A 72,089-nucleotide genomic window follows, 5' to 3' on the forward strand; every position below is an offset into this window, starting at 1 on the left:
GGGCTATGTCCACTGCACAATGATACACACAGGAGCTTGCCTTCTGACAGTTCCAAGGTTTGGAAGGTTTTGTCTCAGTGGTACATCCTCCTCGGTACAGATGGCTAGCTCTGGAACTCACAATCTTCTGGATTAAGAAACCGTGAAAACCACCAGGAATTCAAAAGAGCTACAAAGACCTGACCTTTTCCACACACCTTAGCTTACCCACTGCTCCGCGCCAATCGCCCATGCCTGGGACACCAGGGAGATGGACCGTATCCACAAGCTGGGACCTTCGCTCCTCGCTCACCGCAAGCCCAAGTGAAGATACAAGTTCACAGTGACGCTACTGGACCACTCTTCTGGCTCTCACGCACGGCACCTATGTCTTCTCACATACACCAAACTTGAAACACTCCTTCTGGTTGTATGTCAGAATATCATTAACAAAAATATTCTGTGACGTAAATACCATTTACAAAAATATCATTAATTGGGTGTAGATTTTCTATTATTATCTCCAATGGGCTGTTTTTTTTTTTATCTAGGTCACAATATTATTGCCAATTTATATTTAGGCCACAATACTTTGGTACCAAAGTCACGCTTTTCCCAGCCACACACAGCATGCATGGCAGCATCTTCCCTGACATCCAGGAGAGCGCACAGGTGCCATGCCTGTGGTATGAAGCACTTTACAGATGCTACAGTACAATACAGTAATATACAGTCAGACACAGAATTAGCCACAGCTGCGCAGTACGAAGGCTAGTAACATAACACAGCATACAGCATGCCTGGGAAATCATTCCTGTTAAAAAAGGGGCAGTAAAACGCCATCGTACCACCTCACAATCTTCATTTCACTTTTAAATGCCACTTTGCGGTCTTTTTATTTGTATTCGCTGTTTTGGGGGAAAGTTAGAATCGTGAGACCTTCTTCATCCCGCCGCCTCCTCTTCACACTCCTGTCCTTTCTATTCATATCACAAGGCGTACTTCGATTTTTGTGTTTCCATAGCAACTGCAAACTAGAACAGTTTAAGCCGTTGTGTCACGAGGAAAATAAGGCAATCTAGTGGGACACGAGGAGGCAGTGTGGGTAGAAGAAGGACTAGAGCTGACAGCAGTGAGGGCAGAATCCGGGTTAGCGCCGGTCCTGTCAGAATGGGTCTCATGAAACGATTTCTGGGTGCAGGGGTGTACATTCCGCCACTGCCCAGAGCTAACGGCACTGGGTGCCCACCTGTTAACTCAGGGGGTGTGGAATTAACAGGGATTCCGCGTTCATCCCTGAGAATTCCCTGAATAATGAGGATTAGAATAATCAGTAATTATGGGTTTTATTCCTCCGGTAATCCCTCCCTCTCTCGTGACGTTTCTACCAGAGATTATGGCTGCTGAAGGAACATGACAGGTCTAGCCCAGGGTAAATTTGCTGACCTCATAATTTCTGATGGGGCATGGAACAGACGGGCCTCGTGTAATGAGGCCCAGCGAGGGCATCATCTGGGCCGGAACAGACACTGGCATAATGAGGGCACGAGCTAGGTTAAACAAGTCACAAACAAGGAAGCAACTAGGCTGGCATTGACACTGAACGGTGAGGGCGGGGACTGGGTCAGTAGCATCACAGCGATGGCAGGAATTGGGTAAGAACAGCCCAGTGAGGGCAGGGCTTGGTCAGAATCAAGATCGAACAGTGAGGGCAAGAGATGGTCCAAAACGGGCACAGTGATGGCGAGGGTTGTTATTGCATGAGCACTTACGCAGTGAGAGCAGGAGATGTGTCATCAGTGACACGGTGAGGGAGAGTACTGGGCTGGCACCAGCACAGTAAAAGCCTCAGTGAGGTCAGGGGCTGGTCTGACCCAGGCACCGTGCGGGCAGAAGATGGCGCAGCACTGGCACAGTGAGGAAAGGGACAAATTACCACCAGTAACGTGAGGTCAGGAGTTGTATTATGGTACTGATGATAATACAACTCCTGACCTCACGTTACTGGTGTTAATCCGTCCCTTTCCTCACTGTGCCAGTGCTGCGCCATCTTCTGCCCGCACGGTGCCTGGGTCAGACCAGCCCCTGACCTCACTGAGGCTTTTACTGTGCTGGTGCCAGCCCAGCACTCTCCCTCACCGTGTCACTGATCAGTAGCGGCTGGCACAGGTAAGAGCCGTGGGGCAGGGCTGGCTGGGGATCGGGTAAATCGACATACGACGGGAGAAGTAAAAACTAAATAAAAAATAAATAAAAAATAATAATCCACTTACCTTGTTGCGCTCTCCGCAGCAGCGAGCACGAGGTAAGTGGTTTTATTTCTTTTCAAATTAAATTGTACTTCTTCCGTCGTATGTCGATTTACCTGATATTCACCACTCTTAACTGTGCCAGCCGCCACTGCGTGACAAGACATGTTTCCTTTATAAAACAAAGCTCTTCTTGGACTTTGATTTGAGTGTGCAATAAAGGATTCATTTTCAGACAGCAGAAGTATCCCTCAGGTTACACAGATCTTACCAGCTAATGCTTAAGAGAGCAGAGCTACCCCTCAGGTTACACAGAATGTACCCGCTTAGGCCTCGGACAGCAGATCTGTTGTTCCTCATGTTACAGAGACATGTCAGTGGCCTGCATTAGACAGCAGTGCTATCCCCAATGTAAACACAGATCTGGGAGAGTCAGGCATTAGCCAGCAGCATTATCCCAGTGCTAATGCAACTATCTGGCAGCAGACAGCGCAGCTGTCTCTCAGGTTACGCAGATCTTACCGGATGATGCTTTAGACAGCAGAACTATTCCTAAGGTTACTAAAATCTGGCAGGATCAGGCTTTACAGAGCAGAACTATTGAAACAGCAAGCTTTATTTGATTTAAAAAGTAAATCATAAAAGCACATGGTACAAATCTCATCATAAGAACATGCTTAAAAACAATTAAAAATAGAAGGGCAAAATTCATCAGTGTGGAAACATAAAAAAAAGTAGCAGCTTCCTCATTAAATCAATACAACAGTCCAAACCGTCGGCAGGCGCCCACGACTTCTTCATTTGTGGGCCTTTAATTGGAACAAACAGTGGGGGGAGCACAGCATGACTTCATTAAAATGGAGACTGGGAGACCATGAATTGATGATAAGCCAAGTGGATACAAATCGTAAAGTTAATGTTTAAAACCATGTTCTCTGGTTTAAAGGCAGCTATGATGCCCTACCCAATTTGTTCCACTCTGGCCTCAGGTTTGTTCTGTGTAGGGACAGCAATGCTGGGAAAATACATACAACGTGCTCCAGGGATTCCTCTGATTTGCCACAGCCTCTGAATGCAAGGTTGACTGAGGGGCGCCGCCATAAAGGTAGAAGTTTTTAGAAAAGCCACTCGCCCATCCTAAGCGCCAAGAACCTTTGTTTTAGATGTAAAGAACAAGAGCAGGCCAAGTGTGGCAAGGGAAGGGCCGGCTGATACGAATTGATTACTGCCCATGCATGCTTCCTTTTAGCTAGAATATCTCTGTCCAACAGGCTGGAGCATAGTTGGATGCGCTTTGTGATGCTTAATTTGAAAGCTTTCTTTCCAGGATTGATGGTCCAGAGATCATCTGCTGATAGTTGTGACCTGCATTAAAGTACCGGCTATTTACCCCCCCCTCAATTATTGACGGTGATGCCCAACCATACCGGGGACTCAAGGGTGCCGGCTCTGGCCTGTCTCAGCTTGTGACAAAGATTAAGAAAGGACCCCATGCTTTGCAAGGCATAGTTTGGGAGGCCTAGCTCCAGTCGAATCAAGCTTTTTGGGAGCCGGAGCACCCTTTTGTAGATTTTTGTCATATGTTGATTAAGTGTGGTGCTAAACTTGCCGAGGGAGCGCTATCCCACGGGTACACTGACCTTGATGGTTAATGCTTCAGGTAACACAGCTGTCCTTCAGGTTATACAGATCTTACCCAATGAGATCTCGGACAGCAAATCTATTCCTCGTGTTACTCAAAAAGAGTTTGGCTTTAGACAGCAATGTTATCCCAGATTACACAGATCTGAGGGTGTCAAGCATGAGACAGAAGGGCTGTCCCTCAACAATTCAGACTGCAAAGCTCCTTACCATTAGTAATGATATTCCGGTGGAGACATAATTTTTCTGCACCCAGAGAGTCATTCTTGGCAGAATGCGATCAAAGTAACAGGAGTCAAATATATGCAGCCGCTCTTCCTTTTTGGTGAGATGAGGAGCAGGGAAGGAAAACTGAAGCCTGGTAGACTGGCTCTGGTAAAAGAAACCAATGTATCTGAGTACAACACTGGGGAAAGTGGCTGAACTGAAAACCCTTGAGGTTTGCCAGACCATTGCCTGAAATCAAGCCACCAAGACGACAGTCTTTAAAGTGAGGAGTATAGCAGGACAACTATGCATCAGCTTGAATGAGTATTCCAAGAGAAATCCAACGCACAATACCAATGATACAAAAATAAACAGAGGGAAGAAAGCGAATACAATAAACGTTTCACAAAATGACCACTAATGGGGGCTTAAACAGAGAAGGCTGGTGAGGGAGGTACATGAAGGGGGATATGGCAGTCAGTGTGACATGCAGATCATCGGAAAATGCACCGCCTTCCACATTTGGGCCAAATTGTTCCCGCGACCTGCATGAAAGAAGTTTGAACAATTAAAAGAATCCAAGAAAACATATACACGTCTTGCATGATTTTCTAAAGTTCAAAAAAACATTTTTCAAAAAATACAAAAAAAATTCAAATGTTCAAAAAAGCATGCAAGTGAAGAACAGGCTACATGAAAAAAAGACTAAACTAATGACATCTGTACACACATAATAAACACATTAAAGACATTGTTGGACAAACTGTTCACCCTCTCTCAAACCCTCTCTCTATTGTGGATAAGTCCAATCAATGACGGAAGTGTCGATGTCTCGATTCCATTAGCAAGTTGAAAGGATTATCCTCTGGGATAATATGTTAGCGTAAAACATGTTTGCCTCAGGTCTTGGGAGAGGCATTTCTTGGACACTGTGGCATCCAGCTATGACTATCCATGAGAGGGCTTTAGCAGCTAGACATGCCTGCCTAGGCGGTTCTGCACAGGACCCAACCCCAGTTGGAACCTCCCCCCCGCTGTCCTTATCCCTCAGTGTCTCCTGAGGTGGCTCAGGAAGCAGTGAGGACCACCAAAGAATCCGCCTTCAACAGTGGGGTGGAGTCAGTCGAAAGACTCAGGAGGGAATAACTTTCAGTAATAGCTGCAACACCCTCCCTGATCTTGTTTAATACTGGAGGAACTTCAGTGGGTGAGGTTTGTGGCCTAGAGATGGCTGGTTTCTCCTTATGTTTGTGGACCACACTTGGGGGTAGGGGGTACTAGCTCTAGGACCATGCTTACCACAGAGGCAAGATGGGGCCTGCCTCAACATGACAAGAATGATCCCTTAAAGGAATCCTGGCAGGTTGAGGGATGTGCATATACACAATGGTTTTCTGAATGGATCCTTGCTTTTCAATGTGGAATCACCCCTCTCCTTTGCTCCTTGACAACAATTCATTGCTCTTCTACAGAAGAAGCCTCTGCGGTAGAGCGGCCCTGGCCACCTTCAATACCTCCAGCTCGCGAGCCCTGCTGGCGCCTCATACTGGAATATTTTATTGTGAGATAACGTTTATGAAGGAATGACATTATAATGTTACCTCAATGAGGAGAAGTAGCTTGAACGATTTGTTAGATGAAAAAATGAAAAAATGAACATAACACTGAATGATCCTTAACTGCGGGGTGATACATGGAGAACTGAGCATGTTTCCATGGTATGAGTGTATATTGTCTGTAACCAACAAAATGTTCAATAACCATATTTAAAAATGCATTATCATTAAAAAAAAAATACACTGCAGGGAAAAAATAAAGCATTATGGTTATTAAATAGGGAAGGGCAAATAACATCGATAGGGCTAGACTTGGGGTCATGGTTAGGGCTCGTGTAAGGTGGCGGTTAAGAGTGAAGGTTGGTATGGTGAGGATGGTTGAAATTGATTTTATTTAAATATGAATTTGTTTTAGATGGTTTGTCTTTGTTATCCATTTAAAGTTTGTTACACATTTTTCTATACTTGGATGCAGGTGATCCGCTGCTGTGTTTCCATATGCTTTCTGCTTTCAGGTATGGTCCTTCCTTCCAGGTGATCCCTAATCTGTTCCAGGTCCACCCTTCGTTCAAGGAATGAATGAATGCATGGATGAATGAATAACTTATTGTTTCAAGTACTTAAAATTGATTCAATAGGCAAAGTAAAACCAAGTGAAAATTCATAAAATCAAATATACACGTAAACCCCAAACAGCCTACGGAGCGGTTCTAGAGAGTTGCCGTTTTGTTACTTAGGGCCTGATTTAGATTTCGGTGGATGGGTTACTGCATTACAACGGTAACGGATATCCCGGCCGCCGAAATATAAATCCTATTATATCCTATGGGACTTACATTTTGGCAGACGGGATTTTCGTCACTATTGTGATGGAGTAACCAGTCCGCCGATATCTAAATAAGGCTCTTAGTTCCTTTGTTAACTATATGCCACAAGTTCCCCCTTATTTTGATTGCGCTTGATATTTTATTTTTGAATTTACCAAACCAGACTAATTCCGAGGGGGTGGTAATCCTCAGACAGAGGTCTAGGGCTTCTTTAAAATCCCATACTTAAAAAACATTGGTTTCAGTAAAGTGCGACGTGCAGTTAGAAATTCTGGGCAGTAGCAGATTCTTATGTGTGATCACAGAATTTGGATTTAGTTATTGCAGGTATAGTTTTCCAAGTAGCTCTTAGTTCGTTTATTGGGAGAACCATAAGTCGAGCAGGCCAAATTCGTGTTCTGCACTTCCTTCTTACTGTCACTCTCAGTTATGGTTGCATTATTAAGCTGTCGTATGATTTAGCAATCGAAGAAGGGTAGACGGCTGATTCTATTTTGTCTATATCTTCCTTTTGTGATAGAACCATCATTTGTGTTTTTTAAAGTGTCCTTTAGCCCAGATCGTGAAACTGGGGTCATCAGCATTGCTTCCAGGTTAACGTTTTCCTCCTAATGTCTTAATCGGCTCGCTTTGGTAGATAGCGCATAGCGCCAGGACACCTCGGGGTAACAGTGCGCTTTAGAAATCCTGATAACATAACATAACATAACATAACGTTCAAATCCTTTGCAGCAATATTGAAATATATGGCCCATCGGTTGTCTTTAAAAAAAAACTCCTTTGAAGGGGTTTTTAAGGCTCCATATTCGGCCTGATGGACAGAATGAAAATATTTAGGAAAGGATGCCTTGCATTCAAAATCCTGTCCTATCAGACCGATCTCAAGTCGTGGGAGGGATCATCGTGTGTACTTAGGAAGGTTAAAAAAAATTCTATGAGTCGTACACTGAAGTCTGTCCAGGGCTGAGGAACATTTCCCAGGATATGCTAGGTGCCTGTATGAAACTGTCAGTAATAGTTCTGCATTGACAGTTTTTATTATAGCTTCTGCTCATGAGCTATGTACAATACTATGTAGCTTGTATAAGGCAAATGTTAAAGCAAGGCTTTTCCTGTGAAGGATTTCAGATGCAGATTTGGTTAGCCAATGTCCGATAACCAGCCGCCTAAGTAGTTGTAATTTGAAGTTGATGCAATTTTAAGATTGCCGAGCCTCCAGCTGTGTGTTGTCTTGTTCTTGTATTTCCCGAAGACTATCACCTTCATCTTCACGGCATTTACCACCAAGTTATTATCTAAGTTATATTTATTTAGTTCATTCAGCGCACGGTGCATGCCATTTTTAGTGTGGTCCAGGATGACGAGATTGTCGTCGTACTGGATAATGACCAGTATGAAGGGTTGTAGCGAGCAATGAGCCAAATAGGCTAGTGCTACTATAGTATCTGTAGGTGATTCATTTTGCCGAAAGCCTGTTTGATAGAAAGGGAATGAGACTCCTCTATTTGTCCATTTCTCGAGTTTGTGCAATAGAACTTTCGCCTTTCCGTTTGCCTCGATGTCTAATAGTGCAATTAGGAGATAGTTTGCGGGATCACTTCTATTGCCCTTTGTATAAATGGGGTATAAAATGGACCCTCTAGGACTGCGGTACCTTTGCATTGCGGAAACGTTCCTTATGTAGGAGTGTAAGAATTCTGCCCAAAATTCCGGATCGGCTTTAAAGAGAGAGCCTGGAAGACTGTTGGGCCCGGGCACCCCATTTTCTCTGAATGTCTTGATGATCCTTCAGATATCCTCTTTGGTGACCTGTCCAGTACCATCCTTAATCCCTGTAATGGATGTGGCTTCTCACAAATAAGCCACACCCAACCCCTGCACTCCCACATGGGAGGCAAATATACCACTGCACCTTTGAACAATATACACTTTTGAGCATGTAATGAATGTCTTACCACCCCTGGCGCAGCAAAGACTTCAACACAGAACAAACAGCACCTTTAAAAAAAGGGGTTTTATTAACAAAATGCAAAGACTCTCTCTCTCTTCTAGAATAAGGCTTGGGGTTTATTACACAATGCTCTCTAAATAAAGGCTATCTCAGATACCAAATGCACAAGATTCAAATATATGCAGCAAACTATAATCTAAATGCATAAATAGTACTGATTAATACTCATCAAATGTATGAATAATACTGAGATATACTGGACGTCCTGCAAGAGATCAAAAAGATATACATATATATATATACAGCAGAGGATTACTCTGGATGTGCACCTCCCCCACCACAAAGAAAACACCTCAAATGATCAAAGCCACTGGCTAAACAATGGCAATAATCACAAAACTCAATACATCACCTGGTGCAAACACTGCATCTGCATCTTAGCCCACTTCTGACCGGGGAAGTTAACAGCCGGGGTTCAGAGCTCAGCACCAGGGTTCATAGTCCGAGATAGACATGTCTGCCCTCGCTCGGATTCCAAACTCCCAGTTTCTCAGTCTGCAACCCTCAGCTTTAAACACACTAGAAGATTCGCGAAAGACCTCTTCCCACCGCCAGAGGAATTTTACCAGAACTGGCCAAGTTCCAAGCAAGCATCCCCATGGCAGTAAGGAACTCTGGCGTCCCTTCCTCCATTCTCACATCTTCCAGCCTTTATCTTGACGAAGCTCTCAAAAGGCCTTTCAGAGTACATTAAACAAAAACAATCGCTCAGGAAAAGAGCAAGACCTTGAATGTAATAACCCAAACAACTTGCAAGCACTGCTGTGCACGCAGAGAAACAAGGCAAAGTCAGACATTAGGCCCTGTCAAAGCCAATAGTAAGAACTCATCATTCTGTGCACGCTGAAGCAAGGAAAAGTTAGAAAGCAAGATGGCATGAGACCGTGCCAAAGCCAATAGTCAAAGTCAAAGAACAAGATGATATGAAGCTGTGTCAAAGCCAATAGTAAGCACTTATAATATCAGTGTACGGTTCTACTCCATGACAATTCCCACTGAAAGACAATAAGATTACAGAACAGAAGAGAAGCAGGCATATGCAGGACCATCCTACATTAAGGCTAGGGTAAAATAACACACTAAAGTCAGTTAAAATGGTGGTAGTTGGAGGTCATCATAGGATGCCAAACCACAAGAGTGGCTCTTTCACTACAATCCCACCATATTGAACCTTGTATACCGTACTGGGGGGCTCAATAGGATGGCAGACGGACGCAAGTCCGTCCGCCATCCTGGTGTAAATAGGGACCGTCCACCATGCATGCGGCAGTCCCGCACACCCGATCATGATGCGACCGCCACCATGGTGGTCGGATCTTGATCATTAATATTGCGGCAGGTGCTGCTGAGAGCAGCACCCGCCGTGATGACAATATGCCATGTTGCGCATTTCGCAGCACTATGTGGCAGGCACCACACGTTGCCTGCCACGCAGTGCTTTGAAATGTAGGGGGGTACAATGGGCACACCCCAAGTTCACACTCGCCTCCGCCAACACAACGGGCCCCCAAACCCAATCCCCGCCAGCCTTTCCATGGCAGTTCCACTGCCATGGAAAGGCTGGCTACAGCCAACATCGTAATTTGGCGGACGGTGTCTGCTAGGTACTGCCGCCATTTTGCTGATGAAGACCACTCCGCCAGGCAATCGTAACGATTGCCTGTGGCTGTTCCGTGGCGGACGGTCTTTGCGACCGCCACGGTCGTTTTCGGATTCCCCCCGCCATCCTAATTTGGCGGGGGGAAAATCGCGGTCAGAGGACGGAAGGATCGCCACCGCATGGTTGGCAGTGGAGGTCCTTCCACCATCCTAATGACCCCCAGAGTGTGACTGTATTGGAATATAGCCCACGTACCTAATTGATCCGCTTTTTGCTGGGTGCAATGTTTAAGGCGTTAAAGAAATGCCACAATTTGGCCTGGCAATTACGACTAAGTAAGAAGTAGATATGTATCCATTTGGAAGCAATATATCCTTGCTTTGTGGACCACAGTAACGATAGGTCTTTTTTGCATTGCTATACAACTATGCTGTATTTGTCTTTTTTATATCATATGGCTGCTGCCCTTAGAATCTTAAAATGGCGGCGGTCAGGCACCTGCATTGCAGCCTTGTGAAGGGGCGCCCAGCTAAAGGCTTTTGCTCGTTGAGGTGTGGCAACGCCATTAGACCCTTTTACAGGGAGTTCCTTTTTCCACCTGCTTGATTCCCTTAAATGGCCCCCATAACTATGCCCTTGTCCAAAGCACTCCTACTCCTCTTGTTGGGGATGGATCCAGCATCTTTGCCCTGGAGTCTCAGAGACCCCTCTGAGAGTGTCCACAGTGACAAGGGTGTCACACATAGTGGAGGACTGAGACTGATCCCTTTACCACTGGGAGCCGTCTCCTACCCTGCCGGATGTCGGACATTGTGTTCCTGCTGGGTTTCCTACCCCCTCCCCACCGCTTCCCTCCTTCATTCCTCAGAGTGCGCCTGTGATCAAAGCACTCCTCTCCCCTTGTTGGGGAAGGATCCAGCATTTTATGCCCTGGAGTCTCAGCGACCCCGCTGAGAGAGAGTCCACCGGAAAAATGGGAATCACCCTAAACTGAGGACAGAGTATGAGCCCTGTCCCACCCAGCCGGACGTCAGACACAGTTACTTCCCCGTCTCCACGCTGTCTCCCCTACCCCCTCCACCTCCGCTTCCCTCCTTAATTCTTTGGCTTCCTCCCCTTTTCCCTTCCTCTCTCCCCTGAATTCCTCTCCACCTGCCTGCTTTGTCTATCCTTATGCCTATGCTCTGCTTAATTCTCCCCTCCCTCTTTTACATTACCCCCTTACCCCTCTACACGCCATTAACCTAAGAATGTAACTTGTAACTATTGTACCTTTCTGTAACAATGTGTAATTTGTAACCTATGTAAGTTTCCTCATGTAAAGCGCTCTGATACCTCCGGGTCTAGCCAGCGCTATATAAAACTCAAGTAGATAAGAACCAATGTACTTTTCCTTAAATCTAGTATGTATCATGTAGTTTTGATGTTCTCCTGCTTTTTGGCTGCCTTTCAATGATGGGCGTCTTTTCCACTTCTGTCATATTAAAGAGTGTCAGTTAATGAGCCCCAATTTAAGTGATGCTGAGTCCATATTAAGGGTCGTAGTTGGGTAGTTGTGAATAAATGGATTGCTTCCACTTGCTGCACCGGGCTTGCAAAATCATGCCCTATCTGCGTCTCCTTGCTAATGTAATGGTTTCTACCCCCATCGGGAGCCCCAGTATCTTGAACTGGCCGGCGCTAAGAGGATCACGTTTTAGTTGCGTTCTCAGTGGAAGGTGGTCGCTTTCTGAGCAGACTATTACTGAAAAGGATTTAAAGGACTCAAGTAGGAGCTCGCTCACAAACATGTAGTCTAAAATCGAGATATCCCTAAAAGTATATGGCGGGTTGGAAGGAGGCCCTTTGGACTGTAGGGAAGTCAGATCAATTGCATTTAAACAGTTATCAGTTCCCCGGTGGAGGGTACTGTTGACTTGAGTTCGTTGTCTATTGTCTGTCCAATTTGGTTATATTGAAATTCCCTGTTAATATTACTTTCCGGAGTGGTTTAGAGAGGTGAGGCACTGGCTAACTAAACTAGGGTTGAAGGTGATGTCGGAAGACCCTAAATCCCTGACGAAAGATGTACTACCCCTTTTAAAAGCCAAATTTTGGGCCTATATCCAGGACTCTACTTATGCTATTGTAGCACAGGGCACTTTAACAGGAAGATATTGTAGATTTCAAATGTACTGTTTTATTCGAGGATATTATGGATGAAATTGAAGCACAATACGCATGTGCACTTTACTTACAATTTAGGTATGGTACTTTACCGCTAAACTACTTTAGAAGTAGGTGGACTCAGGCTACTGTAACCTCGATGTGCCCAGCATGTTCCCTTTGTTCGGAAACAGTAGAACACTACATGTTGTTTTGTCCCTGGTATGCACAGACCAGGAAAAAGTGGCTTATACCTGCTTGTTGGCTTTTATCAATTAAGCAACCAGTAGAGGCGCCGCAAATATTTAGATCAGACCCCACAAAGTTGTTAGTATTCGCACTACCACGGTACCTGTTATACACCTTGGGTACTAGGTCCAAGTTGCTATCCTTAAGGTAAAGTCTGGAGCAATGCAAGTACAGCCACAATAAGCAAATGTTATCATGAGGCTGATGATAACACTTGCCTTTAAAGCTTATGGCCATATGTTTTTGCATCTCAGCCGACGGCTCTACTCGCAGCCCGCCAGACAGACTTAGTGCTCACAGGCCCTTATCAAGGAGGCCCCCGTGCTGGACAGTGGCCACCGTACTGCTCCGACCCTACATGAATGCTCACTCATGCCCTGAAGAAGTTCATTTATGAACGAAACGTGTTGGCTGGCAAACCAATTCTTGGAAAATAAAAAAAAGATTTATTATACATCAAGACTCATTGACTATTTGACCACCACTGTCATAATAACGAGCAGTGCACCACTCCACCAATCTTACTCTCTCAGTTCTCTGCACAGCAGTTGCCACTCAACAACGGCGAGTGCTGGAGTTGGTTTTATGCACGCTCACCCTACATTTGACCACTAGTTAACAACAAGGAAGCAACATAGGGTAGTGCGTTCACTGTGTCCGCCGTTGTCTGGAACCATAAGGCTGATGATAACACTTGTCTTTAAAGCTTATGGCCATATGTTTTTAACTTGTCTTTTTTTTATCTATTCTCAACATTTTTATCTTTTTATGCTAAGCTGTCTATTTTAATATTGTATAACGTAATTTACTAGAAAGATCGTTGTTTACATTATTGTGAATTATCTCTTTTTTGATCGAATAAAGAACTACTACTACTACTTCACGAGTGGAGATTTACATAGGGGGTCCTCAAGAGCCTTGTTGAAGTCTTCGACTATAGATGTCTTGGTAGACCTATGCCGATTTAGGTAGACATTAATTAGCAGAAGCTGGCTCAACCAATCGTGTAAATGATATTCACCAACTGTGACTGCTTGAAGCAGGGGGCACCCCGAGCTGAGTCCAGTTGCTATGACCTCTAGGTCTGTAGAAATATAAATGGACAGGCCTCCTGAGGGTCTGCCCCTGCATTTCTCTTTGATGGCAGATTGTTGAATCTTCTAATACCCTGCTGTCTGGATTGGTTCTAAGACCCACGTTTGCTGTAAGCACAACACAGCTCCAGATTTTAGAAATGTAAGTGATTCTTGTTGGTTGAAGATGTGGTTTAACTTTTGTGTTCCCTTCTTTGCCTTCCCTTTCTCTCTCCTCCCCCCTTCCTGTAATTCCATCTTTTATGGCCTCAATATAAAGGCAAATATTTGTTTTTGCATGGATCTGTTTATGTATTTATTAAATTATATAATATGATTAATTATTCAGAAAGTTTTATTATATGCTTATATATAACAATTTTCTTATATATTTATTGTATGATAATGCAAACAGTTATTATACTATATGTATTCTTTTGTAAATTTCAATAAAAAATTGAACCACAAAAAAAAAAGAAGATGTGCTTTAAGCCTGCAACATCTGAGGATATTATAGTAAAGCTCACTCTTGTGTTGCCATGCTCTACGTGTGCCATTGTGGGGCAATCTAGATCTAAACTGTGTGCTTGCCTTTGTGGCTCCTGCCAAGCTTAATGGCTATCTGAGAGGCCCTTCGTAGTGTCAGGTTAATTCATTTCAGGATGCCAGAGGCTGGTGATTTTCTAACTGGAAGGGCCCTTCTGGAGAGCAGTATATTCGGGTATTTCTCAGTTTGTATTGTTTTTAATTCAATGTCCCACTGAGCAAATAGAGACTTTTAGCTTCAGACACTTGCTACGAGCCCCGGGGAACCCCAGGTTACTGTAGTTGACTCGCGATCGGAAAGGTGAGGCTGTGTTTCAGAATGTCTCCAGATAAAATGCACATTAAGGAAGGTATATGTTGCAGTAGGCGGAGGATGTTGGCCCTATTTAGTTTGTTGGTTTTGCCCCTCGATTCATACTGCGGGGAGAATGTGACTTTAAATGACGTGTTTTTGATCCCCATTTGAATGATCAACTTCCGTGTGAGAGGTCACCCTCTATCTAATTGGGGTGCTGGGGTGACTGTATGTGCCGTTTCTAGTGTGACAGATGGATAGCAACTAATGGTGGGCCCTAGTGTGTGTGTGTGTGTGTGTGTGTGTGGGGGGGGGGGGGGGTGATATCTGCTGCAGGATCAGGCCTTGTGTCGGGCGAGTCCCTCAGTTTGTGTGGTAAACGCAGAGGGGGTCGTTGTCTGCAGTGTTTTTTCCTGCATTTCTGGTTCCTTTATTGGCAGGTATTTGACAAGTGGGTCTCTCTGGGATAGGCAATTTTCTCGCTGCTGAGAATATAGATGCGGTATTCCCAACTGGGGCCACCTGCCTTCCGGTTCACTAATGACATTGTTCCGTGTTAATGAGGCGTTGCAAGGTCCCATCTTTTCTTTCTCGTTCGATACTGGAAGGTCGGGTGATTGCTTGGCGTCCTTGAAACCTTGCTGGCCTTCGGTATCCGTCCCATTGTGGTTTTTTGTTATTGTGTCGCTCTATGTTTGAGCTAGCTGCTTCTCTCGGAATACTGGAAAGAGCTTATGTTGTTCGGTTTTGTTAGTGATGTCCAGTGGCGGCTGGTGACATTTGTAAGTAGTGGGGCGTAAAAGTTCTGAGTGCCCTGTGGTGAGTGAGCATAGCGAGCGAGACTGACCGCCTTAAGGGTGGTTTGGGGGCCTGCTACCCACAAGAACATTTTTAAACAAGAGTGGGAAAATGGTGCATTTTCAAACCAATTTGAAAAAGTGAGAAGGTTAAAAAAGCAATTGTGAAAATGTAGTTATGACATCAATAAAGAGATTTCATATGATAATGACGTAGGTAGCTGCTTATTTAGTATAACCACAGAACTGCATAATAGACTTTGAGATAACAATGAATCATATGTGTGTAAATCAGTGTATAGAAAATATTACATGCGACAAAGGGGACTACTAGGTGTAGGATTCATGTCATCCATACTGTTAGGCATTTTTAAGAGTGTGTGGTGATATGAAGAAACACAAACTCAGGATTTAGACGTAACACAGTGGTTAGTGTTAGCTGAGCTAATAAGAATTTATTTCTATCCAAACCCTTTTTTAGCAACATTAGGATAATGAAAGACTTAGAAAAAAACATAACTTTCTAACCTGTACCATGTAGCATGCATGCAGCTCTTTGATGGCAATTCAAAGGTCACTGTGAGATACAATTATAATTTATGAATTGCACAGTAACAGAAGGGCCTCTGTGACAAAAGCAGTAACCCACTAAGCTATGCACATAAAATGCTGTTCTGTAATCTCCATAGTACATCCATGTTCTTTCCAGCAGGCATATGAACCCTCTGTGCTACCTTAAATGAGTTAAAACTGCCACGAGACAAAACTTTGATCTCTCTCCAGGAAGAACATTAATCATTAGAGTTATCTTGAAATTACTGGATGTAGAGGGAACTCTGCAGTTCATGCTTTAAAAATTACTGTAACTGCTACAAAACGGACCCCCACTCAGTCCGGCCTGCACCCCACAAAGACATCTGTGCTGTACTTACTGCATAGAAATACACAAAACCCGCAGGACGGAGATCTCAGCCCAAATAAGATAACCCTCTGGGTGATTGCACCTACTGCTGATGACTGCGGTTAACCTCCATACCACAAGAAATGCCCTATAGGATAACTGAGTGGGTACCTGCACGATGTGCAGAGTTCGGCAGTCGCCTACTAGCCAAAGGCTCTAATGATGTGAGATAGATGAATCGGTGCATTGTTTACATTTTATAAAATAATTACCAATGTTATAAATCAAGGCGGATATGTCTCCGTACCGTAAGGCAAAATGCTTACTACTAATTTGCACATAAAAGTTTCCCTGAAAATGCATCAAATAAGAAAACAAGCTTACACGCATGGATCAAATTATGCCACACACGAATTGATCTGTGAAAAAACGAATCGTTCTTGAAACCAAACCAATTTGTGAAAAATTAAATGAAGGCAAAACAACACAATTTTCACAGAAACAGATTGCTTCACTTCAGTTTTGTCTGTATTAGCTGAACCCAGATTTATGCTTTTGCGAAAATTATAATTTTTGCTCAGTACTAAACTCAACATCTCCGATATAAAAATTCCCCACCCCCACAACAGACCATGAGAATTTCGTTTCGATGTAGGGCTGAAAGGCGTTCTTAATTCTCTTCCACATTCGTTAACCTTCCCTCCCAAACCACTGACCTCTCATTTATCGTTTCAATTCAGGGGAAAACGATGCGATTTTTGGAAGAAGTTGAGCTGGAGTTTAGCCCGGGGACTAAGACAGAGTCGCGGAGCAAGGCGCAGGGACAGAGGTAGCATTAAAGGGGAGGTGACCCAAAGGGAGAACGAACGGGTGGAGAGAAAACATGGCAGTAAGGGGGATTCCTTGTAAACATACGTAGGTGCCAACCTGTATTCTTTTGGGCCTGTGTTGCAACAAAAGCGTTTCCAAAAGTGAAAGCACACGAGGAATGAGAGAATCCAGCTGCACCCCTCCGAAAACCCGCCCCCTCTCGTGATGACTTTAAATTGTTAACACCCATTACCACGTTCTCCTCCTCAGCCTGCCCCGCCCCCTGCCATTGAAATGAATGGAGTTCTGTGAACTCCTCCCAGGGCCATTGTGTAAGCGCCCGAAATCCAAACATATTTACGGCATTGAAAATCGGCACACCCTCTGCCCTGATGTCACAGCTGTAGCTTGTGCCTGCAGGTCGAAGAATATCTCGCCCAGCAGGCACAGACGCAGCAGGACATCTGCAAAGTTTATCACAGCTGTCCATAACAAATAAGAGAGCAGCATGTAGTAGTGGCTGTGGCAATTTCTAAATTCTCTTTTTGCCTCTTCCCTCAGAGTGGTAGGGGCAGGGGGGCGACACCCATTTTGCCCATTAACACCAGCCGCCACTGGTGATGTCCCTTTTGTTTGAAACGGGAGCCCTCTGCCAGCCCGTCAGTCTGGTTGGATTTTAATTAATCTTTTTTTTTCTCTTTTTGTTAATACTTTCCCGGTGGATGAGATGGCTAGTGTTGCCGGTGGTTTCAGCTCACCTTCTGTGCTCCCCCACTTATCAGCTGGTGTTTCTGGCTTGAATGGTTTTGTTCCTGGAGTGGCGGTGTTGCACATATAGGGTCTTCTCTGTCCGTGGGAATAATGATGTCTTTGCAGGTTTGAGGATCGTTGCCTGATTGACTAAGGCCAATTTACACCCTGTCATTTTGTGGCTCTTGATTGTTAAGTTGCTCATTGGCGCCATACTCTTTGGGTGACTGGATCATTTTCTCCAAGTCGAACAATAAAAGGGACAAGAGTTCCGGGAGAGTGTAGAGTTTATCAACGATGGGCGTGCATGCGCAACTCTTTGTCTCCTTAGATTGATGGAAATCAATTATGACAATAGTCGATCTTTGTGTCCATATTGGTTAATTACTTTTGTCAGTGATTGCATGAGGTCAATCTGAAGTTCCTGTTTATGCAACTGCCACATTCGCGTATTAGTGGCTGCTAAAAGGGTTGACTTGATTGACATAATTTTGTTTCATTTGTGTTCCGGGCGGTAGTGTGGTTGATTTACATGATTGGAACCCTTTGCTGTGTCAGGCCTTGGTGAGGGGCTTGTAAGTGGAGGCTTGCCGATCTCCATGGATTCGTCGGCTAGGTCCTCCATAACATCCCAGTTGTTGGTGTAGTGAATCTGCTCCACTGTCTCAGTTGCTCGATGGTAAAAGGGCGCTGGGGTTGAATTGTTTACTATGGAGTTAGCGAGTATGGTTGTTGATGCTGGATCCATCACTGTATGTACTGGATCATTGGTTGAGGAAAGCTCGATAATTGCGTTGTCATTAGCCACTTGATGATGCATCGAGGTTGTAATTGAAAGATCCTCAGTATTGAAAGTGTTGGCCACTTCGTTTGTGCCCAATGGCACTTGATGTTTGTCACCCTGTGCCAAAGAAGGAAGGTTACTAGGGCTCAGTTTATTGAATTTAAAATAATACTGTTTGATGGACAGGGTGGGCATCTGTGATTTTTCATGCCCTTGTACGGCTCCGCCCACGGCCCATGCAGTCTTAATTCCATTTAGGGGGCTGTTGCACTTGAGCTGGACAATGACGTGGAGCTGTTTTTTATATGCTTGCAATTTTGTTGTAATCTGTGCCTCTTTACGTCGTATAATGAAGACTTTGTGAGATAGCTTCCAATTTTCAGCAAAGGTGGATCCTGTTTTTGTCTGACAATGAGCCTTCTGTATGGATAGTGTAAGTAACAGTAGCACCCTCCCTGTTGTTTTTTTCCCCCTGTGGTTCACCCTCTTTACTGCAAGTACACAAGGGTATACTAGGGGGATGACAGACCAATGGTATTTAAATGGCGAAGGCTGGGGGGCTAAGGGCTGTTTTTCCAATGGATCCAGGTACTAGAAGCAGGGTGGGCGGGAAAATGCTGATGTCGCAAATGTAGGAATAGGCGTGGAGGGGGGTGCTGCACAGAGTACTAGATATGGAAGGCGGTGGGCCGGTGTGAAATGCCCAAATCCTAGCCCTGCTGTTGCCTACTTCGTTCAAGGTGACCTGACTGCCTTGTTCAGGCGTTGAAGAAAACTCAGTCTCACATTTAGGTTGAGCCTGGAAAGTATTTATTTCAAAATATAACAGTCTGTGAGTCACAAAGCAAACCGCAGAGGGGATAGCCCTACATTAATAATGGAGACAAGCTTACTGACAGAACGCAAGATGCAAATATATACTGTATCACCAAAAATTCTAATATCGATCACATTAAATTTCACACCAAGAATACAAGCACGTTCATAGCTGAGCTAATGAGAGAACTGAAAGATGGTCTTCAGAAGTAAAAACAATCTGCATGTTTTCAGCTGAGAAAGCTAGATCAGCAAAATTCATGACTCTGGTCTGAGAGATGGGCACATACTGTCAGGAGAATTAGCATGAGCAGAAAAATATGGTGGTTCCGAGCTGCTATAGTCAAGCGTTTGCATTTTAATTTAACACAGGGGCGCTCCTTGGTTCTTGGTGACCCCTGATTTGTTTCTTGTATGCGCCTTAGTTAAAGGTAAACCCCCTGCAGTAAATCAGGTATGCTCTGTGGTTTAAGGTAACCCAATATTCAGTAGAGAGCACTCGTATTGCAAAGTGAAGAGGCAGGGGAGGGGGAACACAGAAACCCCCCACAATTCTAAATAAAGAAAATAGCACTTATCTGCTGTCACAGCAGTCACCTTGCTCCAGATTCTCGCGTCCCATCCAGGAACTGCTGCGCAGGCTCCCAGCTCCCAAACCCAGCGCCTCTCTTGTCATGTAGTTCCTAAAAATACATAGGACCTGCGCGTTTAGACAACACCGCATCTGGCTTGGATGTAGGTGAGTTCGTTGAAGAAAAAGTTTGGATTTACAATACGTCTCCTCACTGCACTACTGGAGTGTCTCCTTTTGCCTTGTTGAGGGGCAGAGAGGCACATACTCCTCTGTTTCCAACATGGTTGAGTGAGATGTCTGGTAGTAGCAAAATCAACTTGAAAGAAGTGTCCGAACCTGCTCGACACAACATCACCAGACGTCGCGTTCCTCACTGAAACATGGATGAACGCCTCCTCAGCCCCCGACATCGCCATCCCCATCCCGGATGGATACAAGATCATCAGGAGGGACCGCGTCAACCAGACTGGGGGAGGCATCGCCATCGTCCACAAGAACACCATCCGCATCACGACCGACGCCGACGACACCTACGCCGCCGCCGAACACCTCCACTTCCAGATTCACACCGACCCAAAGACGACCCTCAGAGGCACCCTCTTCTACAGACCCCCGGGACCACGCACACAATTCAGCGAAGACATCACGGACTTCATCAGCCCACACGCCCTCCCCTCCGCCGACTACATCCTCCTAGGGGACCTCAACTTCCACCTGGAGAACAACAAGGACCGCAACACCGTCACCCTGCTGGACAACCTCGCCAACCACGGACTCAAGCAACTGGTCAACACCCCCACCCACTACGCCGGCCACACGCTTGACCCCGTCTTCTCATTCAGCAAGCACATCGCCTTCAGCCACTCCGCCGGACTTCACTGGACCGACCACAGCTGCGTCCACTTCAGCTTCAGAAAAACCACTACCCACCACCACCCGCAACAGGTTCCTCACAGAAGCTGGAGCAAGATCACCACCGACCACCTCACCACCTCCCTCGGCCAGAACCCACCTGCCAGCACACCGGACCCCAACGAAGCAGCCCGCAACTTCACGCAGTGGCTGACCGCCTGCGCCGACGACCTCGCACCACTGAAGAACCCTCCCAGCAGACCCAGAAGCAAGAAGGCCCCCTGGTTCACCGACGAACTCAAGGACTCCAAGAAGACCTGCCGCACCCTCGAGAACGCCTGGCTCCTCGACCGGACCACTGACAACATGACCGCCCTCAAACATGCACCCGCAAGCACCACCAGCTCATCCGCACCACCAAGAAGAAAACACTGAAGGATCGACTGTACAACAACGCCCACGACAGCAAGGAACTCTTCAGCATCGTCAAGGAGTTCTCCAACCCCAGCATCGGCAACAGCGACATCACCCCTTCACAAGATCTCTGCGACTCCCTCGCCTCGTTCTTCCACCGCAAGATTGCCGACATCCACAACAGCTTCGGCGCACCATCCTCACACCCAACCGTCGAACCAACGCACCCCACCGCCACCCTCCGCACCTGGACCGCAGTGACCACCGAAGACACAGCCCGCACGATGAACACCATCCACTCCGGATCTCCGACTGACCCCTGCCCCCACCACGTCTTCAACAAGGCCGACTCCACCATCGCACCCCAACTCCGAGATGTCATCAACACCTCCTTCGACACCGCCACCTTCCCGGAGAGCTGGAAGCATGCCGAGCTCAGCGCCCTACTGAAGAAACCAACAGCGGACCCCACCGACCTCAAAAACTTCCGCGCCATCTCGCTCCTCCCTTTTCCTGCCAAAGTCATCGAGAAGATCGCCAACAGACAGCTTGCCGCCTTCCTCGAGACGAATGGATCCCTCGACCCCTCGCAGTCCGGTTTCAGAGCCAACCACAGCACCGAGACCGCCCTCATCGCAGCCACCGACGACATCCGAGCCCTTCTCGACAACGGGGAAACAGCGGCACTCATCCTCCTGGACCTCTCCGCCGAGTTCGACACTGTCTGCCACCGCACCCTAGTCCAATGCCTCAGCAACACCGGCATCCAAGAGAAGGCATTGAAGTGGATCATCTCGTTCCTCGCTGGAAGAACACAGAGAGTCCGCCTCCCCCCGTTTCGCTCCGAGGCCACCGAAGTCATCTGCGGCGTCCCGCAAGGATCATCACTCAGCCCCACCCTCTTCAACGTCTACATGAGACCTCTCGCAGCCATCGCACGCCAACACAACCTCAACATCATCTCCTACGCCAACGACACCCAGCTGATCCTCTCACTCACCAGAGACCCCGACACCGCCAGAACCAGCCTCCACGAAGGGATGAAAGACGTCGCCGAGTGGATGAAGAACAGCCGCTTGAAACTGAACTCAGACAAGACGGAAGTCCTCATCCTTGGACCATCACCCTCCGCCTGGGACGACTCCTGGTGGCCCCCAGCCCTGGTCACCGCCCCCAAGCCGACAGACCACGCACGCAACCTGGGCTTCATCCTGGACTCCTCCCTCTCGATGACCAGACAAGTCAACACCGTCTCCTCCTCATGCATTCACACCCTCCGCATGCTCCGCAAGATCTTCCGATGGATCCCGATCGAAACCAGGAAGACGGTCACCCAGGCCCTCACCAGCCGGCTGGACTACGGAAACACCATCTACGCCGGAACCACAGCCAAGCTACAGAAAAGACTACAACGCATCCAGAACGCCTCCGCCCGACTCATCCTGGACATCCCTCGACGCAGCCACATCTCCGGCCACCTGAGGAACCTGCACTGGCTCCCCGTCAACAAGAGGATCACGTTCAGGCTCCTCACCCACGCACACAAGTCTCTCCACAACCTGGGCCCCAAGTACCTCAACGACCGCCTGACCTTCCGCATGCCCACCCGCCAGCTACGGTCCGCTAGCCTCGCCCTCGCTGCCGTACCACGCATCCGAAGAGCCACCGCCGGAGGCAGATCCTTCTCCTACCTGGCGGCCAAGACATGGAACTCCCTCCCCATCCACCTTCGGCTGACCCAGGACCACCTCGCCTTCAGGAGACAACTCAAGACCTGGCTGTTCGAGCAGTAGCGGCCCCCTTCCCCCAAGCGCCCTGAGACCCTTCCGGGTGAGTAGCGCGCTATACAAGTGTTATGATTGATTGATTGATTGATCCACGAAACAAATTCTTATGAAGAGAAATTTTGTCAAGAAATGTAGCTTGAACAGTGAGGATGTTTTGGTCGGGAATTGGGTTATAATTAAGAAATCAATCAAGGTAAGGAAGGGAGAGTCTAAATTTTCGATGCCTGAACGGGTGACCAAGGTCAGCAAGGGGTCTGCTTTCGTAGGAAGCAAAGGATGGTGGAACAAGAGACAACTGGTGAAAGTGTCCCCTGAGCAAGCTGATACCATGCATCATAGAAAGAAATGTGTTGATGACGATCTTGTTTGGGGGCATTGGTTACAGATGGAGGGATCTGTCCATTCTGCCCGATTCAGGAGGATGCCGTTGCGTGCCCTAATAGTTCTAACAGGGGCCGTATCATGAGGACACCAAAAAGGTTTGAGGACTTTGTTAGATATTAGGGGTTATAGTTTCTCATTTTTTTTAAATTATCAATTGTAGGAATCAACTATGTCAGTATGACACTTCTTGTTCCATTTTTTGTAAGGGGGAAGGTGTTGTAGTACTGTTACAATTGTGCATCGCGCGACAAGCGCGAGATGCTTTAGAATTAAATGTGTGTATTCTTTTGAATATGGTCCGCGTATGGAGTGGCCACTGGTCGGGGTGAGAATGGCATCTTGTCTGTTGCCGTTCGATCACCAGACCAGGAGGTCACTACATGTAGTGAGTGGAAAAATCTTTAACAAATCCTTCTTCTTCTCCTGAAAACGGCATACCTTTCCGATTATTCAAAACAGTACAGTACTTTTCGCTCTGTCAATTGTGCTCATTTAGGGCCAGATGCATTTCACACTGTCAGCGATTCCCAATGGGGTCGCAAATTGAGAGGCTCATGAATATTAATGAGCCTCTCGCAATTTGCGACCCTATTGGGAATGGCAGGCCCTCCCAGGTATGGTGGCTTGCTGGGCTCAGCAGACCACCATGTCTATGACTGCTTTTTTTTTTTAATGCAGCCAGTTTTCCTTAAAGGAAAGAGGGATGCATTTAAAAAAGAAATAATTGAAACGTTTTCGTTTCATTTTTAAAGGGCAGACAGTGGTCCCTGGGACGACTGCGTGCCCTCAAAAAATATTTTCCCTTGCATGTGCAAAGGTTGCGAGTGCATTACCAGCCTCTTGAAGAGGGTGGTAATTTGCAAGTGCTTTGCGCCCGCAATTGTGAACGCAAAACATGCTTACATAGGGTTGCGCTTGCTATTAGGAAGGGAACTCCCCTTTTTAATAGTGAGTCGCGAAACCCTATTTTGCAAGTCGCAAACAATTGTGCCTTGCAAAATAGGGTTTGTACATTCCCCATGCTATTTTTGCCTGCACAAACGGGTTCGCAAACCCATTTGCGCATGCAAAAATGGTCGTACATCTGGCCCTTAGTCTCAGTGAGATACACAGGAAAAACGATGGGGACATTTTCAATAAGCATTTATTGAACCATTGTCCTTCTAGTATAAAACATGTTTGCTGTGACAATCATTAGACAGAAGCAAATGTAGAAGATTACAAGCACCAACAGAGTAAATAAAAGGTAGAATTCTACCATGGTGCTAAAACAGTGAATATATGCAGGCATATAAACATGACAGTAATCAAGCGTACTCCTAAGATGTGGACCCTACCTAAGTGTACCTAGCATGTTGGTGGGTGTAAAGCCAAGAAGCCCCTTGGAAAGACCCAACCCCATTACCTGATGGAAGAGAACAAAGGACACCATCTTGGTCTCGAGTTGGACAGCCCGCAAGCTTCTGCAGGTCTGGACCCCAGTGTCTTATGTCAGCGTGGATGCTTCTCCTCTGTCTATTTAGTGTAGGTATGGTTCTTTTATACCCTAAAGATAGCCTCGGGGTTCCTAACACAATCGATATGTTGTGAGTACGATTATGAAAGTGAGCATAAATCAATACCTGCAATTATGCAAAGTAGTTCTTTTGCCCTGATGACCATGACTTTTATACAGAGTATGTTAATCCTGTTATATACATAATGTGCAGGGGACTTTTCTAAGAATCCTCATCCATAGTAAATGAGGCTAGTTTCAAGGAAACCGATTAACATTTATTCAGCACATAACTGGGTAAAAGGTCAGTGCTAGAGCATTATGCAGAGCAAAGTAGGACAAATGTACGTAAAAGGTTGTGTAGCCACTTAAGCCTAGATTGGGGTCCATAACACTCTCATGCTGGGAATACTATTCCCAGCATGTGAGCAGCACTGAGATTGGTCTGAGTGCCTCGGTTCGGTGCTCAGACATAGACTGGGAGCCTATGTTGGTTTCTCCATCCAGCTGTATAACACAGCTCGGGTAGAGAAATGCCCAGAGGGCCGGCCAAACCATCATGCGCACTTGGCAGTGCCCACCACTCCCGCCTCCTCCCTGGTGCTGCAGCTGCAGCGTCATTATGGGTGGCCACGCCCCTCCCTCAGCTCGCAGCCTGCAGGAAAAAAATAAAAAAATGTATTATCATTTTATTTTTGTACTTTGCCTCTGCTGGCTTTCAGCAGGGGGGGCGGGGGCGACGCTCCTCCGCCATAACGAAGGAGCCGCTCCGCCAGTAGTATGTTTCTTTATGGTTTTGGTTTTAGGTGCATTCCTTGGTTCAAGGGAGCGCTATTACTGTTTTTTACACAAGCTGCTTAGAGGTGTAAAACATGAATACCTCACATTAGAGTTGTATTAATTTGCTATTTCTCGTGGAATGAAGGTTTCACTGATGATACAGGCTACAATCAGAGAAGGGGAAGAGCCGTCCATCCAGTGGCAATTCCTAACTTGACCGGAGACTCTGATAGGCTAGTATAGGCCAGAGTCTGTCGCTGTATTACAGAAAGTGTCTTGGGGGCACAAAGGGTGTTTGCACCCATTTTTTACCCCACTACGGCATGAGGTGCTCTGTTATTACAGAAGGGACTTTATACTCTTGTGGGGCCCTTTCTCTAATATGGATCACATTGTCACAACACGACTGAGTGGGACTGTGCTGTCAGGACTGAGACTTGCACTTGTGAGACTGGAGCAGTTTGCAACAGTTACAGTTGAGCCTCCTGTGAGAAAAGTTAGATTTTTGTTTACTGTACATTTTCCTCTAGCTGAAACTCTTTCCTAAAATCCTCACTTCACACTTGCCAAAACCATCTGCATGCAGGCTTCACCAAACCCACTGCCTACTTTGTCCCGAGTCTTCAAACACCCATATTCAGTGATTCTTAACCTTTTGACTTAAGTGGACTCCCACTGAATCATTGCTGGAATCCCGGGACCCACACCAAGTCAATGTTGGAATCTAGGAACCTCAAGCTAATACATTTCTATGATTTGCACTGCAAAACAATACACAAAAATACAGAAACAAGCATTCAATAAACAAATACAGAACAGAATTGAAAACATTTTTTATTCAGTTCAGCACTGCCCTCACATATCAATCTGAGGATGCCAACTTAATTTTTAGCATCCATTTTCAAATTCATCCATTTCCAGAACGTTTTAGGATGTTCCCTTTTGCTTCTTTAGTTATATATTGTTTTTCAATCTGTTAATTATTTAGGTGCCGATTCCGATCCGGTAAAAAGGCCCTACAAATCGTCGTACGGAGCGTTTTCTCCGTACGACTCGTACCCGGTAAACTGTCCGTACAACCTAGGAAGTACGATTCGTACAGACAGCCTATTTCCGTACGAATCGTACAAAAGACCATACGGGTAAAAAAAACCTACGAATCAGATCCGGAACAGCCTGTACGCGCCATCCGTACGGATGTAAGCAGCGTTTTACGGCCCAGCAAGTACGATCCATCCCTACAGCACTCCGTATGGCTCTTTTTTTACGGGAGCCAAAAACAGCCATAAAAGCTGATTCCCCAGGGGTACGAGTCGTACAGGCCCCCCCACCCCCCCCGTATGTACGCACCCTACCCCCACCACCCCCTGTATGTACGCACCGTACCCCCACCACCCCCCGTATGTACGCACCGCACCCCCACCACCCCCCGGGGGGGTGGTGGGGGTACGGTGCGTACCTACGGGGGGTGGTGGGGGTACGGTGCGTACATACGGGGGGTGGGGGTGCAGTGCATACATACGGGGGGTGGTGGGGGGGCCTGTACGACTTGTACCCCGGGAACAACTTTTCACGGGCTACGAGTCGTACAAACTTCGCTTCGTAGCGGGTAGAGTCATTCCCCGTGTACGGGCCGTTTTCCGTACGATTCGCAAATCGGATAGCGGGCTGGATCGTACTTGCACGCTCGGACTGTCATTTTACGAATCGTACGGAAAAGTGTCCGGGTACGTCTCGTACAACTTTTCCCGCTACGATTCATACAGAGCGGGACGATCCGTACGTACTTTTTCCCGTACGAATCGTACTTCACGGGTCGGACGTGACTTGTACAATCCGTACGGTAAAAAATACGGATTCGAGTCGTACGGAAATAATTTTTAACGGATCGGAATCGGCACCCTAATGTTTTAAGCATCTGCGGACCCCCTGAGTATGCACTGGACCACAGGCTAAGAGCCACTGCCCAAATTCATTTACTACCACCATAAGCATGGAAGAGCAAGGTCACCTTGCAGGAATTCATACTTTTGACCCGCAGAGCATGGCACATAGCAGCAGAGGGCATTTAATTTACGGTGACATCAATATGGCTTTGGAAAGGGAGTATTAACAAACATTTAGGCAGGAAGGACCACTAAAGCTTGGAAACAGCTCATTCTTGTTAATGGCACATGTCATACTAACCATGCCACGTCCAGTGGTGCTGGAACAATTTTCAGAGTCAGAGGGCTGCCATCAATGTTACATCACTGATGTCGTAGGCATTCTGAAAAATCTAAGTATCTCATAAAGAACAAATGCAGAAAATGAGCCACGCCCATTCAGCAGGAGATTGGTAAGGGTGAGATATATAGCCGGTGGTGCATTTTGGAATACACTGTCACAATTGTGTTAACAAAGCATAGTGTGGAAGTGCAGTATCATTTACAGACAGCACATATCCCATTGAAATAGCCTCTAAACTTGCTCAGACATATAGTTTTAGTGATAAAAAGTAAACCCACGATAATCTGTGGAAATTGGGTTTCAGGCAACAGTTTTCTCTTGATTTGATTTGATCCTATTAAAATATTTGTTTCCATCAGTCTTCAGAATTACAAAACAATTGTGCTTCATGTGTGCTTTCCGACCAGTGGCTATATTCTGAGACATTTGTACAGTTCATTTATGGGTATTTAAATGTTATTGTCATTTGCAAAAAAGTGCCATCCTGGAGCATTTCTTTTCACACTATCTGTATCCCTGCAAGGCTGCCTCATACTTCACTGTACAAAACCATCTTGCTTTGTTGTCATAGAAAGTAAACACCAATCTCCTTGTTAAAAGAATAAACAACCATTTTCCAGAAGATTTTTGACCTTTGTCTTTGAAGCACAGCATATGTTACCAGATAAATACACAATTTAAAGGCATCTTTGTTGCTCACTCACCTTCTGAACTCTGGCATGGTTATTTTGCAGCACTCCAGTGCACCCATACTACAGCGCCTATGAGCACGTCCTGTCTTCCCAGAAGGAACCTGTGTCAGGCACTGAACAGAAACAGCTCCTACCTATTATTCATTTAAAAATATATATATACTTTTAGATAATTTCAGATCACTACACAGTTTGGAAATATATTCTTACGAAGCAACAAAGTAGATCCATATGCATGAAAAAAAAAGAAATCATTTATACAACACAACTTAAAAACATAGCAAAAATGATTAAATAAATGTAAATTCAGCGAAAGACATTGGGGATGTGTGAATCCAGTGAACAGCTTCAGAAAGGTGTTCATGAATTTACCAAAAACTGAACAAAGTAGGGAAAGACAGAGCTTGGAGCTGTTCAAAAAGTTCAGGTATTAGTGACCTCATTGGAAATGGGTTCACTTGATGTTGGTATATGTGTCTAGTCAGTCAGAGGAGTGATGTTAACATTTCAACCCTGTGACCTTAGTCCTCGGGTCATCATCAGGTTGCAGGAGTGTAAAAGGAAGCACCCTCTTACGGCTACAAAAAAGGTGAAGGGAATCACCACTACCTGTTCTTAATTTAAACATTGTAAAAAGTAGTGCTCAAGGTCCAGTGAAAAAAGTTTATAAATGACGTACTTGGGGATGAAAATGCCATAAGTTCAAAAACGCTATATATCATCAATGGAAAAATGCCCAATAGCAGAATCAGAAGGCAAGCAATGTTAAATTAAGAAAACTTGTCCAGGCCAAAGGAAACCCATGTCTCATGAAAAGGAGCACCATACCCCAACATTACACTCACTTCCACCAAACAAATACCATATATCAGACTTCCTCCTCCCCTCAAGACAGAGTCTCCCTATCAGTCCAGCTCAAGGCGTACCTTCTCCTGCATTCATAATCTCACTTAGGTCTCAAAACACCAATTCTTTAATGGGTGTTGACACCCAACTCATCCCTGAGTGCTTGAGTGAACTTCATTAATTATTTGCTAACTGTAATAAGACAAATGTTGAGGCTAGTGATGGACCATGACTAGCATACATGTATAATTTGCACTGGACTCTTTTTATCATGTGCAGATATCATTAATAAAAGTATTTAAACTGAACCAGAACACTAGGGGTTAATTTGTAGGGAGATACAATTTCTGTGAACAGGCCTTGTGACAGTGGGCACAGTGCCATGTCCCTTCAAAGAGGTTAGAATATAAAATGAACAAATAAATAACGGGAAATGTGTGAGACAGTATTCAGCATTTCTCAGGAATGTTAGGCTGTACTAGAGTAATGTCATGTACGCTTTTTAGTACACGTGACTCAAATAAACATTTATATACATGTATATATGTTACCCTGTGGCGGTAGCCACTGGGTAGTTATAGTTAGGTCTGCGTTTCCATAGGAAAAGCATTTTTTGTTTTTGCTAATAATTTCGGGGCTGTATGACAAAACGTTTCCCAAAAAGTGCTATATTTTGCTGAGCTCGAACATGGGAAGTTTCAAGGTGATCCATCAAGTGGGGGACCGGGAAAAAGGGAGGTCCCAAAACGCAAAACCACAATGCAATTTCCATAGAGATTTTTGAACAGCGCTACCACAAAAACTGCTGAACGGAATTACACTAAATTTCACAGGAAGTTAGATATTGGTCCAGAAAGCGTGCTTTTTGTGATTTGGTGTAAATCCGTTCAGTGCTTTTTGAGACATGAAGGTTAAAATATATTTGTATATCAGGACGGCTGGGTTCGAGGGACTCTTGAAAGAGTCCTTGATGTACAACTTAAAAAACCAGAGTGTTCTGATTGGCCTAAGGGGCATTTTTTCCCCTTGACCCTCACTCCCGCGGGACGAAGCACTCTGATTGGCTAGCTGCAATATGAAAAAAAATGTTACAGTGGCCATACAGGTCTCGGAGAATTAGTCACCTGTCCTGAAAATGTTTAAAACAAGATATGTAAGGGGGCAGGGTAGGGATACCCTATGGTGGAAAATATACATATCAATATTTGTCCATGTGCATGCACTAAATACACATCTGACGTTTCCTGGACAAGCTTCAACAGATGTCCAGAACCAACTTAGAGGTCACTTTATTTTTCTGACTACCATGTTAGCTTGCTCATCAGGTTGTTCATTTCTACTTACACTGTATGTCTGTATTCTAATTAGGGCTCCCGGCTTTATGGTATTTTTTTTTTTTTTAACATTTCTGTCTGTATTTATCCATATTTATTTTTTGACCATTTTATTGGTATTTATCCATATTCATTTTATGTTTTAGAAATAGATGGAGTCGTAAAATGCTATATTTCCACCTTTATTTAGCAGATAAACATGCATTCATACTCTGATGCCTGTCGTGTTTCAGTAAATTAAGCAGCCAAATATAACAAAATTCTACACTGACAGGTAAATATTTGCATTATACACAAATATATCTTAACAGATGCCTGTATTTATGGGAATCGCATCCTGTTTTGAAATTTGCATGGTGTCTATCCGATTAGCAAGGACAACAAGAAGTGTCACAAGAGGCACATTTTTCTGTACTTTTCGGCTTTTAAAAATAAATACAGACAGAAAATAGATTGTTTGAATTTAGCTGCAAAAATCAGTATAAATGGGAAACTGGAAGCCTCAATAATAATTGGCATGGTTCCGATCCTGCATCTCTCTGTTGACCATATTTGGCCCCTTGTCCTTTTTAGTTCTGCTCAAGTTGCATTACTGAGTGTATACATGTCGCCGAAATCAGGCATGCAGTAAATAAGCAGGCTGAGAGCACCAGTGTATGCACTGACTTCTTCCTTGTTGGCAGGCAAGTATGCATGGATACAGACAAATAAATGTCATTTGTTCCTGATCAAACTGCTGCACTGTGTGTTTCTTTAATTGCAAAATAATTTATTTCCCTAACATACCCTGCCCCACTAGCCGTCATTAAAAAAACTTAATATGACCCCCGGAGTAGGCCAGGGAGTCAATAAATATCATTATTTGGTGAGAGGGGCGTGCGTGAAGCCCCCCTCTCTGAGGCTGATTTCAGCCCTGGGGACCTCATCCTGAAGGGCCAGCCATTTAATGCAAAGGGGAGGGGACATGTGGACCCCCTCCCCGAGCCTTCTACAGGCCCCAGGCTTTTCACCCCTGGGGTCAATTCAATAATTAGGCAAGGGGGTGCACAGCCCTCCTCCCCATGACTTGTTGAGGCCCCAGGGACCCCATCCCCTGGGGCTAATATACTTTTCAAGGGAAGGGGGCATGTGCCCACCTCCCTGACCCTCTACAGGCCCGGGGGCCCCACCTTCATGGGCTAAATTATAATAAAAGGGAAAGGGGTGCACTGTATCCCACTCCGAGCCTCCTCAGTCCTCAGATACCCCATCCCCCATGGCTGAATTTGATTAACAAGCATTTACAATGCAATGGTCTCGGCATTGTTAAAGTTAGAGCTATTGGCATTGCTCCTGACATTGTTTTTGTTTTTAAAACATTTAAAGAAACTGCATTGTTATTTACAATGTCAATAGCTTAATCACTCTCAAATGCAAGACATATTGCATTTGCACCCACACACAGAGCCACACACACAAAGCCACCCACACACACAGAGCCACTCACATAGCCACCTACACACACACAGAGTTACCCACACACAAAGCCACAACATATAGAGCCACCTACAAATAAAGCCACCCACACAGAGCCACCCACACAGAGCCTCCTACACGCACACAGAGCCACCCACACAAACACAGAGCCACACCGCCCGCCCTGCTCGGAGTGACGTCACTGCAATGCAATCGGTCTCGCCTTTGAGACCTTATATGTATTTAGCTATGCAGCACATTAGCCTGGGTGCTGAAACATCTACCGTTCTTTAAAATGGAGGAAAAGAAAGCACCAAACTATGGGTGCCACGCCAGGTATGGGAACACATGGAGAGAAATATCGTCTTTCAGCGAGAAATGGTACAGTAAAAAGCTCTGTTTTTAATATATCAGGGCCTTCGGTGGTCATATCACTGAAAATACAAGATTTGAATAAATTATTATTGTCTACGGGTGCTCGTGGAAGACAATTTCTATGGACTGGAATCTAGAGAATGCTGAAGTGATTCTGGTATTTTACTGACCACTGCTGGTCGTTTTCTATCAATAAAGTTTAATAGAGGCAGTTGAACAGAAAAAAGGTCCCTAAGCAAAGGCGGAAGCAGTCAAGTCCTAGGGCTGATCTCCAGAGCCCACAAAGTACAAACACATATAAGTATATACAAGAGGTCTCGAATGCTTGACCTAAAAATGATGAAATAATGAAGTAATACTATTACAAAATGTGCATCATTAAGCTGCAAAATGTGCCTTTCCTTGAGCATAATTTACTCAACCCTGCTGCATAATTTGGTCCTCTCCTGCCATATAAATGCAGAGGCCCTGCTCATACTGTGTGCAGCTTAATAGAAGGTCTCTGAAGTACTATGGACAACACTTCTTTTTAATTGTGTGCAGTCTCGAGGCTTCACTGGAGCGCTGTGTCCAGTTCTGGGAGTATAATGAGAAGTATTGTATGTGGATTTAGAAGCCACAGCTCTGGGTAGTGACTAGAGATGGAGTGTATGAATGAAGGGGTAAAGGGCATGATGATGAATGAGCAGGTAACATGGTGGATGGGTAAAGGGATGGATCCAGGCATGAGAAATTCTGAATGGACGGCTCGTTACTGTTCAACAAGAAGGTACGTGTTGAACAAGTGAGTCACAGGTGCACCCAGTACAGGAAGCCATCTAAGGCAATGGATAAAGGATGCTGAATATAGCGAATACATGATTGGAGAATGGAAAGCAAATGGCAACTGCAGAGTGAATGGTCTCTGTAGAGAGAATGGTGACTAGAGAGAGAATGGTGACTGAGGAGTGTATGATGACTGAAGAGAATGGTGACTGAATGGTACGTGGTTGCATGAGGGATAAAGGTGACTCTAGAGTGAATGGTGACTGAAGAAAGAACGGTGACTGTGGAGTGAATGGTGTCTAGAGAGAGAATGGTGACTCACTGGATGGTGAATGGTTGTATGATGGTGAATGGTGACTGTAGAGTGAATGTGACTGGAGAGAAAATAGTGACTGTGGAGTGAATGATGTCTAGTGAGAGAATGGTGACTCAATGGGTGGTGAATGGTTGCAGGAGGGTGAATGGTGACTGTAGAGTGAATGGAGTCTACTGGATTAATGGTAAACACGCAGTGATGTTGGCTGTTGAGTACATCATGAGTGGAAAGTGCATGGTGACTATTAGTAATTGGTGACTACAGAGAGAATGTTGATGGGTGACTGAGGAGTGAAGTGTGACTGCAGAGTAAATGGCAACTGCAGATCAATTTGTGACTGCAGAGTGAGTGGTCACTGCAGAATGCTTAATAAATGGTGTCTGCAGAGTGAATGGCGCAGAGTGAATGGGACTGCAGAGTGAAGTCGGATAGTGTAAAGGTCCACTAGGATAGTAGAGTTGGGTAATGTCTGGTTGCTTCCCTCTCCTTCTCATGCTGCTGCTATTGTTTTAATTTGTACGTTTTTATTAAGATTCCATTGTCAATATACGGTATAGCCGCCGCTTCTCTGTGTTCACACCCCCTTCACAGTAGTAGCATGCAGGAAACTAACATTGGTGTTGGCTAGTACTGAGAATAGAAGGTTGGATAGGAACGATATTTTATGTTTGTGTTCGTGACACTGTGCCTTCTTCCAAAAACAATGAATATATACATTTAATTAAAATAATGGGTAGCAGCTGCGGAAAGGGAAAAACAAACTGATCATAAAAAAAACAATTCAAAGGTTTTGATAGCATGAGCATGTACAGCTAAAAGACAGCGTCGATGTAATGTAAACCGGAATATCATAAATAAACATTAAATATATGCTGAATCAAACCCGTCTGCAACATTGTGAGCAGATGTTCGTGATCTTGAATACACTAATGGAGGAGGCAGTGGGAATGTTTTCTTTGTAGATACGGATTGCACGATTTGTTCTCTTTTTAAATAAAAGGGACAATAGGGACATTGTATTACAGTGGGGAGACTTCTGGGCGAGGCACGAGGTTTAAAGTGGGGCCTCCACCCGCACCAAGACAACGGGAGAGGGCATGGTGTATAACACCGAAAAACATGAACCTTGCGATGGACTTTCAGGAACGAAGTTTCGAGAATAGTGAATAGAATATACTGAAGAGGAAAAGTCGCTTAGATATGAGGAGCGAGCGGTGGCATTAAAGGACGGAAACAGTTGCACTGTTCACCTGACTTCGGGGGGCACACCCTGCGACGGCAAAGGCTGTGATGCCGGGAGGCGGGCTGCCGGGCCCAGAGCTTGGTCCTGTAGCGGTGCAGACAATCTGCGAGACGCCCGAATCAGCAGCATCCACCGGGCGGCCTGTGCTGCTCAGAGGGGCGGCGCAGCATAGATTGTCAGACACCCCTGTGTGAGGTGTCACGAGTTGGGAAGCCAGAGGTGCTGCGAAGCCCGGACTCTGCAGCGGTGGCCCTGAGATGAGGCTGTGTAGTACGCCATGGAGGCTGCAACCGCTGCAGTCCAAAGTGAAGATCCGCGCAGCGGAGGTTGGAGTTGGCTAGACATCTGGTCATAGGCCGAAGCAGACGGACAACTGGAAAGCACTAGTTGAGTTTGGGGCAGTAAGCAGTTACCAAAGGGCAGGGTGGGATAATGACCGCCGATGGTTCCCCAGCTGCTGGCACCATGGGAGCAGCTATTGTCCGCTGAGTGGCGAGAGGGAGCCGTGGGAAGGGGGAGCGCGGGAGAGGTGAGGGAGAGAGAGGCAGGGGAAAAGAGGAGAGCCCCAAAGAAGGGAGCCAGGGACCCCATGCTGCCTGCACGCGCCAGTCGGCTCTCTGATTGGTTGACAAGGTCCACCAATCACAGTGCTTATTTGGTAGTTGCCAACCAATCAGAGAGCCGACTGGCGCCTGTAGGCAGCGTGAGCACGACATGTTGTCTTGTGGGCAAAACACGCCCAGAGAAAGATTTAAAAAAACACGCCCCCGAATCGCAAAGAGACGGGGCTTGTTTGGAGCGACGAACCTCTTCTCCAATGGCTGACCAGCATTTCAGAGGCCAGCCAATGGAGAAGAGAAGAGGGGCGGGTTAAAGCCCCACTACTCCAAGTCATTAAATCTCGCGAGCGAGACTGCTGCAAGCGCAGCCTTCGCTAGCCGAGACCTAAAAAGGGGAGGGGGCACGCAGCCCCCCTCCCCATACCTCTTTAGGCCACAAGGACCCCATCGCCAGCGGCTGAGTTTATGTTGAAATGGAAGGGGACAGAGCGCCTCCTCCCCATACTGATATCGTCCCAGGGGACCCCATCCCTTAGGGTCAGATACTGTACAGTATCCCAGGGAGCCCACCTCTGGGATACTTTGGTTCCCTGCCTGGGAGTGTGTGGGTATACCCCCCGCCAGGTGGGGCAGTTAAAAACGCTGCTCCCACTTGGGAGGGAGAAAAAGAACTGTGCCGGCTCCCTCCAGCACCCAAGTACGGTGCCAGCTGGGAGCCAGCAGGGGCTGCGGAGGGCTTTGGTTCTCCCCCTGTGGCCCCGTATGGTGCCTGCAGTGTGAGTGCTCCAGTGAACACCTAGTCACCCTCCAGAATTTGTTTTAAAGAGCCAGCTTCCATCAGGGGAGCAAACTGGGGCCAAGCGGGCCCTGGGGCTCCCTCCAAAGCACCACCAAAAAGTTTAGCTGGTTGCTGGCTGGGGCCCTGCGGCTCCCCACGGTCCCCTTTAGGGCATGAGTTATAGTTATGTGAGATAATTATAACTGATGAATTTCAGTGGTTTTTAAGTTTAAAATGTTAAGTTGTCACTGAAATTCTCACTACCTATAATATTACTTTAACCTTTGATTTTTTTCAGTGAATTGATAAGGTTTTTTTTTAATGTAAAGTAAGATATAATTACAGTTCCTAACTATAATGTCACTTTAACTTTTGTTTTTTTCAGTGAATCAATTTTATATGTGATCAAGGTCGCGGCTGTGACCAAAACACGTTACGGCGGCTTAGCAACCAGAATAAACAGCGTTAAACAGCATTTGTGGACCGTGTTCTATTCAGTGTTTGAATACTCCTATGCAAGAATTGTTTCACTGTTTGATATATATATATATATATATATATATATATATATATTATCTACTGGCAGTCACCAGTAGATAGATAGTTATAGTTAGGACCATGTTTCCATAGGAAATCCGCAACATTCTATTTGGAATAACTTTGGCGGCGGTTGACGAATCCTCGCGAAATTTTCAAAATAGGTGGGGCGCTCCGCTCCGCTCCTACCCTGAAAGTCTTGGGGGGATTCGTCAAGCAGGGCTGAGAAAAAAGGGGGGTCCCAAAATGCGTTTTCCCCATGCAATTTTCCATAGGGATCTTTAGTCCAAGGTACAGCCCGAACGGCTGAACAGAATTACTTGAAATTTGGCAGAGAGGTAGTCCTCAGCTCAGGGATGTGCCTTTTGCAGGTCTGGTGTCAATCTGTTCAGTAGTTCCTGAGAAAATCAAAAGTAAAATCATATATATATGTGGGCGGACCCTAACCACACATCTCATCCTGAGATCTGATTGGCTGTCAGCACTTCATCCAAGAAGTGTTGGCAGCCATCTTGGGACCAATATACATGATAGCACCTCATTAAAAAGCATTGCAGTTAATAGAAGGTTTTAAGACTTTAGTTACATTATAAATCATTTGTTGATGGTACCATACTTATTTTAGGAATTGTGGTATGTTCTAAGGTGATTTCACCATGTGAAAAAGCCTTCTGCTGGGATATCATGATTGAGAGAAAAATATTTTCTCATGCTTTTCCCACAGAGGTTTGGAAGGTGATCTATAAGCTAAACTGAGAGCTTATTTTCTGTAAATTCACATTATCTTTCTCAGTCATGTGATAATGAAGTCTGACATTCTCAGTAAAACATGTACATCCAACAAGGGCAGAGACTGTCAGTTGATTCCTTTGTGTTCTACTGCAGATTCCCAGAGTGTTCCAAAGAACAACTAGAGCGCTAACAGTCCTACTTATGATAAACGTATGGCACACCTGAAGCCATCTTGCTTGGATTAAAGTGGTAACTCTTAACACATTTAATTTAAAAAGGAACAACATGAGGGGGTTCATTTTTCCATTAAAAGTATGATTAGTGCTGCAGAAAGAAAAATTAGGGCACATTTTGAGTGACTTCTCAAATCCTCTTCTATTTCATTAAAGAATTCTGATATGCAGACTGAAACATGCACTTTCAATACCAGCAGCAGTTTTCCCTGGTGAGCAGTAGCTTTACTACAGTGATCTAATGAGCAAAAAGAGTGCTAACATTCTGAATTTATGGCAAATGTGTGACACATCTGAATGCCTTCTTGATGGAATCAAAGTAAAAAACTGAAAGTATTTCCTACTGAGGAGACTGCAGTAAATGAGGAAATTAGGAAACTTCATAACAAATAAGTCTCCCAAGATGGCCACCAGAGAAAAAAGAGCCCAAATGTATCCCAAATATCACCCAGATGTAGCCCAAGTATAGCCCAATGACAGAATGTCCCAGAGTGTTCTTAAAAACAACTAGAGCGCTTACTGTCTTCATTATGACAAAAGTATGGCACACCTGAAGCTATCTTGATTGGAATAAACTGGTAACACTTAAAACATTTAATTTAAAAAGGAACACAATGAGGGGGTTCATTTTGCCATAGAAATTATGATTAATGCTGAAGAAAGAAAATGAGGGCACATTTTGAGTGACTTCTCAAATCCTCTTCTATTTCATTAAAAAATTCTGACATGCAGACTGAAACATGCACTTTTAATACCAGGAGCAGACTTCCATGGTGAACAGTAGTTTTACTACAGTGATCTAATGAGCAACTAGAGTGCTAACATTCAGAATTTATGGCAAATGTGTGACATATCTGAATACCTTCATGATGGAATCAAAGTAAAAAACTGAAAGCATTTCCTACTGAGGAGACTGCAGTACATGAGGAAATTAGGAAACTTCATAACAAATAAATCTCCCAAGATGGCCACCGGAGACAAAAGAGCCCAAATGTAGCCCAAAATCACCCAGATGTAGCCCAAATATAGCCCAATGACAGAAGTGTGCAAAACACTTATTATTTTGTGTTTTTGCAGTGTTATATAGTGCAGACTTGTCAGGTATTGGAGTGCTTTACATGAGCATTGGTTACATCACACAAGAACAAATTCATTTTTGTTGTAGACATGGGGAGACTAAGTAATTTGACCAGAATCACAGAATGTCGAGCTGAAGCAGAAACTCCAACCTGGTTCCCCAGTTGCAAAGTCTGCAGTTCTGGAAGTAACACCACATCCTCTCCCCTAAGTGCAACATTTAATCAAGTGGTCAACTGGATAAAAAAACATAAAGATAACAAATAATTTTAAAGTGCTTTGTCGCTATTTGAAAACTCAGAAAATATGTCCTTATTTTAGTCTTTTAGAGCACTAACCATAATTTTGATGCCAATAAGACCCTCTCATATATGTAATTTCTAAAGGAAATGCTCTAGGTATTACAGTTTTGATTACATCAAGATGACGTCAGGCGTTCCACACTTTTGTAATAAATATAGAATGTTAGCAATCTAGTTGTTCATTAGGATACTGTTGAGAGGCAGAGACCAGGGGCACGGACTCTGAAAATTGAAGGCAGGTAGGAGGGTGCAAAGGCAACAATTTAACCACACTGAGCAGGCAGGAGGGGCCGTGGAAGCACAACAGACTATGGAGGGCAGTGGAAAGGGGGGCAGGGGCAACAAACCAACAATACAGGACTTGCAAAGGAGGCTGTGGCAATGTAATAGACCATTGTGGGCAGAAGGAAGAGGCAATGGTAGTACAACCATACATGCCAACAGACCCGATTCAGCCCGGAAACGTCCAATGTTTTTAAGCTCAAATGGGCTTTATTTGATCTGTCTCCTGTCTACAATCTCCTCTTTTTCAATGTAACTCAAAGGGGAAAATCAATACCCCAGTTTTTTTTCAAAATCTCCCTCTAACCAAGTTCAAAATGTTCGCAAGTATGGTACATTGGATCATGGAAGGAAATGGGGTAGGGACATGGACTTGGATAACAGAGGACAGGAGGGACATGGAGAGGTGCACCAAACTGACCCTGCAGGGCAGGCATCAGGGTTTGCAGCAGCACAATACACCACACAGGGCATGCGGGACGGGAGTGCAGCACAACAATCCATAGAAAGCAAGAGGGAGGGGACAGGACCATGCACATGGACAACAGAGAACAGAGGGGCAAGAGGCAATGGTAGCTAGCTGACCATAATGGACAGACAGGAGAGAAAGCTGCAGCATAACGGACCATAAAGGGCAGGAGGGACGGATCAGGGGCATTACAATGGAACAGACAAGCCAGGAGGGAGGGAGTAGGGGTCTGCACATGTAAACAGAGGGCTGGGGGCAAGGGGGCAGGGCAGGAGCAGCAAGATAGCCATGGAGGTCAGGCAGGATGGGCACTAGAAGCAAGACACACCATGAAGAGCAACAGTGAGACTGTGATGGCATACACACAGACCATGGAGGGAAGGTGGGAGAGGGTCAGGGGCAGCTAACTGACCACACAGGGAAGGTGGGAGGGGCCATGGCAGCACAGAAGACCATGCATGGCAAGTGGGAGGGTTAGTGGCAGCACAATGGCTATGATGGGCAAGAAGGAGGGTGCAGGGGCATGCACAAAGGACGATGGAGGATAGAAGGAAGGGTCAGGACCTGTGCACAGACAAGAAATTTCAGGGGAAGGGGCCTCACAACAGACCACACGGGGCAGGCAGGAGGAGCAGTTGCAGCACAACAGACCAGGGAGGGCAGAAGAGTGTGGCACTACAATGGACAATGTAGGACAGGAGGAAGAGGATGGGGCATGGCATGTGGACAGGCAGGGTGGAGGTGGCAGGGACAGGTTACAGTCATCTGACAATGCTAGGCAGGTGGGAGGGGAGTGGCAGCTCAATAGAACACTCAGAGTAGATAGGAGTGGCAGGTCCATGGAACATGGTGGGAAAAAAGGATGGAGCAGGGGCATGCACAAAGACATCGGAGGGCAGGGGGAAGGAGAATGGGGGCGGCAAGCTAAGCACAGAGTTTAAGCAGGAGGTCAATGATGGGGCATAGAATTGGGCAATGGATGGCAGGAGGAGTGGACTGGTACATCATACTAAATTGAGGGCAGTGGCAGCACATCAGACCATGCATGGCAGGAGGGAGGAGGCTAGTCCATGGATTCACACAACAGAGGATAGGGAGGAGGTGGATGGGGCAGCAAGCTAACTGTTCAGAGAAGGCGCGTATTAGGAGCTTTATTGTTTTTAAAACGTGTGTCTGTGCGAACTAATTAAAATATGAACAAGTATGCAGCATAATCTCACTTTTATTCAGGAAGAAGAGGACGTTTGTGACTGTGACTCTGGGCTCACTTGGCAGAAACACCCCCTGACCCTCCACCCCCTATCGCAAAATGTAATGCCCGTGAAAAGGGTAGGTGAACACAGTGTTATATAGAACATAGTCCTGAGAGCACGATTGAAAATGAAAACTAGATATAGTGTATGGTATAAACTATGCACCAAAAAGTGTGATATAAGATGAACCGGGCGTGAAATATAATATGCAATACATTGTGCGTAATGACTGATTCATTGGAGAGCGCGAGATAGCACAGGCACTAGCGCGTGCTATGCGATATGCGCCTTGGAGTGTAATATGGACAGGGCAGTGTTGTGTAACCTAACTAGTCTCTAAAGTTGTAATATAAAATATGTGCTGGGGAGTGTAACGTTGCATATGCACTGTGACAAAGATATGGATCCCAGATTGTAATATGTATGGAATAGCACTGTGCGTTATAACATAGGCATCGAGGAAGGCACGTTAGATGGGGCAATATAACCCGTGCGAAGACAAGTGTGGCATGACATATTCACGGGGTGGTGTTACAGTGCACATGGGCTAGAGAGTGTCATAGCATATGCACTAGCTAGTGGAATACAACACAGAGGTGTGTGGCACTCAGCAGGCAATGGTGGGTGTAACACAGCATTGGGCTCTGCCAGGAGCGCGCTGTGACTCTCAAGTGATGTTCGTCCCCTTTCCAGAGAGTAAAATAAAAAGTATTACACATCTGGCAGTGGATGTGTGTTTTATTAACCGTGAGGGGGGTTTCTTGCATAGTTTTGGTCGAATTTTTGTCGAATCCCCTTTGAATGGCTTGGTGTGCATGTGTATTAAATGTGCCCGTCAATAGCTACCCATGTTTGTATGAATAAACGGCAAGGGTGTCTACCGGGATTAGGCACGGTAGGGCATCAGACATGTCAGAGCTTCACTAGTGGTGTAAATACATTCCACGTGGATTCATTGTATGCATTGTCGCCTTTTAATGAATATCACGCAAAACGTCATGGTGATAGGTACGTACGGTTTGTCCAGCATGTCCTAGGTGTGTCTATAAATATATATTTTTTAAAAATAATAAAAAACAGTGGCCGGCCCTGGGGATTGGGGTCAAAAAAATATAATTAGGAGACAGGCCCTGGGGGATGGGTTCATCAGGGCCAATAAATTAGAATAAGAAGGGGAACCACACAGCCCCCCTTCTTAAAAAATTAAAATTAATAAAAGACTGGCATCGTGCCGTAGGCCACGCCCCCTCCTTGCAGCACTCTGCAAACGCGCCCCCTGGCGAGTTGTAAGTTGGGGAATTAATTCCTCTTCAATACTGAGGGTCCCTGAGGGCCAACTAGCCCAACAGGCATCTCCAGTATGCGCCAGGGAGCTGCGCTGCAGACAGGTGTTCTGAGGCCAAGCCCCTTTTTACACCTCTCTGCAACGCAGCTCTGTGGCGCTTACTGGAGGTACCTAGTGGTCTAGTTTGACCCTAGGGACCCTTAGGATTCAAGGGGACTTAATCTCTCAACTTAGAATAGCCACAGGGCGCGTTTACACAGTGGTGAAGGGAGGGGACGGGGCCTGAGGTGACGTGTGCAAACACGCACTATGGCACGTTTTAAATTGGGGATATAATTTCCCTTCAATACTGAGGGCCCCTGGGGGCTGACTAGCCCACCAAGTGCTTCCAGTAAGCGCCACTGAGCTGCATTGCAGAGAGGTGGTCCAGGCCGTGCCACTTTTTACACCTCTCTGCAACGCAGCTCTGTGGCACTTACTGGAGGTACCTAGTGGGCTAGTTGGACCCTAGGGACCCTCAGGATTCAAATGAACGTAATCTCCCAACTAAAAACGGACACAGGGCGTGTTTACACAGTGGTGAAGGGAGGGGACGGGGCCTGAATTAACATGTGCAAAAACGCCCTGTGGCCTGTTTTAAGAGGTAGTTTTAATCCCCCTGCCCTATTATATACTAGGGGCTTACAGAGGAGGTCATGCTAATCACAGGGGGACCCCAATGCATAATGTTCCCTATTCTATGCAGGTGTTTTCACTGTATTCTAAGTGTCTTTTAACATAGCACTGGCTCTAGGACTGGTTAGTCAGACTCAGTTACCACCAGTATCCGTCTGAAAAAGTTGAGGGTACAGGATGATTTTGCAACAAGGCTTCTTTCTGCTCTTCTTTTTGTTCTTTTTGCACGTTATCCTTCTTCCTGCACTTTTCTTCATCTTTGAGGACTTCTGTTGCTTCTTTCTGCACTTCTTTTTTTTCTTTCTGTGCATTTTTTCTTCTTTCTTCACATGTCCTATCTCTGTAGGCATAGTTAGAAATTAGCATTTAAAAAACCTTTGAAATTCACAGAAAAAACCATAGGTTTCAGGCACGTTATAGTTAGGAATTAGCATTTAAAAAACCTCAGAAATTCACTGAAAAAACCATAGGTTTCAGGGATGTTATAGTTAGCTGGACTTTTCACTTGTACAAAACCATTGAAATTCCCCCGTTATAGTTAGTTCAGCTAACTATAACTCGCGCGCCCGCAATGCACTGCTGATGACGTCACATATTACATCACTCATGACATGGTCAGTGACATCACTCATGACATCACGCATCGCGGCGCCCCCCCAGCAGCGACACTTGTGTTGGTACACTGGGGAAAGAGCAGCAGATTGTCTGCTGAAAGGACGATTGGAGAAGCCAAATCACCATCTGTTTGCAGCAGCCAGAGTATGCAGCCTGACAGCTGACGGAGTCAGAGCATCATCGTGTGCAGGGTACGTAGTCATTGAACTATGTCCCCAGATTCAGACTGCATTTCCGTGCTAGCAGCACAATTTGGCTAACATCTTGTTGCACACAGGGACTTTGATGTGTCGTGAGTCAATTAAGGGACAAATTATAACAGGCGGAGTGGTTACTACTCTGCACCCGCAGTCCTCTTTCTATGACCACGGTGATCTTCCAATAGGAGTTGATGGGCGAACTTTTCAAAATCCCTGATTGCGCGTCTCTGTCATACACAGCGGCATTGAGGAAGGCAACCACGCCGAAACGCGTCTGCCAAGTGTCACAGCAGTGGCGATAATTTACTTACAGCGAGATGTGCCAAGATGATGAAAATAAAGCCTCTCTGGATCTTACCTGAGCATGTGTCAGCCCGTTTTTTGTGTGAAGCGGGATTGGTGGAGTATGAGTCAAGCGGTCGGCGCTTGAGTACTGACACGCCTCTTGGTCTGGTGCACCGCGAATTGCCGACAAAACTTTGGTTCGAGCGTATGCTAGTACGCATCGCGGCGCCCCCCCAGCAGCGACACTTGTGTTGGTACACTGGGGAAAGAGCAGCAGATTGTCTGCTGAAAGGACGATTGGAGAAGCCAAATCACCATCTGTTTGCAGCAGCCAGAGTATGCAGCCTGACAGCTGACGGAGTCAGAGCATCATCGTGTGCAGGGTACGTAGTCATTGAACTATGTCCCCAGATTCAGACTGCATTTCCGTGCTAGCAGCACAATTTGGCTAACATCTTGTTGCACACAGGGACTTTGATGTGTCGTGAGTCAATTAAGGGACAAATTATAACAGGCGGAGTGGTTACTACTCTGCACCCGCAGTCCTCTTTCTATGACCACGGTGATCTTCCAATAGGAGTTGATGGGCGAACTTTTCAAAATCCCTGATTGCGCGTCTCTGTCATACACAGCGGCATTGAGGAAGGCAACCACGCCGAAACGCGTCTGCCAAGTGTCACAGCAGTGGCGATAATTTACTTACAGCGAGATGTGCCAAGATGATAAAAATAAAGCCTCTCTGGATCTTACCTGAGCATGTGTCAGCCCGTTTTTTGTGTGAAGCGGGATTGGTGGCGTATGAGTCAAGCGGTCGGCGCTTGAGTACTGACACGCCTCTTGGTCTGGTGCACCGCGAATTGCCGACAAAACTTTGGTTCGAGCGTATGCTAGTACGCATCGCGGCGCCCCCCCAGCAGCGACACTTGTGTTGGTACACTGGGGAAAGAGCAGCAGATTGTCTGCTGAAAGGACGATTGGAGAAGCCAAATCACCATCTGTTTGCAGCAGCCAGAGTATGCAGCCTGACAGCTGACGGAGTCAGAGCATCATCGTGTGCAGGGTACGTAGTCATTGAACTATGTCCCCAGATTCAGACTGCATTTCCGTGCTAGCAGCACAATTTGGCTAACATCTTGTTGCACACAGGGACTTTGATGTGTTGTGAGTCAATTAAGGGACAACTTATAACAGGCGGAGTGGTTACTACTCTGCACCCGCAGTCCTCTTTCTATGACCACGGTGATCTTCCAATAGGAGTTGATGGGCGAACTTTTCAAAATCCCTGATTGCGCGTCTCTGTCATACACAGCGGCATTGAGGAAGGCAACCACGCCGAAACGCGTCTGCCAAGTGTCACAGCAGTGGCGATAATTTACTTACAGCGAGATGTGCCAAGATGATGAAAATAAAGCCTCTCTGGATCTTACCTGAGCATGTGTCAGCCCGTTTTTTGTGTGAAGCGGGATTGGTGGAGTATGAGTCAAGCGGTCGGCGCTTGAGTACTGACACGCCTCTTGGTCTGGTGCACCGCGAATTGCCGACAAAACTTTGGTTCGAGCGTATGCTAGTACGCATCGCCCCCCCAGCAGCGACACTTGTGTTGGTACACTGGGGAAAGAGCAGCAGATTGTCTGCTGAAAGGACGATTGGAGAAGCCAAATCACCATCTGTTTGCAGCAGCCAGAGTATGCAGCCTGACAGCTGACGGAGTCAGAGCATCATCGTGTGCAGGGTACGTAGTCATTGAACTATGTCCCCAGATTCAGACTGCATTTCCGTGCTAGCAGCACAATTTGGCTAACATCTTGTTGCACACAGGGACTTTGATGTGTCATGAGTCAATTAAGGGACAAATTATAACAGGCGGAGTGGTTACTACTCTGCACCCGCAGTCCTCTTTCTATGACCACGGTGATCTTCCAATAGGAGTTGATGGGCGAACTTTTCAAAATCCCTGATTGCGCGTCTCTGTCATACACAGCGGCATTGAGGAAGGCAACCACGCCGAAACGCGTCTGCCAAGTGTCACAGCAGTGGCGATAATTTACTTACAGCGAGATGTGCCAAGATGATGAAAATAAAGCCTCTCTGGATCTTACCTGAGCATGTGTCAGCCCGTTTTTTGTGTGAAGCGGGATTGGTGAAATATATATATATATATATATATATATATATATATATATTCAAATACAATTGGATCCTCTCTGAGGCACGCTCAACGACGGGTGCATCGCGGTGGACTGAATCCAAGCCCATAGACTTACATTTTATAGAATAAGATTGCTCTGCACTCTGAAAACCTGATTTTTCAAGCTTTTATTTCAGCAAGATCGGTCCACACCAACGCGTTTCCGCCTTCCAAGGCCTAATCCCGGTAGGTGAGTCTTTTTACTATTGCACTTATATACAGTTGTTCACATTAGTCTTCTATGTGGCATTGTGGGAGATGTAGTGCATGAATTTCTTTAAACATTTTAACTATATTACAATATTTACATAATGTATTCTGACCATTTTCACAGTGTTATTTATACAAATGGTATCTTGTCTAACATGTTTCAAAGAATTAATAGTTTAAATTTAAGTACACTTATTTTCAATTGGTATTAGTCATATTAAGTTCATAAAGTTTTTCTTGCATGCCCATTAGTATGGCTTTTAATTTGAATTGTCCAGCTACAGCCATAGAGTCTTTTTTATTTTTAACCATCTGTATGGTATGAATTTCTTTGACTCTATTTTTTGACGGGATTAGTGCCCCAAAATTTTGTGCATACAACAGCAGTTCTTTCCATTTTGTTCTTTTCCTTTCACATTTTATTTCCATTCTTTCTTTATCATTCCAGATGTACATATAATTCCTCATCGTTGTTAATTCCATGAGGGGTCTTATTTTTCAATTTGATTATGTATTTAGATTCCATCTGTCGTAGTTTTCGAATTCCATCACCACCTCCCTCATTGTCTTTTATTGTATGGATTCCAAAGAAAATCATAGCTCTCCAAATCACCATTCTGACATGCCATCATATGCTTGGCAGTGGCATATGTTTGATCTCTATTTTTCACTTCTCGTATATGTTCGAGGAGTCTCTTTTTGAGCATGCAAATAGTGCTTCCAATGTATTGCATGCCACATTTACATTTGATTATATATATCACAAATTTCGTGGCGCATGTGATTTTCTGTTTTATGTCAATTTTGTTTCCTTGGAAGTCTTGTATGCTTTTGCGATTTTCCCCAATTTTGCACGCTTTGCACACATTACACTTTACAAATCCTTGTTGTTATTTTTGGAACCAATTGGTAGATGTCTCTTCCTAGAAATTACTTCCCACTAATAAGTCTTTAATTGATTCTGATTTTCTATATGTGATAAATGCACGTGATCCCAATAGAGAGACAATGTCTGGATCATTTTATATTAAATGCCAATATTTTTCAATATTTTTTATGATTGTCCCACTTTTTTTTACTATAGGTGACGATGCACCTTGATACTTTTTGTTCTTGGGAGCTTTCTGTTGGTTTTTACTTTTCTTTTTTAGTGATTAGAGTTTCAGTTTGTGTTTTGTTCTGAATTGTCTGCCTTTTTATAGTGTGGTTTCTCTATAGCCTCTGCTTTTTAGTCTCCATGATGTTTCATTTATTTTATCCTCTACATCAGTTGCTTTTGAGCAATTTCTTTTCATCCTTGTAAATTCCCCATATGGGATGCTTTCCAGGAGAGATCTTGGGTGAAAGCTTGTGCCGTGTAGGATGCTATTTGTTGACGTTTCTTTTCGGTACAGTGTTGAGTGAATTTGATCCTCTTCAATATATATCCAGGTATCCAAAAATGAGATGCCTTTGGTACTGGTCGTGCAGGTGAATCTCAAACCTACATCATTTTCATTCAGTGTGTTAAAATACTCTTTAAATTTTCTCTCTGTACCGTTCCAAATTAAAAATAAATCGTCAATAAATCTGACCCATAGGAATATTTTGTCAATCTGTGCTTGATTCTGTATGTTCCAGGTCATTTCCTTCTTCCACCACCCCATTGTAATATTGGCATAGTTGGGAGAAAAGGAAACGCCCATGGCAGTTCCGCAGTTTTACCTGTATAAATCATGATTGAAAAAAATGATATTATTGGTCAGACAGATCTCTATCATTGATAATAACATTTTGTTGTGTTCCAATTCGGATATACTTCTCTGTTGTAAGAAATATCTACAAGCTTTCATGCCCACCTGGTGTTCTATTGATGTATATAGTGAAACCACGTCTATGGTTTCTAATATGTAATCCTGATTCCAGGTTATCCCCGTTAAGATTCTCAGGAAGTCTCCAGTATCACGAATATAGGAATTCAAATTTTGTGCAATGGGCGCTAAAAAATAGTCCACATAATCTGACATTTTCTCATACAGTGAGTTACATGAGGAAACAATCAGTCGACCTGGCGGGTTGTTGAGAGACTTATGTATTTTTGGGATAAAATAGATAGTTGAAATAGTTGGAAGATCATTTGATAAAAATTCGAATTCATTCGCATCAAATCAGATTTCTTTCGTGCCAGTTATTTAATTTGATATTTAAATTGATGGTCATTTCATTGATTGGATTTTTTTGAAGCTTGGTGTATTTAGTAACATCATTTAGTTGCCTGTATGCTTCTCTTTTACAGGAATCTTTGTCCATCAGGACAATATTGCCCCCTTTGTCCGTGGGTTTGATTATTATTGTGTTATTATCCATTAATGTTTTCAACGCTTTCCTTTCTTTGCAAGTTAGATTTTCTTTCCGATTCGGAGGTCTTATTTTTTCCATTTTATCTAGTTCTCCTGTCACCGCTTCCGCAAATAAGTCAGTTTTGTTTCCAGGTGACATTATCAGGCAGAACCTTGACTTTTTCTTTAGGCCTGTTCGGGGATGTTTGTCTGTTTCCAATGACAGTTCTTGAAGGATTTGCTGTTCTGATGTTTCTCCCTCTTCTAAATTATACATTAGTTCAAACATAGTTCGCAAGTGCAGAATTTGATCAATAGTTAACTCAGTACTTCCTTGTTCAACATTTTCTGTTATTTGTGTTGGTTTCTCTCCAGATATTTTAGTCGTATTCACTTTTGCCAATTTAAATTTTCTCGTATACTTGTATAAATCGTTTTTTGTTTGGGTGTAATCAAAGTGTTTTTCCGGGCAAAAGGAGAGTCCTGTATTCAATAACTTTGTCTCTTCCTCCATTAACTTATATTGTGATAAGTATACTATTAAGTTATTGTCCATTACCTCTTCAAACTGCGAAGTTGGTATTTTCTTCTTCCTTCTTGATCTTCTTGTCTTTCTTGATTTATGGAGGATTCCGAATCTCCCCTGCCTCAGCCTCATCCTCGATTTGTTCCTCTCCCCCTGCCTCTTTCTCTTTGTATTATTTGGTCGATATGCATCAACCTCTTTTCTTCTAAAAGAGTCGGTTTCATAGCTGAACTTGTGCCCATTGGTGTTTCTCCTTCACTTATGACAGAATCACTTGTAATTTCTCCAGTAGCACTGTATTTGTTTTTATTTGTTGAATAATTTCTCTTTAAAGCAACAAATCTTTTGGCAAATGTTAATATCCTTCCATGTGCATAATCAGCTTCATCTCTTTTAAATTTTCTTTGTTTGCATTCTTGAATTTCGGTCTCATATTTTTCAAGGCGTGTTTCCATCTCTTTGCATAGTTTGTTCATGTCCTCTTTGTTTGTGTGTGCTTTAATTCGTGCTTCCAGTTCCTCGATGTTTTTAGTTATTTCATCCAAGTCTATTTTGGCCTGTTTTATGAGAATTGTCATCATGTTCATTGAACATTCCATATTGTTATGCCCCCATTCTTCTAGCAAGGCTGTTTTTGTGTTAGGGTGTGTGGGCATCGTGAAAATCCAAAGTCCTCCCTCGACACGATTCACCTCTATGTATTTTTCAAGGGCTCTGACTTCCCAACTTTTGTTCATCTCCTTTTTGTATAAGCGTTCCACTTGAAAGATAAGTTGTTTAGGTATTTGCCCTTCGTTTTCCTGCATATTGCTCTCTACTGTCGTATCTCCTGTTGCCTGTGTGCCGGTTTGAAACAATGTTGCAACTTTCAGGGCGCGCTGCCTTTCGCACTTCCATTCTGACTTTGTATTTTGGTCTTTGACACAAAAGTTCCGATTTAACTCACTGGACCGTAGCGTGTTATTTATGCTTTTCTCCCAAGCTTTCAGGTTTCAGCCTCGCTCTTCCCCAACCACCGGTATTGTTTACAGTTTTGGCTTCACTCTCACAGAACAGCGTTAGGCTGTCTCGTGGCTCACATTCATCTTTGTGTGTGTCACTCACCTCTGGGGAAACTCCTGTGTAGCCGGCATCCTCCGACTCCGACTTCTGGCTCTCAACCACGGGGGCGATTTCTTCTTCCCTTTCGTGTTCACTGTGTGCTCACGGGCGCCGCTGCTTCTCTTTTAATTAAAAAACAATTGGATCCTCTCGTCAGCGCGCTCAATGACGGGTGCATCGCGGTAGGCTGAATCCAAGCCCATAGACTTGGATTTTATAGAACAAGATTGCTCTGCACTCTGAAACCCGTATTTTTCATGCTTTTATTTCAGCAAGATCGGTCCACCCCTACGTATTTCAGCCTTCCAAGGCCTTAATCATGGTAGGTGAGTCTTTTTACCAGTGCACTTATATACAGTTCACATTAGCCTTCTATGTGGCATTGTGGGAGATGTAGTGCATGTATTGTTTTTTAATATTTGAACTATATTACAATATTTACATAGTGTGTTCTGACCATTTTCACAGTGTTATTTATACAAGTAACATCTTGTCTAACATGTTTTAAAGAATTAATAGTTTAAATTTAAGTACACTTATTTTCAATTTGTATTAGTCATATTAAGTTCATAAAGTCTTTCTTCCATGATATCTATACCTCCAAACAACCTTTCAGAAGAAAAGAGAGCATGTTGCATTCACAGAAGGTTTTCAAATCTCCTCTTTATTCCTCAATAAATCGGACCGGAAGCTTTACCGAGGTGTTTCGGTCTCACCCGAGACCTTGTTCACGATAAACCAGTGATGTGTCTTTACCCAATTATATTCCTTGTTGTTCAAATGCATATGCAATTAGCACTTCCTGTTCTTACATCACTAAGTATTCTGGGATATGTAGTTATCGTTCGTGTAGTGTCACTTTAAATCTAGTCACCAGTGACCAATTGAAACATATGTGAAAATCTAAATGCAATAGTCAAATAGCTTAACAGTTGCATCATATATTTGCTTGTATTTTGTTAAAACGTTCATTATTATCACAATCTCTTGTCAACATATATATATATAGATTTTATCAGTTTTCTGAGGATTCTCTCCTTTCTATTAAATTGCTACCGCACATCAAACCCTCCAGTGGGTTAAATATACGTGGACACAGTCAATCCTCCAGTGGAATTACATCATTTCATCTGTGTTATATATCTCAATTAATAACATGACAATTACAGTAGTTCTAAAAATTGTGTGTCAATAATGTGAAAATCATGTGAAATATGTGAGTTAAAAATTAAGCATGAGGCAATTGGGGTGATTCATAAATGTACATAAAGTTCTTCACTCTGATTTAACCCATATGGGATAAATGTCCGTAACTTCAAGATTTGTGGAGATTCTCTTTGACGCAATTTTTTCTCCCTATCACCGCCTCGATCATGGCGTGATACTGTTTCAATTGTATAAAATTGCAACAATTTCCAATATCCTCTGTGGTGCATTTCCATATGTTTAGCTACCGCGTTACTGAGGTCTTTGTTAATGGTCGCACGAACAAGTTCCAGAATTCGTTTTTTAATCTTGCAGATTGTGCTCTTCACATATTTTAGGGAGCATGGGCATTCAATGACATATACTGCGTATTGGCTTTTACATGTGATCAGTTCTTCAATTTTCCATGTTTTATTGTTAGCCAATTTGATCTCTCTTGTATTTTTTGCAATCTGACATACTTTACAACTGTGACATTTCACGAAACCTTTTGTGTTCAGCCATTGAGTCGATTTATGTTTTTTCTTTTGAAAATGGCTGTGGACCAACCGATCCTTTAAGTTTCTTGCTCTCCTGAATGTCACATTTGGATGTTTGCTCATAATTTGGCCCACTGTTGGGTCCAATTGCAATATTTTCCAATTTTTCCTTAAGATGTCTATGATTTTTTGGGATTCATTTGAATATGTATTAATCAGCCTAATTGATTCAGCATTTTCACTGGCCTCTGATGTTTTGATTTTTAGAATTTCTTCTCTTGTTTTTTGATTAGACTTTTCCCTACTGTTCTTTATTGTACTTTCTTGATAACCTCTGCATTTGAATCTGCGGGATGTTTTTTGACTGTGTTTGTGCCATTCCTCATTTACTGAGAAGATTCTACCAATTCTCAGGAATTCTCTGTATGGAATGTTCCGAATTTGTGATTGCTGGTGAAAACTTGCCGCATGTAATGTGGCATTTGTGGCAGTAGATTTGCGATGCAAGGTTGTGTGTAATTTATTATCCTTGATATAAATTTCTCTGTCAAGAAATATTACTTTCATCTGGCTGATATCATAAGTGAATTTTAGATTAGCGGCAGTTGAGTTCAGAATGTTAAAATACTCCTTGAAGTCTTCCTCTGATCCATCCCAGATTATAAGGAGATCATCAATAAACCGTAGCCACATGATTGTTTTATTTACAAATTCATCATTATCTGGGTGCCAGGCTAGTTTCTGTTCCGACCTGCCCATTACTAAACAGGCATAGCTAGGGCTAAAAGAAAAACCCATAGCTGTCCATTTTGTCTGCTTATAGATTTCATCACCAAAAAGGAAGATATTTTGAGTCAAACAAATTTTTATCATTTCAAGTATCATTTGATTATGTTGGGTGCAGTGTATGTTTCTTTTTTTGAGAAGAAATTCACAGGCTTCAATCCAAATATCATTTTCTATATGGGTGTATAAGGACACCACGTCTATTGTTATTAGCCTGTATGTTTCCGACCAGGGAATTCCTTGTTTATTCCTCAATAGGTCGCTGGTGTCCTTTATGTAGGAATTAAGGCTTAAAACAAATGGCATAAAAAAATAAATATAATTTGCAATCGGTTCCAGCAGAGCCCATTTTGCAGAGATAATAGGTCGACCAAGTGGTTTTGTCAAATTGTTATGGATCTTTGGCAGGAAATATATTGTTGCCATTATGGGGTGATCTGTTATTAAATGTTTCCGTTCATTTTCATCAATAAGATTGGATGATTGCCACTCCATAAGTTTATTGTCCAATTGTATTTTCAATCTTGATGTGGGATTCGTATCCAGTTTTTGATAGTAACAGGTATTGCTCAATTGGTAATGTGCCTCTTCTATATAATCTTTTTTTATCCCAAATAATGATGTTGCCTCCTCTGTCTGCCATTTTGATGTCAATTTGTTCATCAGGACCGGACTGGCCATAGCGGGCACCGGGCATTTCCCCGGTAGGCCGCTACGGTGGGGGCCGGTTTTGGGCCCCTGGGCGGCCGTTTTTGTTACCGGGGGTCGGCAATATCGGCCCACTGTAACAAAATCGGCCGAAAACGGCCCTCGCAAACTGCTCGGCACCACTCCCCCTCTCCCGGTGGGGGGGGGGGGTTTATGGGGGGGGGGATTGCTGAGCAGTTTGCCTGGGCCGGTTTCTGTTCCCAGTCTGGCAATGTTGTTCATCCTGAATTACATTTTCAAGTGCTGTTCTTTCTTGTGTGGTGAGGTTATCTGAATATCTTGTTTTATTCAATTTGTATAGTTTTTGAATTACAGCTTCATGGAAGACATCAGTTTTGTTGCCTGCTAGCAATTGAGGGTAGAAACGTGATTTTGTTTTTTTACCACTAATACCGCTCCCATTTGTGGGCATGCTGTCTCCAAGGTGATATTATTACTATCGTCTGTTTCGTCCATATTGATTTATTGACTTTGGCCGTTAAGATTGAAGTTGGTATTTTCACGTTCTTTTTAAAATCCGGCATTTTTTTGTTTTCAGCGAATAGTTTAGCAAGTTTAATTTTCCTCACATATTGATATAGGTCTATTCTAGTTTGTGCCAGATCTATCTGTCCCGTTGGACAAAAATGTAGCCCTCGTTTGAGCAACGATATTTCTAATTGTGTCATGCAACGTTTCGAGAGATTGACAATTGCCAACTCATCTGTTGGTTCTAATGTAATTTCTTCTGACACATGCTCCTCGTGGTTGTACCCATTTTTTTATTGTTCCGCTTGCTCCTTTTCCCTCTTCTTGTTTGTTTTTGTACTCCAGAGGGCGTCTTCTTCCTCTTCCTCTGTATCTGTCATGTCACTAACTCCCCGGGATCAGAACGATGCTCAAAAATGGTCCACCTCTCGATAGCTTCAAGTCTGTATGCTGTTATAGCACAGCTCAGTGAAGTGATTGAGCGAGGGAAGGAAAGGGTGGGGACAGCAGGCAAGGAGACCTGAAATGACAACAAATGATAATCCTATTAAAAACAGGTTGGAGTGTATTCTATTTAGTATATCCCACTATGTAGTAATCAAGTACCTGTAAAGAAAATAAAGAAGGTGGTCTTTTCAGATGAGCCCTTGTAGAGAATCTTGTTCCTATTACTCAGCATAGGACCATAACCATAAACCTTCTTGTAAGGGCACACTAATAATAATCCATGGAGACACAAAGAACATATGCAACCATTAGAACATACAATCTGTCTATTGAGCGATGTATACACTCCAGCAATAATAGTTTCCTAACGTAATTCAGACCTACCCAGTTATCACTAAGCCTTGCACCTGGACAGGGTAGTCAGAGATAGGAAATATGGCTCTTCTACAATTCCCTGCTATCGTGTGCTGCCTGAGCTGCTAGAGAAAAATATATGATCAAGCGTATAAATTACTTATACATCAGCGTAGCTCATACTTCACTAGTCCTTCAGCGAAATATACAATAAGGATATTTTGTGCGTGTTATACTGAGTCAATCATCCAAACTCATCATGTTATGATGCATATTTCTGGATAACAACAATGAACACACAATATACAAACAAACCCAAAACATAAAGCATAGGAAAAGTGCCGCTTTCTAGTCCGGGCACATAAATGGGCCAATTTTGTGACAGTCAATAACAACTATCAATGCCGGTATCCCTACCACCTGCAGGAGACGACATACGTGTGGCTCACCAACAGGGAGTAACACCGCAGTATGAAAATGAGGCACAAATATGAAAAAAATATGCCGGTATCCCTACCACCTGCACGAGACAACGAACGTGTGTCTCACTAACAGGGAGGAACACCGCAGTTTGTAAATAAGGCGAAAAATTCCCCCCAAAGCAAGGATCCTTTGATTGCGTGACCAAGTCACGTTTGACCAACAAATCGGGCTTCAAAGAATGTAATGGTGGTGTTACGACACCCTTACCGGACCCCCACAACGATAATCAAAAGAGCGGCTCACGAAACATCAAAACTTCTTCCTGGTAACTCCTGGAATAATCGGCAGCGCTGCGGGGAAGCGGACGTGCTTAAGACTCCTTCCGCTCACCCTGACGGTAGCGTGCCCTCTGCAAGGCATCCCGGGAAGTGTAGTTCATTCCGCAATAGTGACGGAACATCCTCGAGGATGCATGTAGAGCGTCAGGAAAGAAAAGCGCTCGATGCGCCTCAAGATGAGACAGGGTTCACGTAAACTGGGAGGGTGGAATATGACAGTATCCTTGTGGTTGAGTATGCATCTTTTGCTTCCTCTGTCGTTGTTGGAGCACAAGACGCTTGTCTCCTAAAAAAGAGCGTTTCACTCTTCCTCCCGTTGTTTCTACTTCTCCCTCACTTGCATCTGTTGAGGTTAAAGACGAGAGGCTGCTTGAGATGTTTGTCACACCCTCCATTTTGTCCTCTGGGTTTAAAGGTGTCAAACTTCCGGGCATATGTGAAGATCCTTCCTTCTGCGCAGTCATCCTTATCTCGTTGGAACTTCGTTTTTTTGAGTGATTGTACAATCTCCTCATGTCTCTCAATTTGTAATTCTAGATCTTCCTTAAATTTGGACATTTCTGGATTAAGATCCAGTGTTGCTAATTCCTTTTCCAGGTTTTATAATTGCTCCTTGATTTTATTAAGTGCAATTTCTAAATGTTTCACCAATATGCCATAAGGCCCATTGAGGAATTCAGGATATGTTCCCCACATTCTTGCAGCAAGTCATTACTGGAATCCTGATGACTAGGCATTAAAGAAATTCTTAAGCCTCTTGGCACTCTTTGTACTTCTAAATATTTCCTAAGGGTGATACGTTGCTGCCATTTATTTATCTCCTTTTTCAACAATTTTTCCCAGAGTCTGAGTTTACTTTTTATATCCGATTTGTTTAGGGGTAGTTTTGTTATTTGCTACCTGTGTGATTACATGCAGCAAGTTTCCACCAGCGATCACAAATTCGGAACTTTCCATACAGTGAATTCCTGAGAATTCGTAGAATCTTCTCAGAAAATAAGCAATGGCACGAACACAGTCAAGCAACATCCCACAGATTCAAATTCAGAGGTTATCAAGAACAGTTGGGAAAAGTCTAATCAAAAAACAAGATGAAGAAATTCTAAAAATCAAATCATCAGAGGCCAGTGAAAATGCTGAAATAATTAGGCTGATTACTACATATTCAAATCAATCCAAAAAAATCAAAGACATCTTAAGGAAAAATTGGAAAATATTGCAATTAGACCCAACAGTGAGCCAAATTATGGGTAAACATCCAAATGTGACATTCAGGAAGGCAAGAAACTTAAAGGATCGGTTGGTCCACAGCCATTTTCAAAAGAAGAAAAACAAATCGACTCAATGGCTGAACACAAAAGGTTTCGTGAAATGTTACAGCTGTAAAGTATGTCAGATTGCAAAAAATACAAGAGAGATCAAATTGGCTAACAATAAAACATGGAAAATTGAAGAACTGATCACATGTAAAAGCCAATACGCAGTATATGTCATCGAATGCCCATGCTCCCCAAAATATGTGGGGAGCACAATCTGCAAGATTAAAAAACGAATTCTGGAACACGTTTGTGCGACCATTAACAAAGACCGCAGCAATGCGGTAGCCAAATATATGGTAATACACCGCGGAGGATATTGGAAATTGTTGTGCGCTCCCCGCGATTTAAAAAAAAAAAAAAAATGTTTTTTTCACCCTTGGGGGTCCTTCTGTGACCCCCTGACTAAGGCTAGGGGGTCAGAAACTCTCTTCCCTGCCCCCTTTTCACGTTTTCCACCTTTTTTCCACCTTTCCTTATCACTGCGACAGACAAAATGGCAGCCGGCACTTGCTGATTTCGACCGATTCGAATGTTGACTGACATCAAACAACCAATCAGAATTACGCTCGCGCACGTTAGGGTGCGCGCACGGTGCGCGCATATAGATATGTATATGCTTTTAAATGCAATTTTCTCAGGAAATACTGAACAGATTGACTTCAGATATGCAAAAGGCACTTCCCTGACCTGAAGACTACCCGTTTGCCAAATTTCAAGTAATTCTGTTCAGCCGTTCAGGCTGTACCTTCGACTAAAGGTCCTATGGGAAAATGCATGGGGAAAACGCATTTTGGGACCCCCCTTTTTTCTCGGCCCCCGCTTGACGAATCACCCTGAGACGTTCAGGGTAGGAGCTGAGCGGAGCGCCCCATTAGTTTTGAAAATAGCGCGAGGATTCGTCAACCGGCGCCAAAGTTATTCAAAATAGAATTTTCAGATTTCCTATGGAAACACGGTCCTAACTATAACTATCTACTGGTGAGCGCCAGTAGATATATATATATATATATATATATATATATATATATATATATATATATATATATATATATATATATATATATATATATATATATATATATATATCTTTGGAGAGTGGCGGTAGCCACTCTGTAGTTACAGCTAAGATTCCGAAAGGTAGGAATACCTCAGATTTTATAATGGTATTAACTTTGCTACCCTTTGACGAATCTTCAAGAAAGTTTGCAGACCTATTCCTTTTTCTACATTGGCTGATGATGCGAAACATTGTAGTGAATAGTCAAAGTGCAGACCTCACAGGATTGTATGCCATTGGGTGGCAAATTATGCGGCCAAAAAAAGCTACATTTGCGGCCCAAAACCTCAAAATTTGCGGTGTTTTTAGAGTGGCCAAAAAATGTGCTTGCCACGCAAATACCAAAGGGCCTGTGCTGTCACTGCTGGAGACTGTGTTGTGTCACAATCTGTGACCTCACAGAGTCTCTAGAGCACACTGCATCGAACTGGAGGATGTCTGACGCCAATTAGAGCGGGTTACAACATGAAACCTGCTCTATCTGTCATCAGATAACCTTTGATCCTTGCTATGTAGAGGGCAGCAGGGGCTGGGGGTCTCGAACAGCAGCGGGGGCTTATAAAAACCATCCCAGGCGGAGTGCTAATAGCCAGCCTGGATCCGGTTCAGATTGCTAAAACAGCTTGCGAGAACTGGTATTTTTTCCCTCTCAGTTTTTCTAGAAAGTCCACAAACTACCTTGGATACAAGGTCATTTTTTAATAGCCATTGCTTCTCTCTTCCGGCTCAAGGTGTTTGAATGTAAATCTGGGAAAAACAACTTGTGACTGTCCCCATAATCACAGTTCCCTTCTGCAACATACTTGGAAAATCATCTCTCAGTGCATTGCAGAGCGTACCACAACCAATGTGAGACACATAAAATTATAAAGATGCAAATGATCTTATGTCACCTTTATACCCACTGGGGTGAGATGCAGCATTGTGTGTGATTCTGACCATATTAAGTGAAATGTTATGTGCCCACTTGGGTGCTATATACCACTAGGATGTGATGGATTTTGCTACAGTATGGCATGAGGACATTTACATCTTTATAATTTTATGTGTGATGCATTTAACCCAGTACTACACTATTATGACAGATGTTACAAGTTGGCAACCGACCTTTTCACAGTTAACTTATTTCAAGTCTCAACACTAGTAACATGATGACATGACACCTAGAGGTATTAGTATTGAGTGCGGTTATTTATTTTTCCGTGCATCAATATTGTCTCCAATGTATTTTTTATTCAGTTGCCACATTACACTGTTTACAGTATTTCTTTTTAGGTGTTTGTTGCCCTACGATTGTGCCTGTTTTCTATGTTGTACACTATTTGTAGGTGTGGGCCGAGGGATAGGAGTGTAGTGGAGGGTGGGGGCAGGAGAGCCTTTCAATGGCCTACAGAATCTGCAGGGGGCACACAAACGTGTGAGGCGGGCTGCAGCCTCTTTCCACAGCAGAAGGGGGCTTTGTGCATTTGAAAGGCAGGCAACAGAAGAAATTAACACGTCTGCTGCCTGCTAGCCTGTTACTCACACTTCCTTTACTGGCACAGTGCAGAGCCAGTAAAGAAGAGTGGGTCAACATCATGTTAGTTCTTTTTTTTGCACAAATTTTGGAGACGCTTTTTTAAAAAATCGCAGGATTTTTACAAAAGTGCAAATTTTGCAATTTTGTGGCAAATTGCGATATCCTGGGGGTCTTAAGGGGGTGCAAAGAAAACAGGTGGGCGGCATCCCAAAGCAAATTTTTCCACCAATGCATTTTACATAGATTTTTGAAACAGGTGTACTGGCAAAATGGCTGAACAGACTTTCATGAAATTTGGCAGGAATATAGATTATGGTGTGGAAAGCATCCTTTTTGTTATTTGATCTAAATTGGTTCACTAGTATTTAGGTAATAGAAGACAAAAAATGTAGTTATATATTGAACATCCTTAGTGATATATTGAGTCCCCGTGTACCCCAGTACCTTTGAGGCATATCGTGGAACAAATGGAAAAAATGATGTGCAGTTACTCTAGGACAGAGTACCTGCTTGTTTCTGAGAAGCACCGGTACTCTCCAACTAAAACTATTACGTTTTTCTTGAGAAGTGCAGGTACTCCCCGTCTCAAAATAAAAAAGTCCCAATAATCAGTACCTGACAGTACCAGCCCACTTAAAGCACTGCTGGCGATGAAGAAACACAATTTAATTGGTTAATGAAAGCCCTTGCAAAATGAAAAGGCAGCCATATTGTTTAGACCACACTTATAGGTTATTACTCTTGTTTTAATGTAGAGGAAGGGATGGAGTAGTTTAGGAAACTCTGTAGAGGAAGGGATACATAGTTTTATTGATCTATTTTTTTAACGTTTACGGAATGCCGTGAAACTCTTGAGAAAGTATCTAGAAAGTACTACAGTACCTACTAAAATACATTAAAAACCCTTAGTTATGAGAAAATAAAATTAGAAATAAAATAGGTGGCTCCTAAAAGAGCCTTTGTTTTTTTAAACTAATTAATGTAAATATGTTTGTCAAGCCCAGGTTTTAGGTTTGAAAGGAAAAGATGGTTTCCATAGGTTGTAAAATGTATACCATCATAATGATACAGTGCTCAATTGGAATATTTTATATTCAAATGAAAAATGGAAGACATTTGATCTCGAAGGAAAGTTGAGACTGCCTTCTTGACATGTCTTTGAGTCTTTGCAGCGTTTAGAGTAGACCACTTCCACTTTTCTCTCTGACAAATACTTTAGAACACAAAGTTTATGTTCAGAAACAGACATTAGGATGAAAAATATCTCCCACATCTCAATTTCCAGTCTAAGTCCAGTTAAATATCCTATATCTTTCCCACCACGTTGGATAAGCATAAAAGGGGTGGTAACATTCACCAACATGGGAAAGTAGAGAGAGTAACTGATTCCATTTCAAACCTCTTTCACCAATCCATGTTATTTCAACTCCATTCAAATCTAAATCATTTTAAACATCTGCTTTCTTGGTATGCTGTCTTGCCAAAAAAATTAAACTATGCCCAACAAGCCAACCCCTAACATCTTACACATACACTGACATACATGAATGAGGAATACAGAGACAGACAAACAAATATATAGCAGAGTTAGATAAACAGGCCATTAGGAAAGTACATAATATCAACAACTGATCTTTGAAAGAAGAACAATTATTGGCCTATATACAATTTGGGCTACTAATGTAGCACAATACTAAAAACAAAACAAAAAGGGGTAAGAAAATAAACTAGTCTGAGCAATGAAGTTTAACAAATATTAGAAAGGTATTTAAAACACACATTTCCGGATCCACGACAAACCAATAGAAAACTAGATAAGAAATAAAATTAAAAAGTAAAGCATAATGTGATTGGTTATTAACACAAAGTGGGCTATAAACACATCCCAATAGTACTAAATAATACCAACAATCATAGAGACTCTGCTAACTATTGGAAAGCAATGCAGCTGTATTTCTTCTTCAAAGCCATTACAGAGAGACTGAAAATTGTACATCATAAACTCCATCTCTACAGTTGCCACTCCAATGTACGACATGCTACTCCACTCTATGACATGCCACTCTACCCTACGAGACGCCACTCCACTCTACGGCACACCACTCCACTCTACGACACACCACTTCACTCAATAACACGCCACTCCGCTTTGCAATAAACCACTCCATTCTACGACAGGCCACTCCACTCTACGACATGCCACTTCACTCTATTCCTCTCCACTGTAAAACCCTCAACTCCACTCTACCCCATTCACTCCATTCTATGACACTCTACAACACGCACCTCTACTCTATGACATGCCACTCCACTCTGCGCCAAGGCACGCCATTCCACTCTATACCACTCCATTCTACAACAGTCTACTCCTCTCCATACCCTTCCACTCAATGCCACTCTATACCACACCACTCCACAACATGCCATGACACTCCACTCTACAACACTCTACTCGACTCTCTGCCCCTCAATTCTACATCACTGTACTCCACAACACTCTATGATAAGCCACTCCACTCTATTCTACTCTGCGACATGCCCCTTCACTCTATGACACGCCACCCCGCTCTACTCCACTCTATGCCCCTCAATTCTATGCCACTCCACAACACTATATGACATGCCACTCCACTCCACGCTACGACACGCCACTCCATGCAACACTCTGCTCCACTCTACTCCCCTCCATTGTAGGACACTCTGCAACACAACAGTTTATGACACACCACTCCACTCTATGCCCCTCCACTCTAACACTCTATGTATGACAAGCCACTCCACTTTACTATACCACCCGGCACGCCACTTCACTCTACGCCACTCCACTCTACAACATTATTCCACTCTAAATCACTCTACTCCACTTTACAACACACCACTCCTCTTCCCTCTATGACACACTACTCCACTCTATGACATGTCACTCTGCTCTACCACATGCCACTCCACTGTACCACATGCCACTCCACTCCACAACATGCCACTCTACTCTACGCCCCTCCACTCTAAGACATTCTACAACATAACACGCTCTGACATGCCACTCCACTCTACACCACTCCACTCCCCTCCACTCTAAGACACTTCATGACACGCCACTGTATGACACGCCACTCCTCTCTACTATACAACATGCCACACCACTCTACGCCATTCCAGTGTACTCTATGACCTGCCTCTCAACATAACTCCATGATACTCTACTCCACACTATGACATTCCACGCATTTCCTCTCTATGCAACTCCCTCTATGCCACTCCACACCACTTTTCACCACTCTACTATATAACATACTACTCTACTCCACTACCGCACTCTATGCCACTTCATTCTACACCTCTATGGCACTCCACTCTACAAAACTCTATGCCACTCAACTCTCCTTCACTGGTCGCCACCACACTATACAACAATCTATTGCACTCTATGCCACCCCACTCTACCACACTCTACAAACCTCCACTCTACAACACTCCACTCTACGACACTGTTCTCCACTCTATGACACTTCACTCAACTTGATGCCACTTCACTCTACAACAGTGTACTCCACTCTAAATACAATCAGATATCACAGTAGTAGCCTATTATAAGCTTACCATGTGGTATGAAGCCACATGTTTAACTTACCTGTAAGGAAATGTCTCTTTTTACATGTTCACTTCCACTTTTTGGACTGATTCTGCTGGAGTTTTTTACTTTGAGAGGGCACTGAGGCAGGCCAACCAGGCCTCAGTGCCAATGTTTAACCCTATACAAAAGTTATGTACTGACTTACTTATAAGTCCTTAGTAATGGTACCCAGGGCATGTAAGGCAGAGTGTTCACACAGGACCGCAGCACTATTTGTGCCATCTTGCGTGTAACAGAGGTAAAATGGACACAAGCCAGCAACTGCAGACTGACAGAGTAGTGTGTCACACTGCTTACTCGACTGTGCCATTACACCTAAGGAAAAAAAGACAACTTTCCTTAAGTTATATATGTGAGTCTTTCCCTAAAGAAGGCATATAGAATCCTATGGCAGGGACCTATATATTCTTAAGTAAGACATATGTTTTAACAGCAACACATTTTTAAATAGATGTTTTGCTGGGAAAGATTAGGTACCCCATTGGCTAACATAGGGTGAAACGGTTGGCCCTCCAACCTGTCTAACTCCTGAATAGGACCACCTAACAAAGTCAAGTAAGGTATCAAATTATTTGGGACATTAAATCCGACCTGATGGCCAAGCCAGATTTAAGGTCACTAATAAAGTTAAGCAACGTTTAGAAAGTTGATACCCTGTACTCCCCTTAGTACAGTGGCCTCATTAAGAACATGACGCATAGACTGATTTGTGACTGCCTTAGGAGACATGTGAATGACTCCCAGGCCTGGGAACAAAGGCTGCTGCCACAGAATAAGTTGTTACCTCCTCTCCCAGGATAGCCACTCAGGGTGTTAGCCCAAAATGCAGTCTTCAAAGATGAAGCCGCCTCTGAAGGGCTGCTAGTAACAACATCCCTGAGCAGGATGCCTTTTGTTCCTGCAGACAATTAGGACACAGGGCCAAGAGAGGGAAACCTGTGCTAAAACCGGTTTTCCTATGTGCATGCAGCCCACTGGTAGCCACACCCCTAGGGTGGGCAACTATGCTCCTAATGATCAAGGAAGGGTCATATCATCATGAAAGGGGAAATAATGTGGTACTCTAGGATAGCCAGGTGCCACACATCACAGGAACTTCTTCACTAGAGAGGAGGGGACCCAGTAGCCCATTGACTAGTGACTGGACGGTTCCCTTGGGGCCTCTTTCGGTTATAAATATGGCACTCCTGGCACCCTACTCCTTAGTTCACTTTGGAGAAGAAGAGAGGACTGAAGAAGGATTGCCCTGCTGCCCCCAAACTGCACAAACAGAGGCTGCACCGATGAGAAGACTGCACCTACTGCACTTTTGGGCCAGCGAGATTGGGACTCTGCCTGCAGCTCCTGGCCCCGGCAAAAGTTGCTTTCCCAGATTCACCAAGACGAGTGACTCCAAGGATCAGGTGGATGATCCCCTGGAACCAGTTCCAGGAACACAAAAGTGCTGAAAGAGCCCACACCAACACAGTGGGAGCCCTCGCAGCAGATTTGCCACTACCAGTCACCAGGTATGACAAAAAAGAGAATTTGAGATAGCCAAAACCTACACCCGAGTCTGGCGGACCAGAAAGTGTGGTTCACAGTCGGATTCATTGTACTCAAAGGACGTCAGCCCCATCCAAAGGTTTTACATCCAACCATGGTGCAACATGAACAGTAGCCCAGCATCAGCTGGCTGACTACTGCAACGTAGAGGACTTCGAGGGACCCCCATCTCCATGACCAAAGTCTCCGCACATCACTTGTAGTCTGAGGAACCACCACCGAGACACCTCCGTTGCCTGCACCACTACCGGAGAATCCTTTTGAGTATCTTTGCCTGCATCACTCAGAAGGACCACTCCATTCACTTCTATGGTGGTTGTTCTCTTATTTATTTATTTAATTTATTTATAAAGTTTTATATAGCGCGAACTTGATCCCGAAGGATATCAGAGGGCTTTGCAATTAGAGGCAAAGGTAACAAATCAAAACATGAGTCTAACATGGGGAATCTAATAGGTATTGAATCAAATACTACACACATAACAGCTCATTTATAAACCTGAGTGAACGACTAGGAATGGGCTATGCGATGGAGCATAGAGACATAAGGGGGGTACGTACAATGATCATATACAGGAATAATAACCAGTACCACAACAATAATCAAAACATGAGTCAAATGGGCAGTCTAATAGGCATTGAATCAAATGTTGCACATCTAACAGATCATTTATACACCTGGGTGAACGAAGAATGGGCTAGACGATGGAGCATAATGACTTAAGGAGAGTAAATTCAATAATCATGTACAGGAATAATAACCAAAACAAAAATAATGATCATATACAAGAATAATAACCGATACTATAGTATGTCCGATGTGCTTAGAGCTAAAAATTGCCCCTCATGTTAAGGTAAGAACTTGTTCGTGAGGAATCCTTTTGCTTCCAGTTTGAAAGCAGCCTTGGAAGAGATTCTCCGAATTTCCGGTGGAAGAGAGTTCCAAATTTTAGGAGCAGCGCCAGAGAAGGCTTGTTGGCATGTTCTCTTGGGATCTTGCTTTAAAAACGCTCTGATGGCCAGGTAATTGTCTGAAGTATCCTTTCTGGCTCTCTAGACCTCATCCCTGCCAGATTTGGTCACTCTAGCCGGGCTGGAACACTAGCACTAACTTTTCCAAACTTTTCAAACTTTACGTTTCCCAATGCTTGTTTGCGTTTGCATTTAAAAGTGATGACAAATTCTAGAATCTGTATCTCTGGAACCCTCCGGTGGATTTTATTGATTAAGGTCTCTAAAAACTCATAAAAATACGCTCTATTTGTATACATTGGTGTTGTGTTTTTATTGGTGTGTGATTTTCCTTTTCTGCTTTATGGTGCTGTTAAATGCTTTACACTAAGTTCCTTTGCCGAGCCTTACTACTCAGAGCCACAGCTACCCAGGATTGAGCTAAGATTGAGTAATACACCATAATAAGGCCTCACAGCCATATCATATAGTACACCCAGATCCTCACATTACCATCTACTTAATTTTTTTCTATATATTATTTAAAATGTTGTATCTCTGATACCTGAAAAAATATGGTTTATGTTGGTACAAGTTCTTAATTGTTTGAGATATTTAGTTAGTATTTTTCTAAAACATTTTTTTCTGAAATGTTCTATTCAACAAAAAGAAAAAACAATAAAGCTGTTGGGGGAGGGGGGACACTGGTGAGCATGACAAGCTCATGGCGTATGGTCAGATCTCTCTCTCCGCAGCAATCACAGTATGGCACAAGAGACAGTATGTGGCAATACTGCCATACTGCTCTATAATTTCTCTATTCTGTCTCAAGAGATGTACCGGCACCATGGTACCAGGAGCAGGTATTGATGGAGGAACAAATGCACCGGGTGGTGTTGGAGGTGGTGATGGAGTTGAAGAAGTCGAAGATGGTGCTGGAGGGACAAATGCAACAGGTGGTGGTGGAGGGGCTAACTACTCCAAGAAGAAGTTGAAGGTGTTGCAGTAGTCGAAGAAGTGGCCACTTCCGATGTTCCTGCTTGGGCCTCTTCCAACTCCTTCTGACACCTTCTTTTGGTCTGCGTCAAACTGGCCGAATGGATTGCCTCCAGGTGTTTCCTCATTCCTGCCGACTCAACAAGTACTGCTTGATGTCGTCATTGGAAATCACCTAGCTGCATAGGTTGCGGTTAACCCGTTAAGAATTCACCTTTTTCCCACCAGGTGGCAATGAAAAAAACTCCAACATGGTCGAATTCCCTCTGTTTCTTCCTGCGCTCTATTTACTGTTCCTCCTCTTGCATCCTCCGCTCCACCTCTTCTTCCACCTCCTCAAGCAGGATAGGATATTGCTGTTCATTCATTGCAGTATTGCAAAACCTTTAAGTTGGCTTGTAAAAACGAGATTTTCCTTCTGGGAAAGAGTACAACCTTCACCTTTGAAAAACTCAATTGAAATGGGGAAAATGGGTGTACACTTCCTGTTTCCTACAATGGACAGAGTTCTAAGCCAATGAAATGTTGTTTAACAAAAGGGAAAGTACTGTTGAGTATTTCGATACTATTGTGGTACTGGTATAGTTCACAAACACAACCTATAGTTTCAATATTAACACATATACGATTTAAAAACATAACTAGCCATGAAACCCTGAATCCATAATTTAAATATAATATCATTTTTTGCCTAAATAGCATTTAAAAAATGTACAGAGGTACCTGAAAGTACAGTTATACCTAAATATATATATTATATACATATACATATATATACATATAAATATATATCTATAAACACACACATATATACACACACATACATATATATTTATTTAATAGCATATTAAAGAACATTATATGGATAAAAACATTTCTGAAAAGACATACAAATTCAATGACAAAATAAAAATCTACACAAACCTTAAAAATTACTAAGTTACAGCTATAACTTTATACTTATAACTTAAAGTTATAATTTACATCCCGTCCTAAAATTACTGTAACTCGCACACATCTATACAGTCTTGTCAACTTACTAGCCAGATAAATTAACTATAAATCGCACTTTTCACATGCACTGCTTACTCCTTATCATATTACATCACTTTTAGCATGTATAATCATAGCATAAGAACGCACAAGACATCTGAAATGACATAATTTATGTAAAGCCTCTGCATGGGGCTAGTTATAGTTAATTTACTGTGGCTGGCAAGTTGATGAGACTCTGTACGGATACGCGCATGTTTTAGTAATCTTAGGGCGGGGTGTAATAGAATTTGATAATTTTTAAGGTTTGTGTAGTTTAAGTTCTTTTTCTATAGAAATAATAAATGAAGTTTTCCGAACTAATCCTCAATCTTTGTTTTTTTCATTGAATACATGTATATACATGTAAACAAGTTCTGGAACTTGTATGAGGATTCATGCATGCAGACATGGTATCTCTCCCTCATTCCATCTATTCTTTGTTTGGGGCCTCCTACTCGGCCTCCGTTCTTCCTCTGACGACAGGGGCACTATAAGTGTTGGCAGATTGAACAGCCTGGTCAATGCCTCCAGCTATCCCAACTGTGTGCCTCAGCGCAGGGTCCATGTCCACAACCCATCTCTCTTGGAGTGCCCTACTAAGTGCACACATCTGGGAGCACTTTAACTTCACAGGACGCTTCCCTTTACTTATTTATATGTTTAGACTATCACATCTGAACTCTGTTTCAACGTGCAGAATTTTTGTATCTCCAGTACGTTTCCTTTGGGGTAAAAGTGGTTTCCAGGACCGGTATCACTTCTCCTTTCTCATTTCAGACATAGTTGAATGAAATAAAGTCCTAGGTCATGAAGGCCAGATGGTGGGGCACCGAGGCCTTCTCCTGCCCCTCAGCAAAGTTGATAAAATCTCTTCGTGCCTCAAACACATGGAAACTTCTCTTCCGTAGTTCCCAGGGCACTAATGTGTTTCCGGGGCTTTGCGGAGAAAATGGCTGTCTTTGGTTTTGCACGCAGACAAAAAAACAAAAAAAACTAGGCCGCAAGCCAGTCCACAAAGAATCCAGTGGTCTGCTGAACGCCTCAACCCCCTCGTTGGAAATGTGTACATTGCTCACTCCGATCCGAGGCTCGCGCGCTTCCATTCCTGCTGCTGGTATTCACAACCAAGAACAGTTCATGCCGACGCTTCATGCAGGATCGTCACCCTACCTTAAACACTCTCATTTTTGTATCCCAGTCTCGGATTTCTCAGACCAAAAGATAGAGAAGTGGAGCTAACCTGTCATGGCATCCTACAACTAACGTCTCGGGGAGCTCCCCTGGCCATCTGCATCTGGTCAGCAAGAGTCCACTGCAGGGCACCAGTCCTATAAAAAGAAGCGGGGGGGGGGGGGGGGGGGAGGGACTGACCAAGTTAGACACTATGCAAGTGACATCATCACGCATGCCATCACAGCACATGACGTCACGACGAAGCGCTATAAAAGAAATAAAATAGGGCTATTTAAATTATTTGTGTAAATACTGGGACTGACCACCCCGTCTGAGTCTTACAGTGTCTGCACTTATATACCGGGACAGAACAAAGGTAAAAAGCATGCCTCTCTTAAGTACCTGTGAAGAGATAGCAAGCTGTGTGCATTGGTTTCCCTCTGTGGCATTTACATTTGTGTGAGGTTCCAGGCTGCCTCCAGTCAAGATATTCAAACAAAAGTAGGCCTGATGCCCCCTTCACTTCGGCCTGACTAGAGGTAAAAAAAAAATACCCCTCGCTGCCTGCACGTTGCTGCTGGAAATGGAAAGCAGACAACGTGCAGGCGCTGCTGAATGTGTCCGGTGTTTTACACCAGGAAAAGTCCAGCATACTTATGTGGGGCCCAACTTCTTGGCAGTGGGGACGTCGTCCACCCGGTGAAAATAGTGGGTGGACGCCGTGTACCTGCGTGTACCCCCGACTAGTGCCCTAGTCCACTGCATGCACATAAGCCGGCAACCAGCCTCTCCTCTGGACCATACTGACCAGACTCACCCCGGTGCTCGTGCCCTTCACCACCTTCTAGAGTCCTGCTCTGTGTGCCCGTACCAGAGGATGTTGATGCGTTTTTTTAGGAGGGCTTTCATTTCAGGGTTTTTGAAATCCGGCTGCAGCTCTGCCATGTCAAACACACATCATGACACCTCTCGGCGCTGTAATTATATCCTCACTGCCAACGTTGCGTTTGGCCACAACAATACACTGACTCTCTGCTGCATCAAAAGTCATTAATTGCAATAAATCCTGGGTACCGATTCCGGTCACTTGCAATCAGGCGCGCAACGCCCATTGGGCTCAAAGGGCTTCAGCCCAACCCCCCTTACCCTCCACGTCCCCCCCGTTGTGTGTGTCAGCCTGGGCTGAGACAGTTTCCCGGGCACACACACAGACAGTTTTTTGAGCTGCTATAGGCTGGCTGGTCTGGCGGCCTTCTTATTGAAGCCGCACCCAAGTACTTCACAAGTCTTTAAAAGACCATTTACTTGTTAACGAGGCTTTGTTGTTCTTTCACCTCTTCTTAGAGCCCCTGCATCTCCACTCTGCCTATTGCTGGAAGAATCACCCCCCCCAACATTCTCAGTAGCCTCCTCCCCGATATTTGGCTCCTCTGCTTGTAAAAGCTGTCCACGTCATGCCTCTGAAAGCCCCTCTCCTATTAACCCCAGTATTTGGCTTCATTTCCCTGATCATCTATTGCAGGCACTTCAGGGGAAAACCGGACACCTCCTTGGTGCACGAGCTCTGTGCAACTGACTGGCAACCAGCACTGGCTTCCTTCCTCGACTGTTGTCTCAGGCAATGAGTCTCTGAACTTTTTCAAAAATTATGTTCTGTGTGACTCCCCTTCTCCATCTCACTCTGCTGTCACCATGGTGACAGATTACACACCAAGGGGCAGGCTTAAATGTCAGTCAGAACTTGCTGCTGGGGTTGCAGTAATGCACCAGCACCACATCAGTTTCAGGTTCGTGGACATGATCTGCCGGCTAACATCTGCATTGCTCTGTCTGCGATTTTGTAACCCTTGTTCCTCATCCAAGCGACCAAGCGCCCAGCTCAGGTGGTGAGATAGGGCATCCATGACAACTTGACCCATGCACACGCAGCTTGGAGCCTCACTTGGGGAGTCTAATGGTATTCTTGAACAAAGAAATGTATTGCTTTCTCCAAAGACTAACAGTTGACATGAACAATTCAAATTACCTTGTTTATGTTTCCCCTGAAGGGTTCAACCTCCCAAATTGGCTGGGTTATCTTCCGATGAATGACGATCAGCTACTTCAGGTACTATGCCATCTCCTGCAGTTGGAACGGGAGCCCATTGCCAGTTTAAAGTTCCTGAAGCAGACCATGGGTGGCAATTACATTCTCCAATTTGGGTGTCACTTTGCTAGCCAAGGTAGTAGACAATATTTCAACTTCCGGATATTCTGAGTAGTCGTCCCCCACCACCAGCGTGTATTGTCTGCCGGGGTCACCATCAAAATCTGCACTCGTACTTAGCCAGGGGCTTCCCAGGCCTTTTTTAGGTCTCGCCTGACCCAGCGCATGCGCTGCTCTGGCGAGACTTATTGAGAGGGCTCCAAAAAGTGCTTCCAGGCCAGCCAAGAGCTACAGTGAATGTGCGCGGGCGCACGCGCCGTGCTTTACCACGATTACTTTCACTTTCGCGGCTGCACGGCCGCTTGGCATAGCCAATAGGTCTCGCTTTTGGGACCTTATAAGCATTTAGTTATGCAACTGTTGCATGGCTAAACACTTAAAAGGTCCCAAAGGCGAAACCTATTGGCTATGCCAATGCTTGTCTGTTGTCATGGGAGTCAGGGGTACAGAGTTCCCTGCAGCTTGACACATATTCTTAATTCTTACTACGTTCTCCACCAGTTCATCAATTTGGAGAAAGCAGACCTTATTCTGATTTGGAGCTTGGTTTCTACTATCCTCTGGTGCCCTACGTGGGCATGGTGAAATTCCTCGGATTGAATAACTAATGACCCCTGAGGAGACTGTCCTAACTTGTGACAGCCAGTTTATGTCAGACATTACACAGCGAGTTCCGTACTTGCTGCACCTCCTTGGACCTGTGTGATGTGCGATTTCAGCATCCTTCCCATTTCCCCATCTTCACGACCGTCAGTGACATCTGCAGCCAGTCATTCACCCTGTGGCCTCCAGAATCTTGTTCAATGATATCGGCTGCAGCCGTGACCACTTGAAAAACTATTGGACATATTCTTCTGTCGGCCAAGCCGCCTTTTTCTTCTGGAGTGGCTACTCACAGGTTCCGTGTTTAGTAGTCTGCCGGATTCCAGGAACCCAGCTTGCACTCTACCTTGAAGGAGTCGTTTTGAAATTGGAGTACCCACTTCTGAATTCATGGCAGCAGCTTGGAGGAGGATCCCTGGAACTATGGGCTTAGGGGTGT

The 72,089-nt window shown here is 44.2% G+C and overlaps 1 long non-coding RNA gene across 1 annotated transcript; it reads right to left on the bottom strand.

The window, feature by feature from the left end:
- Positions 1 to 2,835: 2,835 nt before the first annotated feature.
- LOC146832971 (uncharacterized) lies at positions 2,836 to 50,716 on the bottom strand. Its single transcript, XR_014960189.1, has 3 exons — positions 50,407 to 50,716; positions 28,456 to 28,556; positions 2,836 to 4,621 (listed from the first exon to the last, which is right to left on the bottom strand). It is a non-coding gene; the product is annotated as an uncharacterized LOC146832971 (long non-coding RNA).
- Between the last annotated feature and the right edge of the window lie 21,373 nt (positions 50,717 to 72,089).

Source organism: Triturus cristatus, chromosome 4_2, assembly GCF_964204655.1.
Source record: "Triturus cristatus chromosome 4_2, aTriCri1.1, whole genome shotgun sequence".
NCBI lineage: Eukaryota > Metazoa > Chordata > Amphibia > Caudata > Salamandridae > Triturus > Triturus cristatus.